Raw genomic sequence first — 72,089 nt, forward strand, 5'->3', positions numbered from 1 at the left:
TTATCAATATTCAACCAAATATTAAGAGCTTGCATAATTACTACTACTTTGGATCCATTGGAACACAGGTTATTCTTTTTTTCTTCCCGTGGGCATTTAGGGTCAATGAACAGTTACAGCTACAGTCCACCTCTTTGTATAGACGCCATGAACTTAGTTTGCTCTCATGGTCATTTGGCCACAATGTCCACTTGCTGAAAATATTTGGGGTTCATCATTTAACTTTTTGAGTGGTGCAACCACTCCTACAACCAGCAATGTCCGTGTACCTGTTTGTGTACCTGAATGAGCACGAGTATGTGACTTATTAGAAACAGAGAGAGGGGTAGTGCTGTGTCTCTAATGACAGAGAGAGAGAGAGAGAAAGAGAGAGGGGGGGGGGGGAGAATTGCACCACTCAGTTCACACGTGTGTGATTTAAAAAAAAAAAACATGACAAAAACACGACTTTTAGTGTCCTGATAGAACTTATTAATGCCACAATCACATACAAGTTTTTTCCAGTGACTATATGCACTATACTGCTGTTCAAAAACGTATACTGAAATTCTATTATACTGTTGGAAACATACATCTGTGCATAATGCACTGCATCTGGAAATACTGTATTCACTTTAATTCACTTTGAAAAGGTGAGTGGAAATCTGCAGGGAAGGGATAACTTTAAATATCAAATAGAAACCGATTAGCAGCGTATTTGAGAGCTTCAGATGTAAATGAAAACCATCATGCGAGCCTAACACTCAGTCTGAATTTTCATTTCGTTTCACTTCAGAATCGCCAGGACATATTTTTTTAATGGTAGCGATTCAGGGCTGGAGCCAGGCTATCATCATGCAGGAGAATTAGGGGAATAAATTAGGATGTCACACAGTCACTTAGTTTTTGCACCGGCCATTTAAGGTTGCCGTGTGAGATCACCCACAAAGGAATGTTGTTTTCAAAGGATGCGTCAGAATTCCGTCAGGGGGAAGCTGGCTTCGATGCAAGAGTGCAAAGCACCGATGGATCTGAACCAAAGATGTGTTCAAAGTCCACTCATTGTAGATGGTAACAACAGATGGCTTCACTTTGCAAGGGGGAAATCCTTGAAAGCTTGTTTTCCTATTGCTTTTGCTAATATTCTCATGGCCTGCCATTGTTTATTATGTACAAACCAACAGCCCAGGTTATGGGAAGTCTCTCTTTATGCCAAATGTATGCTTATTTGCCTATATCGTACGATGGCGCCGCACACCCCAAATTAGCCGATTTATAAACTCAAAACATGATGCGGACACGGCACATTGTGAACTTGAATGAATTGGTTATTTCCGCTGTGCACCACTGTCACACGGCAAAGTATAAGTCTAACTTCTAATGGATGGTTGTGTCACTGGATGTGGCGCAGTGCACTACCTCCATATGTGAGCAATTTGCTGCTTATGTTTAAAGTCAACAATGTCAGGCAGGAAAAATGCGCCGAAAAGTCAATGAAGCTGCCTTTTTGTATATTCCACATACATTATGTCAAATCACGGCCCGTGTTTAGATGTGTTTCACACCAGTGACAGAGAAACAAAGACTCTCTCACAGGGGGAAGTAATGCAAATCGATGTTAAGTTCATTATGAGGTCGCTTTTTATCAAGGTCAAGTAAAGAGAGAGAGTTGAGAGGGAGTTGAGAGAGTTGTAACATGTTGTGGGGGCTAGAAAACAGACGACAGAACATTGATTATAAATACAGAAACCAAATGATTGAGGGGAGGGGATCGTTCTGCTGTTCATTGCTCATTAAATCTCACGGGATATGCATGAGAAACGCACCGAGTGACTACATTGTTTGGAAATGTTTTTAGCAGTGTGCATGCTTACATTTTTACCTCATTGTTACCACTAACTAATCGACAAAACGTGACGTGAAGACATATCCAAAAAAAACCATCTCCTGTTGCAGCAGAAGTTTTTCACTATAGCGTTCAAGTAGGCCTAAATGAACCATGCATCAATGACTGTGCTGCACTATTGCCCCGCGGTGAAAAAATATATGGCACCGATCGCTTTCATCTGCTTGTTTTCATTCCGGCTGATTTAAATCGACGTTCATCATCGCTTTTGATTTAAGAGCACACCAAATTCTTCATCTGCTGTTGCATGAGAATAGGACATATGAGGAGAGAGGTTCTCACACACTCCTGATGTTTTCCTGTCATAACCAAACATCCACCTGCATGGTATCGTTGGTCCCGTTGCACTTGTGTGTTTCCATGACCCACAATGTTAAGAACGCAATTTAGATCAGTGGCTCTCTCAGTGTACCCCCAAATTGATACATATTTGGCCGCGGACCCCCATCTGAAAATGTTTTGTGCCAGGGTCCGCCAAAAGAGATTTGTATTTAAAAACTCTAAATTATTAAAAACAATACACGGCTCGAATTGTTAGCTTGTATATCTGCTATTTTTAAATGGCCAATCTAACACATTTTGCTGGTGAGTGGTGACCCCCTGGAACCCCTCCCTTGGGGGTCCCGGGCCCAGACTCCACTTATGGTAAGTCACTCTGGACAAGAGTGTCTGTTAAATGCCTACAGTATATTGTAATTTTAAAGCTGCTATAAGCAATAATATGTCAATTGTAATGATTATTTTTCTTCTTTTTTGGTATTTAGACAGCCAGCAATGGGTAAAACGCTCCCCCCCCCCCCCCCCCCCCCCCCCACAAAATAGTCTCTGTGACACATCTAGGGCAATCTGCATTCAAAGATTTTTCTAGAAGCTTTAATTGTCATTGGTCGATTTGCCTGTCTACTTCCTGATTGGTTAGTCATTGCGACCGTTTCTTTTTTTCGGCCAATGTCAAAGCTTCTAGGAACATCTTTGAAACAGATTGTGGTCCTTATGTGTCACAGAGACTAAATTTTTTTGGGAGCGTTTTACTCATTGCTGGCTGTCTGAAAAAAAAACCCAGGTCATTCAAATTTTCACATATTATTGCTTATAGCTACTTATATTGTCGTATGACGTAAGTCATAAGTATTACCCATTGGATGCGTTGTGAGATTATAGGTTTGCTATTATGGGTGTGCAACACTGTCATATGGTGGGCTGGGGCATAAATTGTGTGTGACAAGGAAGACCAATCAGCAATGGAGCATAAATGTATATAATTCACATATTCTCATTTTGCTAAACTGATATATAGGCCTGGTTTTATTATATTGTCTCTGTCAAGAATAGCAAAAGTAGCAGATCTACAAGCTCAAATAATCTTGAGCTTGCAGCTCTGCTACTTTTGATACTTTTGTGTGACGTTGTAGTTTGATCAACGAAAAAAACCCACAAGTTAGAATATGGAGTTAAGAGGTTTCTGGACAGCAACAATATGTGCTACAAAAATGAATTCTGAGAAAAACTGGGAGACCTGTAATGACATTTAGCATGAGGCAATGATAGCTGTACCATATTTGGTCTGTCCTATAAATCAGCTGGACTAATACTTGGAAATGTCCTACTGCCGGGAGTGAGGTTTCCTCCCTCTGTCCCCTGTCAATACCACAATCTAGAAATACGGTACTCAGTTGTGGTTAAGGTTTCAGGAGGTTTTAGGATCCAAACCCTATTGACTTCCAAATTAAATATAAAAAAACCCTCATAACATTCCATAGTTTATCTACAAGCTACTTCATTACAAAGCTATTTTATTGCTTTTGGGCAAAAACCTTGTATCTCCATATTTCAACTTTTTATGGTTTAGTTGTCTCGACGTTATTGTCGGGGACGTGTCTCTGTATCGTTTGTGACAGTCAGTCACTCATATATGATACAGTCTGTTTCTAGCGAAAATGTAACTATTTCAGTAGCAGTAACAATAGCATTTTCTCTCAGTCAGTTGATTCTTCATATCCATATGAGTGAAGCAGCCTGGGTGATTTGTTTATTTTTCAAACACAGTTCTTACGTATATGAGGCGATCTAAAATCCCCCTATGGGGATTTCAATGCAAATAAAAAGTACATGAACCCGCGGATCTGCGCCCTCTACTGATATTGACGTCAGACTTCGGTGCTCTATTAGTGATCCGCGGGCCGGCCCGTTGCCCGCAGGTCCCCTGGGTTGTCCCGCGGGGCGGGTGGACGCCTGGATGGGTCAAAGTTTTCAGTGTAATTATCGCGCAGCGGGCGGGGCGGGTCAGGGTCACCTTCCCGAAAAAAGTAGAAAAAAAGCATTCTGGTACCTGCTCTCCTACTCCTCCTGCTGAAATCATCAGCTTGTTCTGTTGTTCATCTTGTGCTTATGAAAGGGGGCTTATCTCCTGCCTTTTTGACCGTTGGGAGAAAAGTGTCCTCTCCGTCCTGAACTCCATGTTAAAACAATTCCCCTCTCGGCTCTCACCCCTCTGAGTCTGAACCTGGCCGGCGTCATCAGCGCAATGAGTGCATCTGCATTCAATCTTTCTTAATTGAATGCGTGACCGTGCAGGCATGCACAGTGCGCATACACAGAATTGTAGGATCTGCTAGCTCACAATTCGTCGCAGGCGACGTGTTGTGAGCTTGTAGAGCGGCTCTTTTGAGTGTGCGGTACCGCCGCCGCGCAACGAAGTCGAAGTATAGGGCAGGCACAATCGAAACCAAAATGAGAACATGCAGAGATTTATTCATTTCGAGTGGAGAGCTACACTGCATGCTGCAGTGCGCTAACAACCCAAATGAGTGAAGTGAACCGTTCTGAAACAGATACTGTAGGCGGCGGCCTATATGGCGGCCTATATGTCATGTCACGTATGTGTATAAGTGTTGGGCTTAAGTTTTATATGTTCATCTGAGGGAACGTCACAGCGTCACCTCTCTCTCTCTCGGTCTCAGTCAGTCACTTCTAGGCAAATGCGATTATGCATGCCATGCGAATGATGCGATACTTAATATTAATAGCGTTTGTTTTGTTTTGCGTGCCGCGGGGCGGGCGGGTTGTTGATTAATATATTAATATATAATATATATAATATATTTGCGGGGCAGGTTGGTGCGGGCTGGCTCCTATGGCTGTGCGGGACTGGCGGGTTATGCAAAAAGCCGGCCCGCATTTTGTTGAGTGGTGCCAACTGCCTCCATTAAGTGACTTTGTGTATGTATGCCTGTATCTGTAGGCTACAGTATGTACTGTATGAGCACCACCCATTGACATTAAGTGAGCCAATGTGTAGGTCTGTATGTATGTATGTATGAGCATGACCCATTCACCCCTGCTGATTGGGGTCATTGACCTCTACTATGACCTATTGACCCTGCTGTTTCTCTCTCACACAGTAACAAAAGTATAGTAGTGTAGTGTAGTCACAGTTTGCACGGGTGAAAATTTTAAGTTGCTATTGAATAGCATTAGTATTTGTGTGTTGTTTTGCTACACTGCATGGTGGACTGTTCGAAGCACACAGACTGAATTCAGTCTGTCTAATAGGGGCTATGCTCCTCCGTCTGACTTCTGCCTCTGAATCTCTTTTCTTAGCCGGTCGGACCTTTAGATAGAAAGAAGAAAATGTGAGAAATGGTGAGTGTTCTGTTATGCAAATGTAACACAAGAAAGATCCATTAATCCTCGATCGAATTCCTCGCCTCGAACATTGTTGTTGAACGTCTTCCGACCAGAGCGTGTGTGTGTGTGTGTGTGTGTGTGTGTGTGTGTTCGAGACTGCTGCTTGAAAACCAGCATCAACAAACTCACGTCAGCCAGGTTATGTTGTATGGAACAGCCAGACAGCTCGTAATCCATACACGCAATTCAACATTCCGATATCCCTTGATCATTGCAGTCCATTGTTGAATTGATGTAGTGCATGAGATGTGTCAATGTTGTAGGCCTACTCTTGTGGGAGCTTAATCATCAGAGGTTTGCAGACAATCATTGTGCACAAATGCCATCATAAGAGCAGTGCTGCAAGGCTGGTTTGTCAACACATACCTCTCTCTCTCTTCTGGAAATCCTGTTGCTGATTTGTCCGTGTATTAGACATCGGCCTCTGCCAGCTGTATTCTGATGTATCCAATGCAATCTGAACATCTGAGAGAGGCAAACGCATTCAAATGTAATCATTTGGAAGACTTTGTGCCAACATGGCCTTGAAATGAAAGAGAAGTTGATTCATTCTCTTGAGTTATGATGTTACCCAGTCCCAGCTGCGTATCATTTTCTTGTTAACAATGACATCGTGTTTGCCTGATAACTCGGTTTGACGTGCTAGTGTTCGTTTGGCCATAAACATGAATTGGTCTTAATTTTCCTGAAAGGGGGGGTGGGGGGGTGTGATCATTATGATTAGATCAGCGTTTCCCAAACATAGGCTTGCGCCCCATTTTGGTTCACAGACCGTTTTTATGGGTTGCGAGTAACATTTTATTTTCAAACATTTTTCTGAAATGCTGAAACGATTTGGGGGAAAAGCCTAGATTAGATGAAGCTGTACCATTTGTTCCACATATACTATTCTCCACGTTGTCCACCAACCACATTTCGCCTTCGCTGAACCGAAGAGATTTTTGCCTTCGGCCTTTTGCAAATTTTTCATTTGTTTTATCGAGCGTTTGTGTTTGTGTCTTGGTTGAGTTGTAGTCAAAAGCATGGTGTAGTTGGTATGGTATGTCTGCCGCAGTGAACTGAAGATTGATCGCTGCTTCATACTTTCTACATTGCACACACACCAGGTCCTGCTCTGCCAACCCACAAGACATCAATACACTCTGACACCTTGTTCTCATTCTGGATTATATGAACTTCATCTGTCAACCAAAATACTAATAAGCAGTCTCTTTACATCAGCGGTTCTCAAACATGTTCATGTCAAGGATTAACAATTAAATTATGTTTTTGGCATTGGAGATTGAAACATATGAATCAATATTATTGATTCATTTATTCTTTCATTTATTTTTCGGTTTTCTTTTCGGTTTTATTACCTCAATTACACCCAAACAACCTGAACTTTGAACATTCAGTGGATTTTCAGTTGTCTGTGGTGATCTGAACCCTTTTGAGCTGCAATGAAAACAGGCAAACACAGGTACAGTCACAACAGTGACATCTGCCAGCAAATCCCTATGTCATATATGGGATTTGTGGAGTCTCACCTCACAGTCCACAGGCAAATCAGAGCACTTGTTTGAGCCAGAAAACCCCAGACTACAGAAATCTAATGAATGTTAAAAGTTCATGTTTTTTGGATGCAATTGAGCTCAGAAAACCTAAAAGAAATGTATAGTTTCCAAAAACTGTAAAAATGGCAGAAATGGCTGAACCACAAGCATTGTAAGTGTGGCAAAATAGCTGATGATTTGTGTAATTTAAACGTACACTTTCCATTCATCACAGGAGCCCAGCTCTCCATAACGTTTCCCCCATAATATCGCAGCTGAACCAACAACCAGAGGCCACTCAAGAACATCGTTTGGTCGGATCATTTATCCATCAGCACAAATACAATGACATCTTTGCTGTATACACAGCATCATTTCTCTAAAGTCATTTTCCTGGGCACTTCTGCTTTATTAACCTCTTGAAATGCATGGCTGATTGGCTGGGGGTAACATTCGCCAAGTAATAGCCAAATTGCCATGTGCTTGTAGATTTTGGATCCTGAAAAGTAACAGTTTTGTACGTACATACAGTTTTGTACTCCACCCGGCAGAGACGAAATAAAACCCTGCTCTCAGCAGACATTTTGATGGGGAAAACACAGCTGAAGGTAATAATAACATTCATTGTGGGTGCGTTTTCAGGTGTTACCGTGTGCCAGCGTGGACAGCTGCTGTACATTTAACCACATGTTGGCACACAGGAACCACCCAAATGAAACACATCCTCCATGGACCTTTTTAAGGGCTGTACTAGGCAGTGGTTTCTCAAAGTGGGTGCTGTGATGCAAGTTCAGGGTGCTTTGTGCGTTATTGTTCTATACAGTACACCACATCTCTCCCCCCCAAAAAAACCCAATAGCAGATCTACAAGCTCATTGCGACCTGTGTGTAAGATCTTTTTGCGAATATTCCTCCACAGATTAGGGATGCTGGGGTAGATAATGCTAGTACCGTAGATAAAAATGAAGTATGAATTAGGTTATTTTCAACCCGTGGACATTCTCTCAAGTTTTCCTTGTGACAGCTGTATCTTATGGGGGGGGGGGGGGGGGGGGTGTGCATATTTATTATTTACATACCGCACTATGACATAAATGTAAGGTGCTGTAAATTAACAATATAATTCAGGGATGCCGTGGATGAAACAGTTATTTACAAGCCAAAACGGTTACTGTAGATCGCCACTGAGGAGCACTCGCTGAACCCCTAACTACTCCACAACCACCCCTAGGTGGCAGTTTACTGCTGCTAATAGTTGAACTACTATTAAACTATTATTATTATTTAACTACTATTATTATTTAACTACTATTAACTACTCCACAACCACCCCTAGGTGGCAGTTTACTGCTGCTAATAGTTAGGAACTATTAGCTATTAATAGTTGAACTACTATTAAACTTATTATTATTTAACTACTATTATTATTTAACTACTCCACAACCACCCCTAGGTGGCAGTTTACTGCTGCTAATAGTTAGGAAATATTAGCTATTAATAGTTTAACTATTAAACTTATTATTTTACTACTATTATTATTTAACTACTCCACAACCACCCCTACGTAGGTGGCAGTTTACTGCTGCTAATAGTTAGGAACTATTAGCTATCTACTATTAAACTATTATTATTATTTAACTACTATTATTATTTAACTACTATTAACTACTCCACAACCACCCCTAGGTGGCAGTTTACTGCTGCTAATAGTTAGGAACTATTAGCCCAGATCATCCCAACACAATAAAGGAGACCTCTCATTAGCCAATAATTATTAAGGAGGAATCTCCTTAATGCCAATTGCTGCAAAACTTTACAACAAACTCATCCTTAATCGTCTTATCCCCTACCAGCCCTAGTTCCAGTTTTGGTGGACTAGTGGTGGACTGCCTTTAACTTTTACAGTACAGTACAGTGTGTATTTAGACATTTGACTGGAGTGATATAATCCTCCAGAGGTACATGAAAGCGGAGGTCAGCACTGGCAGGTGGAGCTGGCTAAATAAAGCAGCAACATTCTCTTTACAAACTGACCAGCAGCAGGGAGCAGTTTCAGGCCACGGCCACACATACAGTGCACATCAGAAAATCTCTACCGCAGTGTCAAAATGGCTGAACACCCCATTTCTGAACACTTTCGACACGGTTACCATCAGACTGTTGAATAGGGCATAAACACTGCTTTCTGCTTTTGTGTATCATCCTTAAATGTCCAACTCGTCATGCTGCCATGTGGCCCTCGTCTCTTGTCCCACTTGGGAGAGGCTGGCCTCCCAAGGTGATTTGCGCAGGGGACAGGTGGTGATCATGTGTTAGGAGTTTGCTCAGGCCTGCCACACTCGCATGCTCCGCTGTCTTAAACCCCACTTCGTCATAGACGATTTGAAGCAGCCGATTGAGTACATGTATTGCTTGACATTAGGGTTTGATTGGCTTTCTTTTTGATGCTATCAAGTTGTACAATCGCATTAAATGTAGTTTAAGTGTGTTTTGTGAAAAGGTTCAGTAGTAGTCGGTATATTGTGATATAAATCATTGCTATAGTGTTTGTTCAGTAACAGAGGTCTCTCCAGCTGACACAATACAAAAAGATAAAATACATTTTCAGGTGGGTTGCCAATTACAGCCAATCAGGACAGATAACTCATTTATCAGCTTCATCTTATAGTGTTCCAGTTCCAATTTTGTCCATTTATTTGTATCATCTCTTCCAGTTTCACTTGTTTATTCTGTATGAGTTCTCCCTCCTGATTGGATAAGTTTGGTATCCTCAACGCCACGAGCAGGGCCGCTCTACCCTGCTCCAACCCTACAATGGTTCACTTCACATGGAAATAATAGGCTATATTTGCTTTGTGGCCTGAATTCTATAAATATCCAATTGATTACCGCGGAGCGAGGTTTGTTTACATGCAATATTAAGAATGCATCATTCAATTCTGAGTTGTGTTCCGAAATATTGCACTCAAAGTCTCAAATGAAGCATCGCCGGAAAATGTCAACAATGAATATACAATAAGCGCTCTGTGTAAAACGTTTATCAACACTACAGTTATTCTGACAGGAATAATGAGCTCTAAAACACCACTTTTGTTTAATGTTCAACACTCACTTCCAGCTTTTGGCCACGGCATGTGGAAATATTACGTCACACAGCTTCCTCCAATCGTGTGTGTGTGTGTGTGTGTGTGTGTGTGTGTGTGTGTGTGTGTGCGAGATCTACGTTGTCACTATGCACTGTAAAATCATCTGTGTTCATTAACCTCAGAGTGTAATTTGTGTACAAATAATTGAATTCATGAACAAATGGAACCAAATAACCCTGACGAGTCTGCAAGTTTGCAAGTGTACAAATGGCGCCAGATGGACCCTTATTAGTCTATGACACAAATAAATGGAACCTGGACACAACAGGTCTGTTTCTTCAAGACTGTACAAATGGGAGTCCATTTGGTTCTATTTGTACTCGGGGTTCTTCCAGTGAGGTGTCTCAGGTTTTGTGTTAAGTTCACAGCCCAGGCCCTGGCCTGTGAGAGGCTCCAAGCCAACATGAAACGTTCCTGTGAGGTTTCCATCGGATGATGTATGCGCACAGACAGAAAACAGGTGGCAAAGTGGTACAGCTTGTTTCCCCTTCCTTTACCATGTTCTCTGTGTTGAAAGAACGTTGACAGACTAGGGTCCCGGGCCGCATGGTTTCTGTCATCTGGATGTAGACAACCTGTTTACTAGAATCAAACACTTTCCCCCTCGGCGGTGACGCTGGTCCTGTAATGTTGTGTGGGATGTTTTTACTGGCGTGGGGTTCAGGTCCTGAAATCTCCCAAGTTCTCTGAGGTCACTGCTAATCGCTACTAGCAAATGTTTTAAGGTCCCTCTTAAATTAAAAGATGATGGAGAATGATTTGTCCCCACATCTGTACAGCGGCCCCCACCCCAAAATGAGTTCGACATCCCTGCTCTAATGCATACGTTGTTATACAACCAACTGTGAAATTAGCCAATCTAAAAGTGTCTAAACACTTTGTGAGCTTGTAGATCTACTGCATAGATCCATTTTCACTTTCTGAAAAGATCTGACAAATTTGACCTAGGATGACATGGCCAAAATCGGAATGCTAAGGTGAAAGTCATTAGGAATCAAGAACACCTTTTATTGTCGCATCACAGATCAACAGGCATAGAAAAAGAAATTGCATTTAGAAAAATCGAACGGTGAAAATTGTATTTATTTATCTTTTTGCATTTCTGCTCTTTTACTATTAGTTTCATCCTCAGAATAGTAGGCAAACTGTAGGCCTAATCATTCATTAGGCCCTAATGAATGCATAAAGGCATCCCGTGTGAGCTTCATGACCAGGTGAAAAATGGTGCGTTCAGTCAGGAAACACTTTAGCCAACCGCATGGTCTGCCTCAGCTCCACAGTTCTATTCTGGGGATTTTGCATTGGTCATTTTTTGCTTGTTTGCACATTTGCCTCATGCTCATGCACCCTTCACCACCCCAGCTACTGTGCCACCTGTTGTTTTGGAGCTGATTTATTGTAATACGGGGGGGGGGGGGGGGATTCAGTAGGGGAGATGTAGTGCACTCCTTAAGAGGATGCCTGAATCAGTACTCGTATAAAAGTTCATCCCCAGACCAAATTAATGTGTTGCTCGTTTTACCGTATATTAACCCATTAAAGGGGATTACCACTCATTGCTCTCTGCAGGCCAAAGAGTACACAGACGTGATGTCACTGATCACACGACACCACAAAGTTCTAGACCTCCAGTTTGAAGGACAACTTTAGTTTTTTTTTCAACCAAGGTTCATGTTTTAGGTTGTTATTAGAGAAAGTAAAAGATTATTTTATTTTTCATTTGCTGCTTTCTTTCAATTTTAGCAATTTTTGACAGGGGGCAGGTTCATTCAAACATGGGGCTAAATATGTATTTCTTACAAAATGTTATAGCGATTTATAAGAAAGCAGCAAATAAAAAATATATAACACATCTTTTACTTTCTCGAATAACAACCTAAAACATGAACCTTGGTTGAAAAAAACTAAAGTTGTCCTTTAAACAGTCCTTTATTATAACTCTAAGGTATATGACACTGTTCAATGTTGAAAATGAGGCAGATTCTACAAATGCCTTCCAAATTCCAGCCAGGGACAGTCAGTCGGTCAGTTCAGGTCAGCCTCTTCCTGCCTGTGTGAACAAGACAAAGATGTGTGACGATCATCTTTGTTACACCATCTTTTTTTTTAAATTAAGGCCTGTTCCTCCCTCAGGGAGAGCTAACATTCACATCAATCCTGTAGCATTCAGCAAACAATAGTGGCTTGGCTGCGTTGCATCCGGTACAGTCTTCTAAACCTGTTCCACTTTAGTTTTTTCTTCTTTTTTATGAATCCCATCAGAGCACATGAAACAATGACAGTCCATCACAATGTTAGGGTGTTTTTAGAAATGGCTTGGTCAATGACCCGGTATTTAGTAAACTCTTGTCTCGAATGAAATACGATAGATAATTGCGATCGCTGCGCGGTGCACCCTGAAATTCACATCTTGGAAACTGATCTGGGGATGCCATACTCAGAAGGGATAACGGCAGCAGACGTGAATGGAATTTCATCTACAGTATGTTAGAGCTCTTTCTGTTGGTTTTGCGCCACAAAGTCATAACGTCCTTCAGCACAGCGTTTTCTTCTCAATAGATTTTCCAGATAATGAAATGGAGTACCTTTCCCTTGACTGTTGTTTAAGATTCTCTGCATCCCCAGAGCGAGTCTTCTCTTTCACTCATGCATTTTTCTGGGAGATATCGTTTATTTACTCTGTGGGAATTTTGGTTCTTGGATAGTACATGGACAATGTTGCCAGCCTGTTGACAGACAGGACACACTCCACTGTGGTTGAATGCTGGGCAGGCAATGTTGCTGCCTTCAGCTTCCATGGGAAGCCTTAAACACTTAAACCCCTATATCGTTGCTGTTGGGCAGAAACCTCTTATCTCCATGTTCTATTTGTGTTTTTCGTAAATGAACGCACTACTTGATCATACTACAGCATCACACAAAAGCAGATTCACAAGCTCGAATCGTGGCAAAAAGCAACACGTTTTGAGTTTGTACTATGCTATGCTGAATTCGAATCCTGAAAAAGAACAGCTTTGGACATGAAGCATGAGGTTTCCGCCGGACAGAGACGATATACTTTTTTGACCAGGGTTCTATACCAGGGTTCTTCAACGTTTTTCAGGCCAAGGACCCCTTAGCTGATAGAGAGAGATGTGAAGCAGTAATCCACCACTACATATTGTAAACAATAATGTTGCACATTACACTTTTTCATATATTTCATAGAGAGCTTCATAGACTTGTTTGACAGCACTATCATGTGTGTTGTGTAAATTAATGTTTTATTTTGTTTGTTGGCAACCTCTTTTTCTATTAATATGTTCATGTGCATTTTCAGACATTTAACCACTTAAATGCTCAATACTTGACCTTTGGCTCTGCACTCCATCTGCTCTTTTTTCCCCTCTTTGATGAAAATAGCCGATCAACAAACTCACAATGCCTCAGCGAATGTTCCCCAAAGAATCGGGATATAGAGTTCAAGTGGTTAATGCAAAAATATTCGGCGGCCTCCCTGTAGTAACTCTGAGGACCCCCTAGGTGTCCCGCATCAAGATGCATGCCCTACAGGGTTCCCAGGGCTCTATACTAGGTCTGCTCCTTTTCTACATGCATTTTTCCAGAATCTCTTCGCCGAAAATGGCTTTTCTACAAGCTCACAACATGTTGCAACGTGACATGTTGTGACCTTGTAGATTGTCTATTTTCGCAGAATGTTCACCCCAGAATGGGAATGCAAGAAAGCCAATTCCAGGCCTCGCCCATAGTATAACATCATGGTACACACTTGGGCACGGTCACTCCATGTGAACATCAGATCTTGTGAGAGAGTTTTGCTGACACAGACAGGTCTCAAACAAAGGTAATGTCCTCCTGATTTGTCTATTTAAATCAGAATGTGCAGAGCATTGTGGCTTGTGAAGAATCGGTCATTATCTATGACCATCAGAATTGAGACCTGTCTATACTTGTCTCCTAAATCCATGTGACACAAATACAGGCAATCAATCAGAGTTAGAGGGTCTTGGTCTCATAGTATTTGTTAAGGGTGTCAGGAGAATTGATATAGAGATTAAAGAATTGATGGATTTTCCATGGGTACCAGAGATTAAAGTGGTAGTTATGCATTATATTCACACAGAACAACACAACACAGCTTGTGTACTGTAGTTCCAACTGTGGATGAACATTCTAATACAAATGTTGTAAATCCATGTCATTGTGCCGTTGGATAGTGGTCTCTGGCTGCCAATACTTGAGCCATTCCATAAATCGTATTGAATTGGAAAACAGTGTGAACTAAATATTTATTATCCTTTCTTTTTTTTTTAACCAGACCGTTATTAAATATGTTTTGCTAACGATACTAAACAGATAACTTGGACAATGCCACAGCTTTAAACATTTATGGAGTAGTAGTAGTAGTAGTGGTAGTGGTGGTAGGTAGTTAGTAGTAGTAGTAGTAATTTTCATTAACTGGGATAGGAAAATAATGCCGTTTTCAAAATAGTTGCAAGACAATATACCTTGACAAAGATCATCACATTTAATGCTATAAATTCAAAACCTAAATTAACATTTCAAAACATGAACTCTTGCATACCTCTCTTAATATATTTTGTATTAAGTATAGCTCAAAGCATATAGTTCCCTTTTATAGCCATATTTTGGCCAGTGGCCTATGTTTTATTTCAGTCAAATGGATAGTTTATAACACAGTTGTGAAAGCAACTCGGAGGCAGTGTTGCCAAGTCTGCTTATTCTAAGCAACTTTGGGCTTGTTTTTTATGTAAACTTTATGTATCGTGTAAATTATATTGTTGGTTGCACCTCTCAAAAAGGTTTGGTAATCTCCTTTTATTTTTCCACTGTTCTCTTTATTTCATAGATATAGTTAAGATGTGTTCCAGATGCAGAGTATATCATCCTTCAGAAATGTTAGTACGGCTTCAAGTTTAAAAACTGGACAGAACCTTGATAATGTTACTTGAACCATTACTGTCCCAGACAATGCAAGACATCCAGGAGTACACTGCATGAGTTCAGGTCTATTGGAGAACTGAAATCCAGCTACAAATCATGCTTTTCGTAGTTCCATTTCACCCGTAGTGATGAATTCTGTAATATATTTCAAGCAATACTTGAATGGAACTACAATACTTGAATCCTTCAATATCTCTTTAGTGTAGTTAACCCTGTAAGCCCTATTTTATACTTTGACATATACAACGGTGTCAGACGAAAATAGCTGATCTGCAAGCTCACAACACGTCACTATTCCACACGTGAGCTTGTAGATTGGTAATTCCTGATATTTAAATTTTTGTACAGTAATGTCATGCCTAAAACAGGTTGAAAGTAGTTTAACAACTTTTCTTTATTTTCTCTCATGTACTGTACCGTATGTCACCAGCAAATGTTAGGTTGTTGTCCTGAAAGTGAAGTTTTTGTATATTAAGACAAAGAACAGCATTCCCTGATGAACCATGGCTGGAATGTTAACTTATCCCCCCAAAAAGGAATTAGCTGGTGATTTATTTTTCTTTCATTATTTGTCTTGGTTCCTGAAGTTAGAATAATCTTGGTCTTGAGATGAAAAGAACTCTTTTTAAATGACCACATCCATTCATTGTTATCTTTGAAAGCTGGCGCACGCACACGCACACGCACACGCACACACACACACACACACACACACACACACACACACACACACACACATGTCACACACTGTTTGATTTTGCCGGGCTTGAGTTTCAATTTGAAATCAAAAGTCTAGTGGTTGCTATGAAAGCATGACATTGAAAACAATCCCTGTCTGGTCTAACAGTATGACGGCATCGTGCACTCACGTGCACTCACGTGCTGTCATGCAGCACTGCATCACACTGTTGACGTGTTCATGTTTGTCCCAGACAAACCTTGGCTAAATCTATTTTCTCTTACCATTTACTCTGTTGAATTTTATGGCCCTCTAATGGGTGTTCTGTCTGACATCGCCTTCCAGAAGAAGGCGATAAAAAGACTGTTCTGTTTTATTTATTTATTTGTATTATTTATTATAATTTTTTTTCTCATGGTGTTTCTGGATCATGAGCAAAATGGTAATGAATTAAGTGTCATGACATTATTTACACGCACGCACGCGAATTTTTTGTTTGGTGGCAACTGGTGTTAGTACCTGAAGGGAATGACAGAAAAGGACATGCAGTATTTTGTGAGACTGGCGGATATCATATGTGACCAGATTTGACTGAGAGCCTGCCATCGCGCAAATTCCAGCTTTTCACCAGAGGATAACTCAAAATTAGTTAATAGCACAGGCACTTAAGATACTAGAGCATGTCTGAAATAAGTGAAAATCGACATGTAAATGCTTAAACATGTAACTAGGTGTAATGTTAGAGACCACAGAAGTGAACCTTTCAAGCCTGTTTTCTCAACTCGCTGTTTTCTGCAAGACATTACTCTATAAGCCATATCTCCAGAACTGGTGGGTCAAACTGAACCAATATGTCAATTTGAAGCTATGATTCCCTGCTTTCATATGACATGGAAAAAAACGAAAATTCTAAAAAATCCAATGGCAGGCCCTCAATCAAATTTGTTCACATATGTTGTGAGACTTAATATCACTATTAAATAGCTCGAACCAGTGCTGGTTATTTAGTGAGAACCCGCTACAGTGGGGTTCTATACAAACTTAACCGGGATGTAGAAACCTCTACTTCAATGCTCTATGAGTTGCTTAGCCATTAGCCAGATATTAGTCTCATCTAGACGACCCGTGCCAAAGGTAATAGAAGCTATTAAGGGTATCTGGGTTGTAAAGCCAGACATCTTGGTTCGTATGTGTTGAAGTGTTCTTGATCTTGGATCTTGTGTCTTGCTTGGGTCTTGTAGATTCTGAGGATTTGAGATCGTTGGAGATACCGCGTGCGTGGCTTGGTATCTCGGTTGAAGCTGGGAGCCGCCTTTTATGCTATGCGAATCTAGTTCGCATATTTACTATGATATCAGCGATCTCCATCCCTGATGATGTCACGTGATGTCACGAGACCTGGGCACCATATATGGGGGCATTCCCATTTATGGGGATTTTGAGTGACTGGCTGACGGCAAATGTACGATTTCATAGTAAATGCTAATATAATACATTTAATTTGTAAAGTACTTCCATTTACCTTACTTTACCATCTCAAAGTGCCAAAAGAAAAAGTGTTGTTCTCGACCTCAAGGGGCTGGGGGTGGCTGCCCCCTCAGCACCCCTACAGTACTTCCCTTTTAAAAGGACATATAGTTTGAGGATGGTATAACCTGGTGAAAAAGGACCTATAGTATTGTGTGTAGTAAACTGTTGCACCAGTACAGTGTTCTCAGTTACATGTATTCACAAATCTTCCATGGGTGTCCTGATGGTGGGTGTGTTAGCAATATTCTGTTCTGACAATGTGTAAGTTTGTTAATGGTGGCCAGCTCTAACTTAATACAATATTTGGAGAACCATGTAGGCTGGGTAGTGTGCACAGACACCATAAAATGTCGATATAAAATAAAATCAATAAAAGTCTTCTCATTAGGAGGCGGAACACATTTTTAGTGCGTTACTGTCAGCTGTAACCGGCGCCACAGCTGTGAGTCTAACTAACAAAGTCATCAATTGTGCTGCCGATAAACATGAATGTTTCAACTTTGTCACATCACAATCTTGCAGGTGTTGGTGTGCACAAACTGCAGTTTACACACACACACTCGTGCACGTGCGCACGCACACAATATCAAAATATCAAACATTAAAACAGACCAGTATCAAATAAACATGTGTTTGTTCTCAGACAAAATAATGGCACAGTACCTCAGACTCTTGTGCAAGTGAAGACGCCACGTACTGTAGCAGCAGATATGGTTCAAGTATACATATACAGTATACACAAGGCTGTATACTTTCAGTGTATACAGAGCTAATGCAATGGAATCTTATACGTATGTGATTGACATGAAGATAACATTCAGCACCTGTTAAGCAGCTTTGAAGGTCTGGCTGTGGAATCTGTTTCTTAAAACCATTAAGACCTGAGCCCAATTCTACTAATGCCTTCTAAACCAGTAGTTCTCAAACCTTTCCGTGCCAAGGACCCCCAAAATGTATTTGGCTGTGCGGACACTCATCTGAAAATGGTTTGTGCCAGGGACCCACAGAAGACTTGTGGTAAAGAATTCAAAACACTTGAATGGTGCATTTGGTGCATTTATATAGCGCCTTTATCCAAGGCGCTTTACATAGATTGTGCATTACATTCACCCATTCACACACACATTCATACACTGATGGTGGCAGAAACCATGCAAGGCACCAACCAGCACATCAGGAGCATTTAGGGGTTCAGTGTCTTGCTCAAGGACACTTGGACACTAACTCTGGGGGAGCCCGGTTTCGAACTGGCAACCTTGCGGTTATCATCCGGCCGACTCTACCCCTGAGCCAAAATGTTCAAAAATAGCAGATATACAAGTTCACAGTGTGTCACTTCGTGCCACGTTGCAAGCTTGTATATCTGAGATTTTTAGAACCACTGTTCTAAGTCCTTAGTTTTCTGAAAAACCTATGTTGCTATATAAAATATCAAATGACAGATGCTTTTAATGGGTTAACCTTCGTATGTGCATTTGATATTTTATACTACGGTAATCCCCTGTATCAGATTGTCCATTGTGGGAGCCTAATTTGTATGTTGAAATTCACCATGTTGAAAGCAAGCTGACTTTGATAATAGTATAATTGTGCCAAATGTGACGTCTCTATCGTGCACCATGCTCACAGGAAATTGCATCTGTTAGGAGAATAGGTTATAAAACCAGCACTGGCTGTTTTTGCTGTATTGTTTTATTAAATGCAGCTTTATTATTACTATGTAAATTACATTTTAGTTTTGTAACTGATCTGAACTAACTGAATATAGTTTCCTCATAAACCTTTGTAGATTGATTAGTCAGTAAACGCATCGTCTCGTCGGGTGGGAACCTCATTATGTTAAAAATGGTTGGTTTCAGGAAATGGGGAATATATAATGCATATGGATTCAATGTAGTATATACATAACAGTTATTATTTAGTCACAAGCTCTTGTTGATACTTTTCATTGGTTAAATCTTTACTCACTTAACCATTTCACTTTCACTTTCAAAGCTTTTCCAACATAGCAAAAATAGCTGAGAGCAAGCTGTTGTAGTTCGGCTATTTTTTGTGAGCTTGTAGGTCAGTTAGTTTTTTATTATTTATACTTATTGTAGGTCAGTTATTTTTATTATTATTTATACTTTTGTGAGACGCTGCAGTATGATGAAGTAATAATAATACACTTTATTTACATAGCACCTTTTTATACATAAATGCAACTCAAAGTGCTTTACAGAGCAGAACAGAAAGAAGTAGGCCATTATTATTATTATTATTATTATTATTATTATTATTATTATGTACGAAAAGAAGAATATGGAGATACAAAATTTCTGGCCAACAGCAATTGGTTTAAAATATTCGCTTTAGAAAGTCTGGCTAAAATCGGTTTCACGCATTTTCTTTTGAACACTAGGCTCCTTCCTAATTAACATCTCACCTGAATATTGCCTGATTTATACCTCGTCCTACGACAGATTCGTGACCTGAAAGACAAAGTACTGATCTCCAAGCTCCCAAGGTCATACGATGTCATACGATGAAGTATAAATCAGGCTATTATATTATCTTGGAGCAAAAATCTGAACGCACTCCATCAATCTGACAGCCATAAATTTGGTATACAGACCGGCACAGCTACATTTGTTAGTATTGGGTTCCAGTAACATTTCATATTAAGAAGGTGCTTAAACACTCAGACACTTAAATTAGTATGACTCTTTACTTTGGCATAATGGGTGTCTCCGGAGTTATAATGCAAATGCTGATAATATAACATTAATCAGTGATTAATGTTATATTATCAGCATTTGCATTATAACTCCGGAGATTAATAATCACCACCATTTCCACGGTTGATGTATCTTCATGATTTTCTCTTGCCATCATCTGCAATAGAACCCACACGCAGCTGAATGTAGGTCAAAGTAATGTTATTTATTGTTTTTTATTTTAATTTAGGAAACACAAAGTGCACACGATGTGAACTTGTATATCTGCTGTTTGGATGGATGGAAATGGATAAAATGGTTAAAATGATTTTGATGCTGTATTAACTACTTTTGCTGGGGAACCCCTGGTAATTAAAATCAACTCTCCCCCAGAAGTACCCACCCATTATCCCATGGCCATGCCCTTGACAAGATGGATAGATCCATGGACAGTTATTGATCCCATAGGGGAAATTCAGTGTTGCAACACCGCTGTGCGTCTACGACTAGTATGTAGTAGGTAATGCTGTACCTTGGCTCGGCTCCCACAGTGTCCGTTCTCTGTCGGTTGCTTGCCATCGGTGCAATGGATGCCACGCAGTGCCCAGCCAGCCTCATCGTTGCCTTGTCCGTGACCTTCACACCAAGTGCCTTCATAGCATTCTTGTGTACACACGATCCAGGGCCTTTCCCTGCTGTACAGTGGGCGTCCCTGCCCATGCCTCATATAGCAGCACTGAACAGCTACCGTAGGAGAGCTAATCTCTCAAGATATATTTTTTTCACCAGATGGCTAACCAGATACCCAGCTATCCACCCCACCCCCAATTCCACTCTGGGAGGCACCTGCCATGCATCACCTGCCAGGTTGCCACCCACGTCGTGCAGGCCCACATTGAGCCAGTTCGACCAGAAAGAATATGCTTGTGACAGAGGTGCGCCGTCCAAAGCGGACTAGAAATAAAGAAAGATTACTGAGACCATACAGGCTGATCGTTGTCAACTACCAAACTAGCATCCAATTCCTCAACAGGCTAATGCATTCTGAAAAGGGTTGCCAAGTGTTGAACTTGGGTATAGGGAGCCCTAAAGTGTGTTTATGCATCCCTTCCAATACGTAAAACATTAATCTTCTTGCCAGTAGGCTTAAAAACGTAGCCGTTGTTGACGATTCACTATAATGGGTGCTGAGGCGCAAAATTCCCTGAGATCGTTCAAAAGTCGTACAGTAAAATACATCTAGCTTAATTGCAATTGACAGGAGTGAGTTTCTTGGGTGGTAAAAAAGTTATTGCGTTATTCATACAGTACTAGTATCTATGTTTTGGACAATTTATTGAACTAAGAAACCTTGTATATCCATATTTTGTTTTTATGTTTGGTCATAAATTAATGCTATTGGTCACAACTGATTAGACTGTCTGACTGTCGAGTGGGCACAACTGATTAGATACATGTTTAGAACATACTTGAACAATCAAATAGGTTAAGGCTAAGGTTAAGTTAAGTAGGTTGAACAACAATTAGGTTAAGGCCTAATATTTCTACAATTGCTAAGAATTTGGGGCATAAACAAGAAGTCCATATGACGGTGTCTCTCAGCAGAAGTACCGGAACTAGCTGATCTACAAGCTCACAACATAGTTTTGAAAATCTTTGTCATATAATGACACCAAGTTGAAAGTCTGTCTGTGGGTGTTAATAAATATTTAACCAATGTAATATTAACGATATATAATTACCATGATCCATTGGTCCTTTTTTCAAAAAGTGTTTCCGCCCGACTGAACATGAATGTGTATTTCTTTAACCCACTGGCCGATTCTACAAATGTCTTCTAAATCAAAAAAAAGTTTTCTGAAAAACTTATGTTGCTATATCAGTGGTTGGTTCTAAAACGTCTTTATCTCAAGGACCCCCAAAATGATGTATGCATTTGTCCTCAGACCCATCTCCAGAGACTACCCAGGACCCATCATAAGGCAGCTTATTATTTATTTTTTATTAATTATACGCACAATGGAAACTAAACAAAAACTAGTTTAACACTTGTAGGCTCCGCTCGCAAACAAAACGACTCGTCACTCGAGTGAAGTGAAAAGGTATGCTGTCATGTCATGTAGGACTGTGTGTGGACAAAAATAATTTGTCACACATGGACCGACGACCTCTCAGGCTCTCTCTCTCTCTCTCTCTCTCTCTCTCTCTCTCTCTCTCTCTCTCTTTCAGTCTCTCTGTCAGTCCAGACTGTCCAGTCAGTCAGTGTCATGATTTCACAATTTTCTAATTTAATTTTGAATTTTGATCGATCACAAACTGTCTGCAGGCAATCAAGCAAATGTGATACTTATAACAAATAACAGCAACACAAGCAGCTGTTCATTTTACTTTTATAACCAGTAATTTGAGCTGCACTGCAGGGCAGACTGGTTGGGTGGTGGTTTTATATAATAATAATAATAATAATAGCTCAGATTTATATAGCGCTTTTCTAAATACCCAAAGCGCTTTACAAGGGAACACTAGGAACAGACTTTATTAAGAGAAAAAAAACAAAGTAAAACATAACTGATACAGGGTTAAAAAGATAAAAGGATAAACGAGACGTCAACTGGGGAAAGCTATTTTGAAGAGGTGGGTTTTGAGTGAGGTTTTGAAAGAGGAGAGATCAGTTATGATCAGGGCAACAGGTTTGTGTTCCATTGGTATTCGTTGTAGAGTAATACATAGACAAGTTAAATTGCTCATATAGATCATCAGACAGTGTCAGCCCCAGAGACCCCTCCTGTGACAGCTTGCTTGACATGACTCATGTCATGTTTTTTTTTTTTAATATATTTTTTATCCCACGATTTTGTAACCCATTTTTCACCCCTGTGCCAATCATCTACTGTGATCCTGGGCTCTACACACCCTCCGCCAAGTTTAGAGACCAGGATTACTGCATGTTTTTGTGAGGGTACCTACCCTAGGGGACACGGGGAGAACATGCAAACTCCACACAGACGCATGTCATGTTAACTATAGCTTCCTTACAACAAATAAAATAACATAATGTGGAGGAGTCGGACCACAATCTCTGCATTCACACTGTTAAAGCTGCTAAATTGGGCAGTGCATGTCAATTTCTTACTCATTGGAGATGAGAACCTGGCATAATATTTGTAGGAAAGTGAAGGCAAAAGTAAGTATTAATTAATTAATAAATAAATAAAATCTCCCAGACGCCTCTGTGTATGTATATAGCTAAAATCTAAAATGAGACAGACGCTTTCCTGGGCTTTAAAGGGTTAAAGGGCCTGTTTGGGGTGTCTCTCTGTGAGGTTTGGGAGTGGGAGTTGTGCCCATAAAGCATTACACTTGAATACATTTTCCAACAGAGGTCAACAGTCATACAGAAAATACCTCTGTTCCAAAATAGTGTCATGGGAAAATGATGGGGAATTTTATGCGGTGATATTGAAAACCAATACCAACATACAGTATCGGATATAAATCATGATCCCATCACTGGCTGGCCAGTTAAGGTGTTGGACTAAAAATCGACCCGTCTAACGGCAATAAATCAAACCTTTTCACACTTGGATTATATTGTCTACTGGCTCAATAGTGTGTATTCTTACAAATCCCTGCGAGACATCGTTGACTTCATCACACTGATAATCTTACATAGTCTTGGTAAAAGTTCATTATTTTTGCTCACTACTTATTGATATTAATGTGACAATGTTTAACAGCGGCACTTATTTGTTTTTCAGAATGCAATTTGGCAGCGACAAACACACACACACACACACACACACACACACACCCTTATCTGCAAATCGGTCAATACATTTTCAACTTCATACAATTTTCTATTCCATATATATATATATTCCATCAAAGTATAACATTTTGCTGCTGGTTTCTCATCCTCTTACACCCTCCTGTACCAGCTTTGTCTGCATTTAGATCGATACTAATAAGTATTATCATTATTTTAACCGTTATGACCTGAGGTCGATTCTACATGCCTTCGACAGCTAGCTTATTTGAACCATCTTTTTTTTTAAAGGTAAAAAAAAACTGGCATAAGGGCTAAGCCCATAGACTTATTATTTCCACCGTGGTGGAATAAAAGTGATAGTTTTAGTGATACTTTTATTCCATCACATAAAAAAACAGACGCACAGCAGACGCACACTCAAAACACAGAGCAGATATCAGAGCTTAATGCAAGCTTTGCGTCGTGTGACCTCCTTCAGGCCATACCTTAATTAATTATAATATAAGCCATGCCGTGCTGACATTCCTCGGGCAGACAATGCCTGAGGAAGGTCACACGACCGAAAGCGTGCATTAATAAGCTCTGATATCTGCACAGTGTTTTGCGACTGTGGCTGCTGTTTGTTCCGTTTTGTGCTGTTTTTGTTCAGCTCCAGGGCCTCATAGGCTTTTTGGTTGGCCGGCCCGGCGGTGGTTTATTTCACTGTTCTATTCCACACATTTTTTAACTCTCCGTGTATGTACTATTTTCTGTACAATACCAGTTAGTTCCTCTGTACAAGTTAACATTCATCTCAGTGTGTTCTCATGACCTGCAGGGGTGACAGACACACGGGGACAAACATGACAAATGAGAAGCTAAATACCACTGGTACACACTCTTATGTCTGGCTCATACATTCCCAGTTTTCCCACCCAAAACTACATATTATTAGACCGTCGATTAATCAAATCTAAACACCCCTGGGTGTATTTTTAGAATGGCGGAATGTCAGCCACGTCAACTTGTGCATATTTGGTTGTTTGCCCTTTTTAACAAACTATACAGTTGTGAAGGACTTAATGCATTGTCTGTGTACTGTTTGCGAGTTGTACAAAAAGTACAAGCAGTTCTTTTAGATTGTTAGATTAGATTAGATTTATTGTCCCTGAGGGGGGTTTGTTTTCATAGTCCTTTCAACACAGCAGCAGCACACAGACGATATAAACACATACAGCAACATAGAGATGAAGACAATATGTGGCATCTCCATAAATACAGTACATCCATCCATATACAATACATCCTAAAGAAGTGTCTCTCAAACTTTCATGTCAGAAGATGGATTTCTTTTGTGTCAGGCCACCTGACTAAGCTCATGAAAACTAGACGACCTGTTCTAGCCCTAGTCATACTGACGGCCTAGCCGTCAATTATTTTAGCACGAAGTGACATGATGTGAGCTTGTAGCTCTGCTAGTTTTGAATAATCAGCAACATAATGGATAAAGTGGTTAACATGATTGATGTTAACTACTTTTGGACCCCTCCAATGCCGAATAAATGATGGACATTGATATGAAAACCAGTGGTGTAGAGGGAAAAGGGGAGAGGGTCAAGGTAAAGTATTACAGACCCCAAGGGGGACTCGGGTCAATGCAGTATATAGGGTTTAAGTGGTTGTTAAAGTCCTGTATCTCTTCCTGATGGCTGTAATGTGACCGGGTGATGATGGGTGTCATTTACTAGACTAGGCTCTGTCGTTCTTGTCTAAGGGTTCGGGGTGTGGGAAGGCCAATGTTTTTTAGAGGCAGCTTGTGTGATGCTGGTGTTTTCATTGGGAGAAGGTCAGGATGTTATAGAGAAGCATATGGAACAGTACAACAGGATGGGTTGAATTATGCACTCTCAATTAGTCTCTCTAAGGGGGCTAGCAGTGAGATCTTTTTCTTTTTACGCTGTTCTCTAGTCTATATGAGGCTCTGTTGTGATACAGTATGTTCAATTTAGTGCTCATACCCGGTGTGGTTTGTCTGCTTGGATGTGGGAGACAGAGAGTGGATCTGTTACCCTCCGCATAATCCCTAAGAAAACGAGTCCATTCATCTCATCATTCAATACTCTACACGGTTCTTTAAGAATCTAATGTGAGAATCTTTGTGTGTGTGCGTGTGTGTGCGTGCGTGCGTGTGTGCGCAAAAGTGAAGTATGTTCCAAAAGAAATAGTTCTCCTTTATTCCACAGAGGGTGTCTTAATGGTAGATTCAATGCAGGAATGAATTAAGCGTTGGATGGTGTCCAATGGATTATGTCCATACAGCTGACAGATTCCTGGTAATTACATCATTGTTTTTATATTCATTCATTGTGAATTGAAGTGCAAACTGTGCATGTGTTGGTGGTGTTTGGAGAAAAGAGTGTACTCTGGTTACAAACTGGACGAGTCGAATATTAACCGTTTCAGCGCTAGCATTTATTGAAAAATTAGGATCTAATTCACGCCAGCATTTCTTCCAGTCGAGCTCAGCAACATTTCTGAAAAGTGCAAATCTGGAACTGTATGTACAAAACTCTTGTGTTTTTAATAAACCTTCTACGCCTATAAGAAAGCCGATTTACGATTATTTACGATTTGGAGGGTTAATACTGTGATTTCCCGTTAACTGAAGTTCACTTGTTTTGTGTGTGACCACCAAATAAAACACCAAATATAGAATTTACCATCGCTAGACATTGCTGTGCCTGATTGAATCAAAACATTCATTACATTGGTGTCAGAAGTGGAATGACAAGACATGGAAGAGTTCCAGGAGACCCTCCAGTACAGGGTTGTTGTTGTGGATGACTGTTGACCCTCGGTGGTCAACAGGTACCAGCTTACACTGCAGATGACACTCTTGAAATCTTCCTCATCTTGCAACTCAAAGCTGCCAGTGGGAGCACTATAACACCATACTTTATTTGCTTGGACAATATTATACATAATCGTAAACACAGCATCTGGACAGGACACTGAACCCCCAGCTGGCCAGATGGCGCCAATGGGCCCCAAGGTGGCCATTTGGCGGCGATGCTGCGTTGGTCCACTCACTGCTAACCCAGGGTTGCATTTCATCCACTGACCATGTCTTATTTAATTGTCGGCCAGCGATGAAAGAAGTATTCCTCAACACTGGAGGTCAGGTCACTGGCATTCAACAGGCCCCACTGTTAAGCTTCACCTATAGCTATTACAGCATTAAAAGATTGTATTCCTCCACAGAAGGAGCGAATATCAGTGCTTCCACTGCGGCTGGCAGTCACCAGGCACCACCATTAAGCTTTACCGGTGACGTGCCTCTGGAAACGGTTGACGTATTAACCGCGCTCCGAAGCTGCCAGCAAGCGCAGCCGCTGGACATCAACGCCGCCTGCAATGGACTATCCACTGTGCCTTCCTTCGACACTTAACGACACCACAGGAGAGGCAGAATTGGCAGGGCCATGGCGACCTACGGCCAACAAGGCTCCGAGCACTCACGTCAGAGTGAGACGGGGCAGAGTGGGTGGAAGATTGAGGAAGAGAAGAAGAGAACCAGGTGGAGATGGACAGACGGGACGTCATCACACTGGGGCATCAGAGCATCTCTGGCCTCTGGGGAAGAGCGCGATGTGATGGACATTGTGTTGGGTGGGTGGGTTACATGGGGACAGTAGAATCCCTGAGGTGTGCAACGTTCCCAGGACATTTATTTATTTATTTACTTATTTCCATTGTGATTAATGTAATTGATTTATATTCATTTCATAATTTATGCCTCTATTTGGGGAGAATAGTGTGCGTGTGCGGTAGTCTGAGGAAGCAGCCCATCCCCATCTGTGTTCAACTTTTGAGTCAGTTGGAGATTTCTGTGCACTTTTCAAAATTAAAAGTAAAACAATATTCAATAAAATGTTCCTCATCAACATGTCATACCTTATTGAACCCACGCTCCATTATAATTGTAAATCCTTACATATGACCTCCCTCTAAAATCACATGGCAGATCAGCAGTCAGACATGCTGTAGGATTCTAAGCCTAAAAGACTTGGGGTTGCCAAAGCCCATCAAATCCCTCAATTGTATGCCAGCAGATTGATCTAAGATGTCTGTGCACAAAGGGTACATTAAATAGACATTGTAGCACCAAAACCATTTTTTTCCTGGCTGGGTCTATGGAACAAGTATACTTTTTTGCTCTAACAAAGATTGTCCCTCCTGTTAAAGCTCTTCACAATTGATTGAACAAATGACTCTTTACTACATATATTTTGTCATATTAATGTTTCACAAAGGAGATTGTGTGCACATCTTGTGCCTGCATAGTCCAGGTGTTGGACATCAAGGCAAACATCTGCACGCTGGTTTAAAGCTCCAACGTATTTTCTTTAATGGTGCAATGTTTCGACCTTATAGGTCTTCATCGGTCATCTTAATCTTGACATAATATAATTATAATTATAGCTGCAAGCAACGATAAGACAGGGTCAAGTCCTAACGGTAATAAAGCAATAAAGACAAAAGCTACTGTATATGCAATGCCTGTCTTCTAATTAACAGCAAAATACTACTTGATACAATGATAACTACAATGACTGCATTAGGACTAACAAGTAATATAGAGAGGAGTAATGTCATTCTCTTCCAAATTAGCAATTAGGTTGGAGACTGGAGATGACCCCTACGAATCAACCATGCATTAGCAGGGTCCAGATTTTGGACCCAATCAGGTTCTGTGTTCCGGGTTAGTGTTGTTCACTGATTGGAGACTGGCGATGTCTTCAGGTTTTTTGTTATGCTGATTGGCTGAAGGGGTTGTCTGTCAATGCTGTATTCCCGCAACCAACCATGCATTAGCAGGGTCCAGACTCCTGCACACAAATGAATGGAAATGCGATTTCAAGGGGGAGTGGTTAACACTAGGAAGTCTGAAAAAAATTCACTACTACTCAGTCGGCTGAACGGTCAGGGGGACCGTGTTTTTGGTGCGATTTGATTGGCCACTCTCTCCCCCACTCGTCCCTCTCCAGCTGGCATTGTTCAAGCCTGCATCCCATTTCCAACTAATTAAATCATATATCTTTGGCTGGTTAATTAACTTGGAATTTGTTTACTATTTTGATAAAATAATATGAATACAATGATTATTATCCATGATGAGGGCAGAGGGATGTTATTGAATGCTCGGTTTCAATGGAGCAAGAAGCTAGCTAGCCTAGTTAGCTAGCTGTCTGTGTCGTGTGTTAAGTGTTGTAAACAACTAGAATTTCGCGCCGCTACGCGGGCACTCAATCCCAGAGTTACTTCGCCACGCACTCCGGGGCAGAAGTGCCGTGTTTGCATGAATGAAACGTGTGTGTGTGGGGGGGGTGGCTTACGTGCGTGTGCGTGTGTGTGTGTGTGTGTGCGTGCAATGAGAAGCCAATGTGAAGTAGCGAACAGTCTAATTGTTTTACTTAGGCAAAAAACAACTATTGACAAACAACAATGTTGATGTAAGTAAGGGAATCGCTGTGTCAGTGATATTTTAAATACAGACATTTAGAAGGAATAAGCTAAATCCAATTGCTCCCCTCGCGAGCCTAGAATTCCTCTTCCTTGTTTTTGTCCGAGAGACGGAGAGAACAGATTGTGAATTTCTGAGAGCTGGTGACGTGTGAGCCAGGGCAGTGTTGCCAGGTTTGCGAATTGTAAGCGAGTTGTAGTGTATGTAAGTAGCGTGGTTAAAGACCTTGTTTCTGGCCCTGTTGGGGCAACAGCATAGGCAGCAGTGGTTAGTGTTCCGTGTAGGGAAGCCTCGGGGGTGTGGGTGATTGGGGCGATAATGTTTGTATTAAACAAATGCATTGCCGGCGTGAGTGTGGAAGGGAGCCAGTGTTAGTGCCAGTGCAAAGACTATTGTTTGACGGCTGGTGGTCAGCGTTGGCGAGGGCCACTACAGGAGGAGATAGGTGGCGAACACTGCGAAGGGTAAGTGTGTGACGTCACTGCCGTGTGAGTGTGTGTGGGTGTAGTGTGTAAGATGGTGTTGTGGGTGTTGCAATAGCGACGTAGCTGTTGTGGCTTTGGGTTTCGTTTGGGTACAGCTTTTGGGTACCACTTCTCCAATGTATAATAGATGGGACATTGTCTGAACTGCTGAGATGTTGTCATTTCTAAACACATGTTTTCACTCCTAAAATGTATAAAACTAATAATACATGTGAAAAATATATATATTGCCGTTGTCTGCTATATTGCAACATAGCCATGGAAGAGTGTCGCGTTGCTACTTGCTGCCTTCTGTTGTTCTTGTTGTTCTTGTTCTTCCGTTTCCTTCCACCCAGCAAAGAGCCAAGATCACTCGTCTTTTCTCGTGTGTTATCGATGTAATTAATATATGTGACCCCACGCGATGTATAGACTGCTTGACTAGGCATGTAAACATGACATAATTGTATTAATGTTTAAGTGTAATGATGTTATTGACCGGATTCTCCGTAGTCCTCCAGCCGTTAAGGGTACATTAAGGGTACATGCCGCTAACCGCATTACTAAAGCCAATGTATTGTGGTAAATGCGGCATGTCCGCGGTAAATTACTTATACAAGTGAGTCGCGTTATATTTACCTAAATTACCAGCCAAAGTACATTCCAAATAAACAATTATTAGCCACGTTATGTTGTTATATCAGTTTAATTAAAAAAAACCATTGCATTTCTTTGTCCCAACTTGCAAGTACATGAACCACGTGACCGGGCTGTTTTCTGCCCCCTCAATATCCCAACCCAAATATTTTATAAGATGGCTCTCCGCATCATAAGTGCATAATACTTGTTTATTTGGAGTGAACATGACAATGACGAGTAAATAAATATGAACACGACTCCCGTCGATAAGTTATTTAGCCTGGACATTTCCGCATTTAGCTGAAAATGGGCGTAGTAGCCTACTATTATATTTGATTGATTGTGCCAAAGAAAGAATCGCGTCTGGTCAAACCGGCCATGCAAACGAAAAGGTTTTACGTTTGGGTAGGCTAGAATTGCGTGTGTGGGGGGGGGGGGGAACTCTGCAGATGTATTTATTTTCCCCAGATGGTCTAAAAATGAGTTACTTTGACCAATGTATTACCAATCTTGTACACCATTGCTCACGAAAGCAACACCCTTGATCAAGCAGCCTAGTTCACATACATGACGAAATACGACATGAGTTATATATTGTCATTTGTATATAGAGGGGGAAACATTATAGGCTACGCGTGTTATCGATGTAATTAATATATATTTGATTGATTGTGCCAAATAATCGCCTAGTTAGCTAGCTGTCTGTGTGTTGTGTGTTCTTTTTTTTTCCTCCACCCCTCTTTTCTTTAAATCATAACTCGCTCATTTTTTGCTCATTTAAAAAAATTCAAAATACCATGTAAACTACGGAATTCTGGCTTTCATTTGGTATTATAGATCTGTTGTGTAGGCCCTCTCTACGAAACGATATCAAGTGAAAAGGAAATGTCGGGAATCGTTTTATAAAAGACACCATTATCAAGCAGCGCAAAAAAAAGGCGAGTGGGTGAGAAAGGGGGACGGCGGTCCATTGTGCCGATAATAGCCAGACAGAGTAGGAGATATATGCCTAAAATCATATTTCCAAACGTTTCAAATGGGAAAAAAAACATGATTTCAATCGAATATTTAGACAAAGTCATGCAAGGGGAACTTTCTTTGGACTCCATGGGCTAAGAAAATAAACGTCTACATCTCAAATCCGGTCAGAACGGCTGCTCCGACGTCGTAGTGTTAACCAGTCTACGAATTCCTTGACGTTGCTTTTTTATTGTCGCCAAGAGTAGATTGAGCAAATCATATAATTGACTCATTGGGAGACCTAAAGGTTAGAGGTCCTTTGACGAATGACTGTGAGCTTCAGTTCTTGAGCGATTCTCACGACCCTCTACCATATTGCCAAATTTCATAGAAAACACTAAACTGCCAAAACTGCAAAAAATGGCGGTACCCGAATGAAAACCATAAGGGGTCTTCGCCCCTTCGGTGTTGACCCATAATGATAATAATAATAATAAAACTTTATTTGTATAGCAGCTTTCATATCATGAAATGCAGCTCAAAGTGCTTTACAGAGCAATAAAGTAAAAGAAAAACAAGAGCATAAAACAACATTAAAATAATAGCAAAAAAGGCAGTGAAAGATGTAGGCTCTACCCGTACTTTAATTTCTATAGCAGCGTTGGGGCCGATTCATACTCCTATTTTACCGCTGTTTCGGCGCTGTAGTGCCGAAATGATTTCGGCTCGTCAGAAAATTTCAGTAGCACCAAAGAGCCGACTTTAGGACGGTACCCGCCCCCCCCCGAACCTCAAATGACGTCACATTGTAGGCTCTAAAGCACCGAACCGACTTTTATTCGGCTCTAAAATAGGAGTATGACACACAGCACAGATACAGGTAAGAGAAGAGCAATACAACTATGATGAATTAAACAAAGTGAGGATTAATATAATGTAAGATTTAAAGTCTGATCTAGTCATCTGCACTTGGACTGACTGGGGTTAGAGTAATGTACTGTATAAACGTAATATACACTATAGTAGTGTATTCCTTATCAGTTAATCTGATTAATAGATTTTGTACCAAAGAGCTTCCTTGTGGCTGTTCTGGAGAACAGCTTAGAATGGTTGTTCTGTCATGTGTGAGTGTGTGCATTGATCTGTGTGACTACTGTAACATAGATGGGTAGTTATAGTTATAGTTATCAGCAGCAAATGTGTGCTGATGTCACTTGAAGTTTGGGCGGCCCAGTAAATAAACAATAACATAATATTGTGCTTTTTTTACTGACCCAAATTTGTAGCCCTTACAAAAGGGCTACAAATGATCAAATTAGCATGAAATGTGTGCATCCAATGCCCACCATGTTTTATTTACTTTTTGCTGGAGGTACAGCAGTGCAGTTAATAGAGCCAGCAAGCACTGTGGTGCTCTGATGGTTTAAGCCCTGACTATGAGCCATGTGCAGTAGTGGTGGAAAAAAATATTCAAATTTGTAGTAGTATCAATACTGTATCAATACTGCAATATAGAACTACTCCGTTACAAGTAAAAGTCCGGGATTCAAAATGTACTTGAGTAAAAGGTACAAAAGTATTTGCATTAAAATGTACTTGTAAGTGCCAAAAGTAGAAATATAGTCTACTCATTATGCAGAATGTTCCATCCATTCCATGTTACATGTATACAAATATGTTATAAATAGCAGATCTATAAGATTGCAATGCGTGAAGCGTCTAGATCTGCTATTTTCAACTGGCCTAAATGTATTATGGCTGAAGTGGGTAATGTATGTTTTGTAATAACAATAAAATCTACAATATTTGGATCCGAGATGTAGTGGAGTAGAAATAAAAGTAATGGAAATTGTAATTACTCTAGTAAAGTACAAATACCGCAAAATTGTACGTAGGCCTACAGCTCTTACTAGTAAATGTACTTAGTTACTTTCCTGTTAAGACCCGTCTCTGTGTATGGAACTGGTACGATAATTAGTGCTTCGCATATGGAACCGCCACTCCCTCCCAGAGCTCTACACTGTTGGCTCACATCACACCATAGAGGCTGGGGGGGGGGTGCTCATCACACTGCCAAGCCAGAGGAGTCATGTTAATAACATGACATGCTCACCACACTGCCAAGCCAGAGGAGTCATGTTAATAACATGACATGCTCACCACACTGCCAAGCCAGAGGAGTCATGTTAATAAGCCAGACAATGTGGACCTCAGCGATGGCTGGAAGGACAGCTCGTACAAGAGGGTTCACTATCAGAGGTGACCCGTACGCAAATGTCTGTCTCAGCTATGTTAACTTAAATAAAAATCACACGTGCGTGAAGTGAGAGACGACGCAGCAAGGGCATGTATATCAGCCCGATGACGTCTTAGGTTGTCATTACCCTCAACAAACATTAAAGTCCATCGACTTGGCCGGCATAAATTAGATTTTTGAGGGGCTATATACAGGTTTAATGTTTGTTTTTAGTTAAATGTTTGTTTTAAAAACGCCATTGACGATGAAGAGAAATCAATGTTTGTTTTGTCCCTAACACAAACATTAAATCCCATTAACAATAAAGATAATTAAATTTGTTTTGACACCGTTTGTTTATATCATCATTACATAGCCATGTAATGATGTCCGTAGACTTGGCTTGGCTGTCCAAAGTCCGTAGACTTGGCTGGCCTATGAAAGCCATACATTGGAGATGATAGCGGTCCTCAAAAAATAAAAAAACAAAACGCTGTTATGTTTACCAACCCATTTTCCGAATGGGTTCCCAGATTGGCCACTCGGAGACAAATAAACACTCTTGATCTTGGTGGGTGATTAACACAATTCACAATCGATATAATCGCCAGGGCTCATGAAGTTTTTTCTTATTGTTCTTTCTCTTATTGTTGTGTTTTGTCTGTAACATTTTATCATGTTTCTTTCATGGATGAACATTTTTATTTTGGAATGTGTGTAGCGTTAACGGTCTTTTGGTATAAAGATATAATGTTATAATTTCCTCTAGGAAATATGAATGTAAACAGCTGTACCACACTTGCGTTTTGGATGGATGGAGTGTTTGAAGAAATCATTTGCTGTTTTACAAGATTCTCTCTTTCGCCAAACATAACCTCCTTAAAGGCTAAAAAGAATAATAGGGAACACCCTATTGCCAGGAATTCTTCTTTCTGGTGGAATGGCTTACGTTTGGAGACGAGCAGTTTCTGCATTTCCAATTTAATTGATTTTCTCTATTACCTACTGTGAGGGCCTCGTAAAATTTTATACAGACTTTTAAGGTGTACTTTATTTCATCTACAATGTGGCTGTCAGATATGATTGTGGTGTAGTTCCCAGCAATGATCTACTGACTCGCCATTCAATAACCTAATCCTGATAAATGGCCGAGATACAAATCAGTATTGGTTTTTAGTTACCTACCGTAATATTACACAGTGAGGGAGAGAGACAGATAATTTCCCTTCTAGCTGTGAGGCGACAGCACTACCAACTTGTGCCACCAATTTTGAGCAGTTTGAAAAATGCTTATACCTTATTTTATGCATGGATCTTTTAGAGATTTGCGTGAAACGTTCTACACACAATCTATGGACCATTAACTGAAATCCCAGTGGAAGAGACGTTTGTACGTGAAAACATGAACAGCGAACACATGGATTGTGACATGCCCAAAACAAGGACATACATAATTGTTACCAAAAACACTGAATTATGTTATTGTTTAGAATGAGACAACTGACTGTGTCTGCATAGCTCAGTTGGTAGAGCTCCTGCCTTTGGAGTACAAGTACATGGGTTCAAATCCGACATCTCATGCAGCCCATGAGTCTTATTTGTGCATATTGTTCTTATTGCGTATTGTCTTCTTTCTTGGTCCCGCCTTATCACTGCTTGCAGCTATATTATTTTTTGAAGAAGTTTGACAGGAAACGGGCAGATAGATAGCAAAGGTTGTCAGGCTCAGGAATCAAACCTGCGACTTGCTGTCAGGCTGTGTTAGAGCCTGATATGTGTTAAATGAATGCCTGATGCCTTCCACATTTCTTCTGGGAGTTGTTGACCCTTATTTGCTTCCCATTATCTTCTGGATCTGACCACCATTTGTAACAATTACAGGGCAATTTTTTAAAACAATTATTAAAACGGAATGTCTCATTAAAATATCTGGCAGCCCCGAAAGACGATTATTTGAAAACTTTCAGTTGAGGTTTCAACATCACCACAGCACTGTGTGCAATCTACACAGTGGGGTAGGACATTTGGTGTATAGTCTTTTTTATTGGCCTAATGAATCCACTTGCTGACCGGCTGTCAACATTGAGCAATTTATTATAGGGGTTTATATGTGATCCTACCATTAACATCCTAAGACAAAAATTAAAATTGTCATTATGCTTTTAAGTAGTTTTGCACGGGTTTAATTTTTCACAACAAACCCTCCTTGGGTTAAAACGGCCATAGCCGTCATCACAAATGTGATGAAATGTGATAAGGTCAGCACATTTGGGCAAGTGGCTATATATGTAACACCTGGGATTCAGACTCAGTTCTCCTGCGTGAAAGTCCAATATCTTAACCACTAGACCAGAGGGATATCCCTTTGGTCTTGTGTTAAGATATATTATAATATAAGATATATTATATTTATTTTAACTTTTGCTGATTTTATTTTATTTAATCTTCTGTAAGGCGCTTTGTTTTATTATTATTATTAGAGCAGTTTTAATGAACCACTTCTACTTTGTTGACCGGTGTTCTCCCAGGGGACTGTACTTATACTTGGTCCCCTCCCCTCTCTTTTTCCTATACTCTAAGGTCAAAATAGCCGATGTACAAGCATATAACGCGTTGTGAGCTTGTAGATCGGCTATTTTCACAGAATATTTGCGTGCCCAGAATAGGGGCTGATAAATGAATGCATCATAATCCGTTATTTTTGTTTTTAAAACAACTTTATTAAGTTCAGTTCATCTCCTGATATTTAAATCAGTAATAGGAATCCATGATGCGCCTCATGCTCATGAACCTCATGCTGCTGCTGTCCATGCCCATGTTCTGGAAGTTCCTGTACTCGCCGGGCCTCATGTACATCTGCCTGCCTCTGTATTGGGCCTGCTCGTACATCAGCCAGTGGCCGTCCATCACGTTGCAGGACATGCAGTTGTTCATCTGGTAACGGTCCATGATGTTGTCACAGTCGTCCATCATCTCGTGCATCTGTCCGCCGAAGTTCTCCCTCTCGTAGATCTTCATCCTGTAGTTGCCCCTGTGCATGGGGATCATACGGCAGGACTTGATGTGGTCCCTCATGCCCATCATGCTCATGTGGTCGGGGTACTCGCCCCTCCTCATGAAGTACTGGTTGCCCATGTAGTTGTTGCGGTCGTACACCATGAAGCAACCCCTCTCCACCCTGCAGGAGTGGCACCTGTTCATGTAGGAGGACATGTCAGAGCAGTCGTTCATGCACTCATAGGAGCGGCCCTGGAAGTTCTTCTCCTCGTAGAAGATGATCTTGCTCATCATGTTGCCGGAAGAAGTCATCTTTGTGTGAGAGTTGTTTCAGCTGCTGTTGCTGCTACTGTGGCTGTGGGTGAACTGAATTCCTAACTGGCTGAAGCCTTCTTTTTATACAGTACCTGGCCAGCAGAGGCTGCTTTGTGTCCCATGGAGCTCACCGACACAGCAACATTCCATAGAAGAGCATAGAGCTGAGGTTGTTCAGTGTTTCCACCTCTAAAAACCTTGGAAAGGCTGTTTCTCTGACGGCACAAAGCCTGTACCATTACGACTATACACAGAAGAGACTGAAAGGGTTAACAATAACTAGGGGCTCAACAATGCCTGGTAACGTCAAAGGACCTATGTACCGTGGGCCGGGGGGACGTTTCTGCTTTTTATTGGATAGTACAGTAGAAGTTTGACAGGAAACGGGCAGAAAGGTTGTCAGGCTATGAGTTGTTAGAGCCTATTGTATGTGTCTTCGTACCCGAAGTATAATATTAAAACTGTAAAACAGCTCCGCTCATGATTGAGAGCACGAGGGTCTCGTTAACACCTACCTCATGTAGCCTACATGTTCCTCACGTAATCCAACGAAGATGTGACAAATGCTATGATTGACGTGTTGAGATATTTTAAAAACTGTACTGTAAATACAAACAAGTTGTTGCTCCAAAACATTCTGTCCTTGATTGAGAACAGAAGGAGCTCATTAACACCTACCTCATCGTGTACTGTATTGTGCCTCATGTAAATCAATTTAAATGTGATGACTGCTGTCTCATTGCCTACCAAGTATGGAGTTTCCTGTCATAGGCCTTTCTTTTCAAGCCTTTTTTATGTTTATCCCCAAGTTGTAATCTGTTTACTCTGCCTAATGCATTAATTGAGTCATGGCCCTAGTAAATATTGCTCCAGCTCAGTCTTGGCTCTAATTCGGAGCAATGAGGATTTGATGAAGTTTTTTCTGGAGCACTGCTGAGAACTAAAATCTCTATTTATACAAGAAACAAATTTAGATATACGTACTGTACACACACGTGCCGAAATATCTGTAATCGTAATATGCGTACCATGTCCCCTGAGGAAATCGAAGAGGGATTTGATCTTATGTTTTGGTCGATATTTTGTTGGAACCCGTTAAGGTCGGTCTCCTATATTCACTGATTGTACCTTTTCCTCTGTATCCCATCAGGAGGATGAACCCTAGCAATGACCACATCATCACGCACCACACTGTACCATCTACACAGGAAAAGGCAGATTGCATGATGAATCCAAACGGACCCTTGCAGGTTCGTAACTCCAAGGTACAGGTTATTTTGGTTCTGTTTACTTTGTACACTCTACACATTTTACAGTGTAGATTTGGGGTTCCAGAGATCAAAATGGTATCAAATGGGTGGCCGCACTAAAGTGCAGTGTAACAAACCGAGGGTCTTTGAAATGAAAAAGGTTGAGAATCACTGCTCTACACTATATTATTATTCTTCACTAAATACATAATAAATTCCCCACCCTACTGTATTTTAAACTCATACAGTTTAGGTATTTGATTTATGATCCCTTTATGCTTATCTCTGTTAGAGACACTGAAAACATCGTCTAGCCCCAGTAATGCCTTCCAAATTTGGAGTTGTTGACCCTTATTTGCTTCCCATTTTTCTCTGTATCTGACCATCACCATTTGTAACAATTACAGGGCAATTTTTTAAAACGATCATTAAAACGGACTGTCTCGTTAAAATGTCTGGCAGCCACGAAAGACGATTATTTGAAAAGTTTCAGTTGAGATTTCAACATCACCACACCACAGATCACGATGTATACTTATCAGTAGAACAGCAGTGGGTTTGCCTTGCAGTGGCTTACACCATAGTGTGTGTGTGTGTGTGTGTGTGTGTGTGTGTGTGTGTGTGTGTGTGTGTGTGTGTGTGTGTGTGTGTGTGTGTGTGTGTGTGTGTGTGTGTGTGTGTGTGTGTGCGTGTGCGTGTGCGCGTGCACGCGCGAATAGTTTATTTAGATCTTTCTCCTTTTTCAGAGAGACATTACCAATTAAACAGTACTTTTAAGGTGATCATTACCGAATAGTTTATTTCGATCTTGCTCCTTTTTCAGAGAGACATTACCAATTAAACAGTACTTTTAAGGTGATCAAAAGAAACCAGGACTAAAAAGAAACATTTACAACATAAAAACAGAAAACAAAACATTAAAAACAGACAACGAAAAACAAGGAGAAAGAAAAAGAAACAAAAACTAAAATGTACTACTTCAATCCAACACTACAGTACATTCCAGGTTATATTATTTGTCCAATAATTCCTGTTTGAGCCTCTTTTTAAATTGCTTTAGGTTAAAGCTTTGTTTTATATGCTCTGGCAAGCTGTCCCACAGCTTAACTTAATCATGAACAGAAATGCACATGCTCTTCAAGTTAGTTCCAACACCTATTTGTTTAAAATTTTATTCCCCTCTCAACTCATACCCCCCATCCCTATCCCTGAACCTTTTTTGAATATTGCCAGGAAGCAGTTCATGTCTTGCTTTATATAATATGTGTGCTGTTTTAAAATCAACTAAATCAAAACATTTGAATGTATGTGAATTCAGAAACAGTGAATTTGTGTGTTCATAATATCTTACCTTATTGACTATTATTGCTTTTTTATGCAGTAAGTTTATTGGCTGAAGGTTGCTTTTGTAGGTGTTACCCCACACAGTAGGTGAGATATCGTATTATAAGGGTGCAATAGAGAGTGTACAGTGAGTTTGAGTCAAGGACATGTCTTGTTTTGCCCATGACACCAATATTTCTCGCTAATTTAGACCGGATGTAATTAATGTGGGATTTCCAAGAGAACTTATGCTCTATAATTACTCCTAAAAACATATTATCAAAAACTCTTTCTAGTATTATATTATCAATTTTTATCTCAATATGTGTGTTCATCAGTGTTTTTTGTTTGCCAAAGACCATATATTTAGTTTTTTTTCAGATTAAGTGATAATTTATTTAGGTCAAACCATATCTTTAATTTATCCAATTCAGTTTTGGCCACCTCTAGCAGCTGCTGTATATTCTTTCCAGAGCAAAATATATTGGTGTCATCGACAAAATTTCATGATACTGGATGTTTTACATATATCATTAATATATAATATGAATCATTTCGGTCCTAGTATTGAACCCTGCGGCACCCCACACGTGATATGTGAACAGTTTGATTTATACTCACCCATCTGTACATATTGTTGTCTATTTGTGATGTAACTTTTTAGCCAGTTTAAACCTACCCCTCTAACACCATGGGCTCCAATTTCGTCGCAGACTTTACCCACGACGCACCCCGCAATTCGCCCGCTGCCCGAAAATTACGAATATAGGAGCTTCCTCTTTCCCTTAACGGTATTTTTGTCCAGTGTCACCCGCTATCCTTTTTGCCGACACCGTTATTTGCGCCTAGAGGTGTGGTCATGGGCGTGCTTGCACGCTTTCCCCTAAATTGCTATTTTGGTCACACACATTTGGGAAAGCGATAGTGGAGTTTCAAAGCACCCGTAATGCCAAATTAGTTTGGTAAAGAGCGGCGCGCACGGGGCACCGCGCGCCTGCATGGATGTCCGCTAGTGCAGGCTGCGTCATCTCTCCTTATTCTCCGATGCATCTCTTTGTAATTTTACTATAATCAGCAGAAGCGAGTGCCTGCCACTTACTTTCCTTGTGTCCATTGTGTTTATATAATTGTATAGTCAAAGAAGTTATCGCCCGGTGTAGCCTGGCCGTCAGTTCAGCAAATTGGGTTTAAAACGAACTTAGCTTTTCGCTTCATACCATTTCGTAGAGAAGGCCTACACGCACAACCTATATACCAAATGAAAGCCCTAATTTCGTAGTTTACACAGAACTTTTAAAACGGAAATTTAAAAAAGAGTGAGATTTGAACGAGTTGTGACTCAATGAAAAGACGAGTGTTCTTGTCTCTGTGGGGTGGGAGGAAAAAAATGAGCGGCACGAGGGGGGGCGGGGGGGTGCAGCACAAAGAAGCCTGTCGGCTGCCGGACTATAGTGTCTATTTTACGTCATGATGTATGATGATAAGAGCGCCCCTCACTTCACACAGGTGTGATTGTTTGTTTCCTTTCAAATTATATATATATATGTAACGCCCGGGATTCAGACTCGGGTCTCCCGCGTGAAAGTCCAATATCTTAACCACTGTGGTTAAGATATATTATAAGATATTATAAGATAAGATATATTATATTTATTTTTACTGTTGCTGATTTTATTTGATTCATTCTTCTGTAAGGCGCTTTGTTTTATTATTATTAGTGTGGTTGCCCAATGGGCCAAAGGGCAACCAGACTACCAGACTGGCAACCACTATTGTTATTGTGACATTTCTTTTTCCTCCAGAGTAATCGAATAATCGAACTTCCGCTGTGATTGGCCGAGCTTTGCATAACGTTTGTAGCAGCTAATTGGCTGTTGTTGGTTACGTAATCAATCTATGTTTTACAATAGTTTATAACTATTTTATATTTATAACTATTCCGGAGTAATCTAACTTCCGCTGTGATTGGCCGAGCTTTGCATAACGTTTGTAGTAGCTAATTGGCTATTCCGGAGTAATCTAACTTCCGCTGTGATTGGCCGAGCTTTGCATAACGTTTGTAGTAGCTAATTGGCTATTCCGGAGTAATCTAACTTCCGCTGTGATTGACCGAGCTTTGCATAACGTTTGCAGTAGCTAATTGGCTGTTGTTGGTTACGTAACCAATTATGTTCTACAATCGTTTATAGAGACATAAAAAGCCAAAGACAAATGTATAGAATCTCGTGTTTCTCGTGTTTGGTACACTTCATGTGGTAAAGCTCTAAACACTTGATATCTCATGAATGGCACATAATTTACCCTGTGGGTAAAGGTTTACATTACGTAGTAAATGCGTCTGCTTGGAGTTATTATTGGTGTAGGACTACACCATACTATCAGTGGTTTAGGATTAATAACCTATGAAAAGGTGTTAAATACACCTGTCCAAAATGTAATTTTAATGGCCCTTTTGTCCATAACAAAACGTGACATTGTAATTGGCTGACAATATTAGTGGGAGGGGTCTATTTAAGCGACTGCGGCAACTACACTAGACTTTTCTAGTTATTATTATTAAGCAGTTTTAATGAACCACTTAAACCTTATACTTTGTTGACCGGTGTTCCCGCAGGGGACTGTACTTGGTCCCCTCCCCTCTCTTTTTCCTATACTCTAAGGTCAAAATAGCCGATGTACAGTACAAGCATATGACGCGTTGTGAGCTTTTAGATCGGCTATTTTCACAGAATATTTAAATATGTGCCCAGAATAGGGGCTGATAAATGATGTCACAGAAATAAATGCTTTGTTTTCCCCATTAAAACAACTTTATTAAGTTCAGTTCATCTCCTGATATTTAAATCAGTAATAGGAATCCATGATGCGCCTCATGCTCATGAACCTCATGCTGCTGCCCATGCCCATGTTCTGGAAGTTCCTGTACTCGCCGGGCCTCATGTACATCTGCCTGCCTCTGTATTGGGCCTGCTCGTACATCAGCCAGTGGCCGTCCATCACGTTGCAGGACATGCAGTTGTTCATCTGGTAACGGTCCATGATGTTGTCACAGTCGTCCATCATCTCGTGACTCTGTCCGCCGAAGTTCTCCCTCTCGTAGATCTTCATCCTGTAGTTGCCCCTGTGCATGGGGATCATACGGCAGGACTTGATGTGGTCCCTCATGCCCATCATGCTCATGTGGTCGGGGTACTCGCCCCTCCTCATGAAGTACTGGTTGCCCATGTAGTTGTTGCGGTCGTACACCATGAAGCAACCCCTCTCCACCCTGCAGGAGTGGCACCTGTTCATGTAGGAGGACATGTCAGAGCAGTCGTTCATGCACTCATAAGAGCGGCCCTGGAAGTTCTTCTCCTCGTAGAAGATGATCTTGCTCATCATGTTGCCGGAAGAAGTCATCTTTGTGTGAGAGTTGTTTCAGCTGCTGTTGCTGCTACTGTGGCTGTGGGTGAACTGAATTCCTAACTGGCTGAAGCCTTCTTTTTATACAGTACCTGGCCAGCAGAGGCAGCTTTGTGTCCCATGGAGCTCACCGACACAGCAACATTCCATAGAAGAGCATAGAGCTGAGGTTGTTCAGTGTTTCCACCTCTAAAAACCTTGGAAAGGCTGTTTCTCTGACGGCACAAAGCCTGTACCATTACGACTATACACAGAAGAGACTGAAAGGGTTAACAATAACTAGGGGGTCAGCTATGACTGGTAACGTCAAAGGATCTATGTACCGTGGGCCTATACAATGACTGTGTTATTGTAGAAACGCATATTGTATTCCATAGGACCACAATGGAAACGGGTCCCCTGGACGTGTTTGTGTTATCCTTTTAGCCCAAATGTCTGTTTCTCGTGCTTTTTACATTTCTGTCTAATAAAATGTTCAATCGATCAATTGCACTGTAGATTGCAATTATTAGGGTAACAAAATGTTTAATGAATGATTTCTATACACCATTGATCACAATGTACTTATCAGTAGATTCGCTTTGCAGTGGCTCATATTTGACTAATTGTAGTTGTTTTTGTGTCAATGGGTGACTCTTTATACCCCTATAACTTTGGGGGCGCCCAGTGTTAAATTTGGGGTGTTTTCTTTGTATGCTTCTCCTTGGCATCATTATACGATGTACTGTAGACATGACACTTCCTTTCATTGTTATACAATAATTAGAGGTGATACAATTATCTTCTGATGAATCCCCAACAACCTTAAAAAACTGATCTAGTGTCTTAACACTCAATAGTCTCCAAATTTTACTGAACATACTCTGTATCACCCTGCCTAGTACTTTTTAGTACTACTTATGCTCTTCGCCCCCTATGGGGCATTAGGGATCGATAATGTTTCTCTCACAATCTTTGGCAAACAGTTGTGTTTTTCCAACAAGAGACCCATCTCCACTAACTCAGCCTCTACAGTTCTGCGCCAGGTTATCTTAGGTCGGCCAGACTCGGCCTTGTTTCCTTCTCCCTGGTGGTGTCCATCTGGGGGCCACTTTGGGTGTGTTCCTATTAGGTGTCCAGGCCATTATTGATGACGGTGTAACATTTCTGTGACTACGTCTTCATGTGAGTACCTTGTTTGATATTTTATTGGGCAGATCCTCCTCATGCAGCCATTTTGGAAAGAGATGATTTTACTCATGTCACACTGAAACTCACAACCATTGGCCAAAGGGTGGCGCTATTGGAAAAAACGAATTTGAACAGGCATATCTCATGAACTGTTACACTTACAGTTAAATTATATCTCCTGGGATTTTTGAGCAATCTGGACGAAACTTTCTACACATGGACTTTATACCAATATATACAAACCATGTTGGTTAAAAGCTTGTACATCAAATAATGAATCCTTCAGGGACCAATGCATTTAGCAATTTTTTGAAAATTATTCTCCTGCCCCCAACTACATGACAAAACTTTGCAGTATGGTAGAGGGTCATGCCAAAAAGTGCTGAAACATACCTCACTCAAATGGACCTTACGTTAAGCGCCACCCCGCTCGCGCACCCCCGATACTGTTGCTATGTAGGACAAGCATGTCCTACTACCTGCTACTCCACTGAGGACCGTGTTATGTCGGCGTTTTTCTGAAGAGGAATAGAAGTATTCATATCAACAACATCCGTACTATAATAGCGCCATGGTGAAACGTTGCTGTTGGGCGTCCTGCAACAGTGCTTCATATAGGTACCCAGAATGTTTGGGGCATTTTCTTTTTTATTCCTTTTCCATTTGGGTGCGCACATGCACATGTCAATGTTTACAATATGGAGGTGGAGGAGGCAGTGGCGGTCACTCATTCACCCTCCCTGCTACTAAATCATACTATTAACGTCAACTTTTACTAAACAATGGTTAAATCAATTGTCTAATAAACAACAAACAACTTACCTTGGAGCAAATGGTGTGCTTTGTAACTTTCTCCACGTTCAGTTGCTTGTGTGGACGGCCACATAACTGCACCCACAGGCTCCAGTCACGTCTATCCCCCTCCCACTGCGGTTCAGAAAAAAGAACGCTGCTTACCCTTTTCTGCACATTGTATCCAAAAAGTGAAGGTCCGCTAATGGTCTAAACTAATTTAAATTTTGGAACGGCAAAGAAAATCCAAGTTTAAACGATTAAACAAGCGTTTATATCATGGGGTTTACATAGCTTGTTTAATCAGCCGCTTCCATTTAAGTTGAAATGCTTTAGCACCTCCCCTGGTCGAATGTGTAATTCGATTTTCCAACTGACTCCAGTTCAGTCGACATGCACACGCACAAGCACAACTTCCTTGAAAAACATGGAAGCGGCTATTTAAATGCTTTGCCGTTCCTAAATTCAAATTAGTTTAGACCATTACTTTTTGGATACAAATGTGCAGAAAAGGGTAAGCAGCGTTCTTTTTTCTAAACCGCAGTGGGAGGGGGATATATACGTGACTGGAGCCTGTGGGTGAAGTTATGTGGCCGTCCACTCAAGCAACTGAACGTGGAGAAAGTTACAAAGCACACCAATTGCTCCAAGGTAAGTTGTTTGTTGTTTATTAGACGATTTAACCATTGTTTAGTAAAAGTTTACGTTAATAGTATGATTTAGTAGCAGGGAGGTTGAATGAGTGACTGCCACCGGCGCCTCCTCCACCTCCATATTGTAAATGTGACATGTGCATGTGCGCACCCACGGAAAAAGGAATAAAAAGAAAATGTCCCAAATGTTCTGGGTACAGCAACGTTTCACCATGGCGTTATTATAGTATGGATCTTGTTGATTTGAATTAGGGATGCCACTGATTATTCGATTTTTTGATTAATCTTGATTCGTGGGAGTCTCCAAAATCCTCTCTCTCTCACACACAAATATACAAATATATGCATTTTCGATGACGTCCCACTGTTGCGCAACATCGAGTGTTGCGCAACAGGCGCTCCCAGGCTGTGGAGCGATGCGATCAGTTTTGATATCAATAACCACCGTTATTTCTGACGAGCCGAAATCATTTCGGGTAAAAAGGATTAGGCCTGTGAATCGGCCCTTAGGTAGCCTTGATCCAGCCCCTGAATCTCAAGCCATTTCCTTGCGCTTCAGGGTCTGGTGAGCCGGTTGAAAACATGATCAAAAGTAAACAATGGCTGCCCCCACTGCGGTAACTTGCGATTGTATCGATCTGGCTAATAAATCACCCTATGACAAATAGTTCCTCTACAGAAACGACAGGTTTTAGAAACAAAATAATCAGAGAAATTGTATCGTGTTTATTTACATGCTAGTAGCGCTCGTTGACCATGTTTGTTTGGTTATCAACAGGGTTAGCCACATTGACAAAAATGTCATCTGCTTTGCTACTATTTTGATTGGGCCTTAGAAGCAGAATGTTGCTTCACTGTTTTTTTATATGCTATCGTAGGCACTTCGAGCAGGTCAGCACTACAAGACTTGAGGGGGCGGTTTGGAACATATCTAGCCAGGCAGTCATATACTAGGTGCCGCATTTTGAACAGACAGAGTTGTAGTCTGTCAGATTTCTTTGGCAAGCCAGAAAAAAGTGCTTTGCAGTAATCAAGCTGAGAGAAAACAACGTTTTTGCAGCGACAGATTTCTAAGATGAAAGAAGGAGCTCATGGTAACATGATTTCCAATGTGTGTATTAATATTCAATTCAGAATCAATACTAACCCCTGTAGTGTTACTTTCTACAGTAACGTTTCGGACTCATATTATTGATTCTCTCTCACTAGAACCAATTATGAGAAATTCTGTCTTATCCTCATTTAGCTTGAGAATTAAGTTCTCACTCATGTGGTTTTTGAAGTGTGATAAAGAAGAAAGAAATAAGAAATAAATACATCATCATCCGTTCTTTGTTTTCCCCATTAAAACAACTTTATTAAGTTCAGTTCATCTCCTGATATTTAAATCAGTAATAGGAATCCATGATGCGCCTCATGCTCATGAACCTCATGCTGCTGCTGTCCATGCCCATGTTCTGGAAGTTCCTGTACTCGCCGGGCCTCATGTACATCTGCCTGCCTCTGTATTGGGCCTGCTCGTACATCAGCCAGTGGCCGTCCATCACGTTGCAGGACATGCAGTTGTTCATCTGGTAACGGTCCATGATGTTGTCACAGTCGTCCATCATCTCGTGCATCTGTCCGCCGAAGTTCTCCCTCTCGTAGATCTTCATCCTGTAGTTGCCCCTGTGCATGGGGATCATACGGCAGGACTTGATGTGGTCCCTCATGCCCATCATGCTCATGTGGTCGGGGTACTCGCCCCTCCTCATGAAGTACTGGTTGCCCATGTAGTTGTTGCGGTCGTACACCATGAAGCAACCCCTCTCCACCCTGCAGGAGTGGCACCTGTTCATGTAGGAGGACATGTCAGAGCAGTCGTTCATGCACTCATAGGAGCGGCCCTGGAAGTTCTTCTCCTCGTAGAAGATGATCTTGCTCATCATGTTCATGCCGGAAGAAGTCATCTTTGTGTGAGAGTTGTTTCAGCTGCTGTTGCTGCTGCTACTGTTGCTGTGGCTGTGGGTGAACTGAATTCCTAACTGGCTGAAGCCATCCTTTTATACAGTACCTGACCAGCAGAGGCTGCGTTGTGTCCCAGCCCAGGCAGCTGCCCTGACACAGCAATAGAAGAGCATGGAGCTTAGCTGAGGTTGTTCAGTGTTTCCACCTCAAAAAACCTCGGAAAGGCCGTTTCTCTGACAGCACAAAGCCTGTACCATTACGACATACACAAAAAACAAAAGGCTGAAAGGGTTAACAATGACTAGTAACATCAAAGGATCTATGTACAGTACTGTGGCCAACACAATGGCTGTGTCATTGTAGACATTCATACAATGCTTTCACCACTGTTAAAATGTTAAGTAAAGTCTAATCTATACTTTATCAGGCAACTGTCTTTGATTGATTGAATACTTTATTAGTCAACTATTAGATCAGGCATTAGCATGTTGCAAATCCCCTATTATCAGATTTCTTGCTTAATAACTCATTTTGCTTTTAGGCATCTTTAAAACAAATCCTTTATTCCTTTGCTTTGAAATATTCAAGTCTTTTAAAATGTTAGGTGAGCTTATGAATTGTCTATTTTCACTGCGCAAAATGCTTCCATAGAATACATGCTGACTTCTATAGAATCTATAGAATTCTATAGAATCTTCAACCGCTTATCCGTAGTCGGGTAACTGGGGCAACATCTCCACCAGAGAGTTACAGACTTTCCTCTCTAGTGCAACATAAGCAATCCCGAGTCGGTCCCGGCAGATATTGGCGATATAAACCCTCCAACTCATCCTTGGTCTGCCCCGGGGTCTTCTTCCAGCGGGACATGCATCGAAGATCTCCATAGGGAGATGCTCGAGAGGCATCCTAACCAGATGCTCGAACCACCTAAGCTGGCTCCTTTCCAAGCGAAGAAGCAGTGAAGGCTCATACATAGTCTAGATTTTCGGTGGTGAGGTGACCACCGAACTACAACATGACGTCACGAGCCGTGGTGAAGAGCCACCGCCCAAGCCCGTCTCTGTTTTTACTCACCACCGCTCAACGTTATTTCAGCTCCAGTGGTCAGCTCACCACCGGAGCGATGGTCACTAAAGTTCTCAAACTCTGCCCGATCGGTACCGACCCGACGCTATCGGGCCGAGCCGGGACCAAATATTATGCTAATTAGTCGGGCCGGGCCAAGCCTCACGCTCGGTGATTTTCCGTGATTTTGTTATTTTTTCTTTCTGTTTTTTAAAGAGTGTTATTATAATAAAAACATCGTTAACCCAGCTGGCTGTGATGAATAAAACCTAATTATTAATCAACATCACCAAACGATCCATGGTGATATATAACTTAAACGCTACACGTAACAAGCAACTTCACTTCAGAGGAAACTAAGGGAGGGAGCTGCAGCAGCTATTCGTGTTTACTCACCAGATACCACCACCACTGTATCCATTAGAATGATTGGAAATGGAACATTAATAGGCTATTCTAACGTGAGTTACATACAACATCCTTTATTTCCTTTGATAAGTCCTTTGATCTCCGTTCTCACTTTCACACTGAAACACGGGGCCGCCGTGCCGCCATTTAGTGGGGTTATTATTATATATTTTTTAGGCTTTTTTCGGGCTTAACATTACGGTCATTTTTTGGGTTGGGCCGAGCCTCGGTGCCGACCCAGTTAGGGTAGGGTCGGGCCGGGCCGTTGAGACCTTTAGTGGTCACCTCACCACCGAAAATCCAGACTATGAATGAGCCTTTACTCTACTCTCTCACACGTGACTAAACTTCTCACCCTATCTCTAAGGGAGATGCCAGCCGTCTGAGAAAACTAATTTTATTCTTTCGGTTATGTCCCAGACTTCATGACCATAGGTGAGAGTAGGAACGAAGATTGCTCAGTAGAGAGCTTTCACTTCTGGCTCAGCTCTCTTTTCGTCACAAAAGTGCAGTACAGCCTATATCAAAAGAGCATGCAAGAGAAAAGCCATCAGTACAGTCTCTGTGGCTGCAGAGAGAGCCTTGTGATGCTCTGTGGACCTGGAGGGACAAATAATGCCTCTTGGACAATGATCACTCCTGGTCGCCTGGGGGAGAGGGTCTCTGGTGTCAGGCTATGCCTTAATGGGATTTATAACTGGTTACAATGTCCTTGCTAATTATTAACACTAGACCTGTACGTGCCCGTTGCTAATGAGATACGTTTTCATAGCACCCGTTTTAACTGTCAGCCAGTGTCCCACATGGAGATCTGTGTATGTGCCTGTGTGTGTGAAGACTGCAAACTGAAAAGTGTACTTGGCAATCAATTCGGCCCACTGGCAGAGACTGATTAGTTGAGCCTCAATTGGCTGAGGCAGAGGCTGGAAATTTCACAGGTGAAAGGAGTTGGCCTCATTAGGCCCACTGGCAGAGCCTGGCCCTGGTCCCCGTGGGACCTGTCCGTGGTTCTGAGGGCCCTCTCTGAGACCCCGTTCGAACCACTGGAGACAGTGGGTCTGAAAGCCTTGTCCCTGAAGGTCATCCTATTGGTGGCCCTCACGACAGCTAAACGAGTCAGTGATTTACAGGCTCTCTCTGTAAGCCCAGACTGCACAGTGTTTAACAGGGACAAGACTAGGGCCACGGTTAAACCTAACCCAGCTTTTGTCCCTAAGAACTCTAATTCCACCATTGTGCCAGTGGACCTGAGGTCCTTTCACCCTCCTCCTTTTGCATCAGCTGAGGATGAGAACAGGAAGCCAGCTGTTCGTGGCATGGGGCACAAACGTCAAAGGGAAGCCAGTGACGGTCAGGCTGTACCAGTGGATTGTGGAAGCCATTCAATTGGCTTACTCCAGCAGAGGTGTGGTGGCATCCTGGGCCCTATACAAGGGTATTTCGGTGCAGGATGTCTGTTTGGTGGCGAATTGGTCGTCGCCTTTGACCTTTGCAAGGTTATATAACCTGGTTGTTACTGAGCCCTCGGTGGCTCATGCAGTCCTTCAAGTTGCTGAGGAGCATGGGAATCACCCTCAGGCCCCCTAGTTATTTTCCCTGAGGGCCGGGTTACTTACGGGGGTTAGGCCAGGATGGTCGAGTCAGAGCTTATAAGGCAAACTAGGTTGTCAGTAGGGGTGGGTCCCGCACCTCGGTGTGTGTGTGTGTGTGTGTGTGTGTGTGTGTGTGTTATATCACGGCGTAGGGTCCAGAGGCCCAGTCAGTTTAGAGCTTGCCCAGTCTAACTTCGAACAGAGGTGGCGAAAAAACAACAAAAGATAGCCTACTTTGGGCAGCCCGTGTGCATGCAAATTTCTGTTAGTAGCAAACCACAGCATGCAAGCCACCTTTGTTTTCAATGATTAGCATGTCGGAAAATCCGTTCTCACCTATCGGCCGGAGATGCGCTCAGTATAGTTAGTAGTAAGAGAAGTAGCCTACAACATTATTGCCCTGGGTAAATACAGAATAGATATATTATATTTAAAATATCACTATATCCACAAATGGCTCAAAAAAGGAGAGGATGTTACACTATTCATGTCTTAAATTGACATTGAGCTTTTTTCTTAAATAAACATTTGACCTCTTTAAGTTATTTTATACAATTTTGGAACCGAAATTGGGAACGGTTAAGAACCGGAATCGATAAGCAGAACCGGAATCGGTACCGGACTCACAAAAATCCTAACGATACCGATCCCTAGTTGTCAGCTCCTTTGACCTTATCACTCCACTAGGCCGGGGGCCTCAGTGGCATGTTGATAGTCCTCTGGGGGCATGGCCTAGGATTTGGTCTCTTGTGATAACGAAGGGATGGATACTCCTAATGCGTAATTATAAGCATAATGTTCCTTAAAATAACTGGAGGTTATGCAATAACCGTGGTTGTTTAAGCAACATTTGCGAGTAATTACACCAGTTGCCCTTCTCGCTTGTGATATAGCAGAAGAAAAACTGAATGGCGCGTGCAGGTGTTGCCACGCTATATACCCAGATGCATGGTGCATGCTACGTCATCACGCACAAAGCCATGAATAGGTCTTGTGAGTGTATGAAAAGTGTTTCTGTCTTGAGCAGCATCAGAGATGCCTCTCCTAATGCGTAATTACTCTCAAATGTTGCTTAAATAACCACAACTATTGCATAACCTCCAGTTTTTTTAAATAATTATGCTATTGTAAGGCACTTCGAGCAGGTCAGCACTAGCTGACCTGCGGTTTGGAACCTATCAAGCCAGGAAGTCAAATAGCTAGGAAGGTGCCAGATTTTAAAATCGATCCTATAAACAACCAGCCAGGAGCTAAAACCGGAGTAATATCTTAGTTAAAAAAGGTATAAAAGTGCATTGCAGTAATCAAGCCGAGAGAAAACAAAGGCGCGGATCAACGTTTTTGCGTCCAATGACAGATTTCTAAGATGAAAGAAGGAGCTCATGGTAACATTTCCAATGTGTGTATTAAAATACAATTCAGTATCAATACTAACCCCTGTAGTGTTACTTTCTACAGTGAGGTTTCCGACTCTACATATCATTGATTCTCTCTCACTAGAACCAATTATGAGACCTCTATCTTATCCTCATTTAGCTTGAGAATTAAGTTCTCACTCATTTGTTTTTTGAAGTGTGATAAATGTTGTCACAGAAATAAATGCATCATAATCCGTTCTTTTTTTTAAAACAATTAAAACAATTTTATTAAGGTCAGTTCATCTCCTGATATTTAAACTAGTAGCAGGAATCCATGATGCGCCTCATGCTCATGAACCTCATGCCGCTGTCCATGCCCATGTTCTGGAAGTTCCTGTACTCGCCGGGCCTCATGTACATCTGCCTGCCTCTGTAGTGGGCCTGCTCGTACATCAGCCAGTGGCCGTCCATCACGTTGCAGGACATGCAGTTGTTCATCTGGTAACGGTCCATGATGTTGTCACAGTCGTCCATCATCTCGTGCATCTGTCCGCCGTAGTTCTCCCTCTCGTAGATCTTCATCCTGTAGTTGCCCCTGTGCATGGGGATCATACGGCAGGACTTGATGTGGTCCCTCATGCCCATCATGCTCATGTAGTCGGCATACTCGCCCCTCCTCATGAAGTACTGGTTGCCCATGTAGTTGTTGCGGTCGTACACCATGAAGCAACCCCTCTCCACCCTGCAGGAGTGGCACCTGTTCAGGTAGGAGGACATGTCAGAGCAGTCGTTCATGCACTCATAGGAGCGGCCCTGGAAGTTCTTGTCCTCGTAGAAGATGATCTTGTTCATCATGTTCATGCCGGAAGTCATCTTTGTGTGAGAATTGTTTCAGCTGCTGTTGCTGCTGCTGCTACTGTTGCTGTGGCTATGGGTGAACTGAATTCCTAACTGGCTGAAGCCATCCTTTTATACAGTACCTGACCAGAAGAGGCTGCGTTGTGTCCCAGCCCAGGCAGCTGCCCTGACACAGCAATAGAAGAGCATGGAGCTCAGCTGAGGTTGTTCAGTGTTTCCACCTAAAAAAAACCTCGGAAAGGCCGTTTCTCTGACAGCACAAAGCCTGTACCATTACGACATACACAAAACAAAAGGCTGAAAGGGTTAACAATGACTAGTAACATCAAAGGATCTATGTACAGTACTGTGGCCTACACAATGGCTGTGTCGACATTCATACAAAGCTTTCTGTTCTGTCACCCCTATGCACCCTGCACAGACTGACAGGTAACTCCTCCTTGAATAATCACACTGTATGAAGTCTTCACTTGTTTAATGTAACATCCAAATTGGGTAAAAACTGTAAAGAACATTAATTACAATGAGTCAAATGCACTTCAATACAATAAACACAATGTAAATCATGTAGAACCTAAATAATATACTATTGCATACAATATAGGTTATGTATCCATACAGGTAAGCATGCACGTAAAGTATTATGCTGGTTGGAGCTGTGTTCCTAACTTCCTCATTATACAAAACATACAAACTAGAGATCAGCGGATGAGCCCGTGTGTGCATAATTAAAATCCGCCCGTTATCCAAGCGCAATTAATTAATTAATCCAATTTATTAATCCGCACGACCCGCAATCCGCTGCACAGGGAAGTGCCCAGCATATACAGTATAGCCATTAGCCAATCTACAAGCTTACAACGCGTCGCTGCGACGCGTTGTGAGCTTGTAGATTGGCTATTTATACATACTTGTACAAAGAATGTCACTCACCACTCTCTCGACAGTTCACCAATGTTACGTAGTGGTTGTATATATCCATTTCCATGGTAACACGCACGCCGTCCATGTTCTTTGCAATGTATTTTCATACAGCATATCCAGCGGTCTTAATCACTCCCAGTCCCACGCCAAACGTATATTCCAGTCTCACTAGCTGCCTGTTAGCAACTTTAGCGTACCTGCCTGTAGGCTGTAGGAGACCACTGTGTTGTTGTTGTTGTGCAACAGGACCCAACCGAGTGCAACATGGAAAATGATGTAATTAAAATACTACTAACGCATGCACGCCGAGATTTTGTGCGTTTTAAAAGCTATAATAATCATATAGATAGATTATAATAAGCTATAATAAGCATATAGATAGATTATTTCCCGCATTATTTCACCTGCGGTTTATCCAATATTCATTTATAATATATTGAATTGACCCAAATCCACCCTAAACTGCGGTTCACCCGCAGCAACCGCGGCTAAATCCACCACCCGCTGGTCTCTAATACAAACAGTAATTAAATGTTAGAAAATGCAATGTACATTCTGCACACAAAATACACTACATCTAAGAACAATCAAACAAAACATAACAGAGATACCTCCAAAAGGCCAAATAGGTCAAACTAGAAAAAGTGCCCGCATGGGCACAGGTCTCCACCAGGAGGATAGGAGTCTGTGTGATGTTTGGCAAAATGTTTAGGAGTAATATAAACGTGTGTGTGTGTGTGTGTGTGTGTGTGTGTGTGTATGCGATGCGGCCTGTTGTAGCGCCACCATGACACTGATTTGAAAACTGTCAAGTGGCATTTCTTCCTCAACCTAGTGGGAATATGCATGCACAGTTTCACCGCAATTGGACGCTGCATTGAGGAGTTGTGGCGATTTGTACAAAACGGGCTACTCCTGAAAACTTTAGAAGCCAATCGTAGCCAATCAGGATGGATTTTGAGAAATCAAACAAACCCGTCTTGATCACATGAGAGCAATCAGAGCATGTGTACCGATTTGCGTGAAATTTGGATAAATGATATTAGAAAATGTGTTTTACATACCTGGTGGTGCTATAAAGACAGCAGAAATTCCAGGCAAAGGTTTTTCCTTGGCCTCTAGGGAGTGTGCATACAAAGTTTTACACAGATGTGCAGTTATAGGTAAAAACACTAATTGGCCAGTTATAGCGCCACCATGAGGCTGAGTTGAAAATGTTCTACTTGCATTTCGGCGTAGTGGGAATGTGCATTCACAATTTCACGAAAATCATGTGTTCATGATTTGCGGCATTTTGTTTGAAACCGTGCACTCCTGCGAACTTTGGTAGCCAATCTTAGCCAATCAGAATGGAGTGTGAAAAATCTGAAAGACCCGTTTTGTTGAATGGCTCTAGAGAGACTGTACCAATTTGCCTGATGTTTTGACAAAATCTGTAGGTGTACTGTCCAAAAAAATGTTTTGCACAAAGCGGCCTCCTGGTGGTGCTGGTGGTGGAGACAACAAACACTTTAGGAGAGAGGAGAAATGCACTGTGCCTGCTGCTTTCCAATTGAGAACTGACTCATTGACTAATTGAACTGATTAACACTAGCATGCTGCAACCTGCTCAACACACCTGTATGCCCTCAACTAATTAACTGGACTAGTCTACACAGTTAGAGAATGTAGAATAATTGCTATTTTGATCATTGTTTGCCTGTTATCTCTCCAATGTTACCACATCAATACAGCATGGAATTGTGGACAAAATTATGGTTTTGGGTCTGATCTCATCAAATGGTGATCCGTGGCTCAAATGCTGAATAAAAAATGGACCTTGATATTAGGGATGGATTCCAGCATGGACGCATTTACACATTGTTTACAACCAGTTTAGTGAATCAGCCTAATGAAATCATCCTACTTTTCACGCCTTGACTATTGTTGCAATGATGTTGTCTTAATACTTAATACTGAAATTATTCTGCATCATCCTACCTAAGGAGTAGGCTTTATACATTGTTTTTAATCACTTCAAACTTTATTTTATTGATAGACTTATTTGATTGCCTTAATGTTTTTATTCTCACTGTGCTTTGTCATTGTGTTTTTTCTGTTGCAAATTTTATTAGATTTTTTCTTCTCTAAGGCCCTTTGTTTTTATATTATTATTATTATTATTATTATTATTATTATTAGAGCAGTTTAATGAACCACTTAAACCCTATATAGTATGTTGACCAGTGTTCCCCCAGGGGCTTGTACTTGGTCCCCTCCCATTTCCCTCTACATAAATTGTTTTAGGTCAAAATAGCCGATTTACAGCTTGCGATATGTTGTGAGCTTGTAGATTGGCTATTTTCACAGAATTTGCCTATGACATGCCCAGAATAGGGGTGCTAGGGGTCATGTGTTTCTTGAAGTGTGATAAATGTTGTCAGAAACATTAATGCATCATAATCCGTTCTTTGTTTTCCCCATTAAAACAAATTTATTAAGGTCGGTTCATCTCCTGATATTTAAACTAGTAGCAGGAATCCATGATGCGCCTCATGCTCATGAACCTCATGCTGCTGTCCATGCCCATGTTCTGGAAGTTCCTGTACTCGCCGGGCCTCATGTACATCTGCCTGCCTCTGTATTGGGCCTGCTCGTACATCAGCCAGTGGCCGTCCATCACGTTGCAGGACATGCAGTTGTTCATCTGGTAACGGTCCATGATGTTGTCACAGTCGTCCATCATCTCGTGCATCTGTCCGCCGAAGTTCTCCCTCTCGTAGATCTTCATCCTGTAGTTGCCCCTGTGCATGGGGATCATACGGCAGGACTTGATGTGGTCCCTCATGCCCATCATGCTCATGTGGTCGGGGTACTCGCCCCTCCTCATGAAGTACTGGTTGCCCATGTAGTTGTTGCGGTCGTACACCATGAAGCAACCCCTCTCCACCCTGCAGGAGTGGCACCTGTTCATGTAGGAGGACATGTCAGAGCAGTCGTTCATGCACTCATAGGAGCGGCCCTGGAAGTTCTTCTCCTCGTAGAAGGTGATCTTACCCATCATGTTCATACCAGAAGTCATTTTTGTGTGATTTGTCTGTTTCAGCTGCTGTTGCTGTGGCTTTGGGTGAAGTGACTGAATTCCTACCTGCCTGAAGTCATCCTTTTATACAGTAACACCAGCAGGTCAGTACAGTACTGTGTCCCAGCCCATGCAGCTGCCCTGACACAGCAACATTCAATAAAAGAGCATAGAGCTCAGCTGAGGTTGTTCAGTGTTTCCACCTCAATTAACCTTGAGGTAGCAGTTTAGTGTGACTGCACCTTTAGGTAGAAATGGTCTTTGAATGTAACAAACATTCTGATTGGCCAGTGATTTTCAATTATCTTCATTTTATACGCTCTCAGGAATTAGATTATTAAACATCTGCATTACTTAATTTACAAGAAGTCTACACAGAGAATGTAGAAGAATTGCTATTTTGATCATCATTTGCCTGTTATCTCAACTATGTTACCACATCAATACAGCATGGAATTGTGGACAAAGAAGGCCATAAATGGCCATAAATGGCCTACTAGTGCGCAAGCAGAGCGCGCAAGTACTTTTGACCACTACAAACTGTTAAATCTCAGTAATGACTACTTGTGCCTGATACGGCAGTGGTGCCAGATTACATACATATACATAGGAGCATTACCTTTAATCCTCCCAACACTAAAACATATCGTCATTACGTCACCATCGAAAACCAATTGCACTCTGGCATTGGGTCCTTTAATCCACATCTTTTTTTACGTCATCATTGAGAGCTAGTTATACATATACTATGTAATTTGTAAGTTGATTAGCGGTATACTGTGGTTACTTTGCGCCGTACACACCGTCCCAGCCGTCCCGCCAATTTTGATGCGTATGCACCGTCCCAGCAAATTGTGCCTGATACGGCAGTGGTGCCAGATTACATACATGTATACATAGGAGCATTACCTTTAATCCTCCCAACACTAAAACATATCGTCATTACGTCACCATCGAAAACCAATTACACTGGCATTGGGTCCTTTAATCCACATATTTTTTACGTCATCATTGAGAGCCAGTTATACATATACTATGTATATGTAATTTGTAAGTTGATTAGCGGTATACTGTGGTTAGTTTGCACCGTCCCAGCCGTCCCGCCACTTTTGATGCATATGCACCGTCCCAGCAAATTGTGCCTGATACGGCAGTGGTGCCAGATTACATACATGTATACATAGGAGCATTACCTTTAATCCTCCCAACACTAAAACATATCGTCATTACGTCACCATCGAAAACCAATTACACTCTGGCATTGGGTCCTTTAATCCACATATTTTTTTACGTCATCATTGAGAGCTAGTTATACATATACTATGTATATGTAAATTGTAAGTTGATTAGCGGTATACTGTGGTTACTTTGCGCCGTACACACCGTCCCAGCCGTCCCGCCAATTTTGATGCGTATGCACCGTCCCAGCAAATTGTGCCTGATACGGCAGTGGTGCCAGATTACATACATGTATACATAGGAGCATTACCTTTAATCCTCCCAACACTAAAACATATCGTCATTACGTCACCATCGAAAACGAATTACTCCCTGGCATTGGGTCCTTTAATCCACATCTTTTTTACGTCATCATTGAGAGCTAGTTATACATATACTATGTAATTTGTAAGTTGATTAGCGGTATACTGTGGTTACTTTGCACCGTCCCAGCCGTCCCGCCACTTTTGATGCGTATGCACCGTCCCAGCAAATTGTGCCTGATACGGCAGTGGTGCCAGATTACATACATGTATACATAGGAGCATTACCTTTAATCCTCCCAACACTAAAACATATCGTCATTACGTCACCATCGAAAACCAATTACACTGGCATTGGGTCCTTTAATCCACATCTTTTTTACGTCATCATTGAGAGCTAGTTATACATATACTATGTATATGTAATTTGTAAATTGATTAGCGGTATACTGTGGTTACTTTGCACCGTCCCAGCCGTCCCGCCACTTTTGATTTGTATGCACCGTCCCAGCAAATTGTGCCTGATACGGCAGTGGTGCCAGATTACATACATGTATACATAGGAGCATTACCTTTAATCCTCCCAACACTAAAACATATCGTATGTAAATAATTTGAAGGATATTAAATAAGTTCGTGAAATAAGCAGTAGGTGGCTATTTTGCCAGTGAAGTGTACGCATATCATTTGATATTTATTTGACTGTTTGTCGGGTTTGACGTTCTGTAGGGTGGTAATGAAGCACTACCCAATAGCCTATAATAGTGTGTTGTACATCGTATTATGTTATCTGCACGACACCATCGTGCGACGAAAAGTAATCCTTATACACAGACTTGATCAGTTGAACTTGCATTCATATTTGGGGCGCATGTACAGTAGGCTATACCGGGGGATAAATTGGTCGTTTATATATTGATTGCACTATCATTGCAGCTGGTACAGTGTACAGTACGTCTCATCATTGCAAACGGCAAAGCCATTCGTTGTTTCATCACGGTTGCTTGCAATGCAGTTTAAAAGCATCTTTATAATTGGCGGTGATACATTCTCTATGGACATTATAGCAACAATAGCGTATTTTAGTAGTCTCCCCTCGTCCGTTCCGAGGTGTTTTGGAGAATTATATTCATCTAACTTCCATGATCAACACACTCACCGGGTGCAAGAGCCTGCAGACAGCAGAGGTTTCGAGACGAGTGTGTGTCGTGTTTTTCTTTTCTTATTCAACTCTTCAAAAGTGATATAATGCGAGTTCAATGCTTTCTAATTAGAAAAATCGTAATGACTTGAAGACTTAATGGAAGGAAGATAAATACACAATAAGTGTATAGTTTATAGTGTATAGTTTTTGTAAATGAATAATCAAATATTAACTTACATGCCACAGGAGATTTATAGAATGACAAATTAATAAACATTAAAGCAAGTACATGTTGATACAGCTATCTATTACGATTTTATTTTTATATATCACATGGAATTTGCTAAATGGAATTGTCATCACTCGGGAAATTCTCTACATGGAAATATTTTATTTTATAGATACAGGTATCAAACATATCACATGAAACACATTGAAGAGACAGGAACTATTTGATTTACGTAGGCTCACTAGATTCGATTTTTTTCAGATCTCACCCAGAAGGTAAATAGTGCTGTCCTTTCTCTCAGTTTTCAGTTGACCCACAAGTCTATTTGGTTAATGTGTCTTCCAGCAATCTCCATTGGGCTGGTGGTTCCAGTGTTCAATGGCTCCCACATGAGTTGTGCATGTGTATCTGTGGCTTGGTCTCCTGCTGTGGCAAAGTCTCTTGGTGTCATTCATGGTGTCGATTTTGTCACCTCCGTTGGTGCATGGTGACAGCATTGACCATGTTGGTGCTGCTGCTCTCATGGCTCCTCTGTAGGCACTTGAAGCTTGTACGTTCTTGTGTCATGGTGTATAAGTAGCAGACATTGCTGGTGAAAAGCACATCTCTGCTAATCGTCACTGGCTGTTGAAATTTGTCCTTGCAGTCATCACAGAATTATTGTCAATCTGGGAGGTTTCAATCTTGTAGAGTTGTAGACTTGCGGAGTTGATGATCAGTTCTTGTTGATTCTGCATAGCTTGCTTCTGTGGTCATCTTGTCTTTGTCCATCTCGAGAAATCCCTTCATCTTTGAGTTATTTAAAATGAAGTGTTTGCTGTTGATTACAGCAAAGCATTCATCGCATCCTCGTCGCCATATGTTGTAGATTAAATAATCTTCCAAAGATGAAGGAATGACAAAGTTCTTCAGGGTGAAGTATTGAGAATTTATTAAGAAGATTTAGCAGAGAAACAATATACAGAGAGTGAGGAACAGGCTTGCCTGTTCCAGCAGCCCCTCCGGGCGCAAGCTTCCTCAACCCCATTCTCAGACAGTCCTTATAGTCATGTAATGTCCATATACGGATCTGTGCTGAACATAAGGGCGACACACAAATAAGTATACCTTTGCTGACAGCGTGGAGGAGTCAAGTCAGCTGTTAGATTGACAGCTGCATGGATTAGACTGAGCACATTGTTGAGCAAAGAGACTTAATGGAAGGAAGATAAATACACAATAATGCATATATCTGGCACTGTAGTTGGCATTCTAAAATGCCCATTACAGGGTCAAGCTGGAATGACCCCGAGTGACCGAGTGGGAGTGAGCGAGTGGCCCTTTGGGTATTGGAATTTGGCTAAAGTCAAATAGATGACTTAGGTAGATAGTGATTTTTAATTTATTCTTTCCAGAAAACCATAAGGATATGAGTTAGGAAATCATGCTATGAGGCTAATGATTTGTCAACACGTATTAAAAAAACATATATATAAAAAAGTCAAACGATCTATTGCTGTAGGCATATTATAGACAGGATGCAAATTCAACAGCTATTTCTCCGGCTATATTGCATTTGGAGCTGAATTTTTAGGTCCCTCAGTGTGTTTGCCAGTGTCAGTGAAATGGTGAAAATAGACGCCCCAATTTGGTATTAATTTATAATACTGTACTGTATATTGATCAAATGAACGCTACACACAATAGCCTAATAAGTCTTACCATCTGATGAGGACACACAGTATGAATTAAATCTAGCTGTGTCCAGAACAGATCCATTCCCCATTCCGACAGGATAGTGATGTATGAATCCAAAAGAAGAATTTCCCCTCAGTAATCAACATCCATCGGATAGCAGTGTTCCACTTCAAGTAGGCCTATGCCTTGGATTCCAGCATTGACGCATTTACACATTGTTTACAACCAGTTTAGTGAATCAGCCTAATGAAATCATCCTACTTTTCACACCTTGACTATTGTGGCAATGATGTTGACTTAATACTCAATGAAATTATTCTGCATCACCCTACGTATAAGGAGTAGGATCTATACATTGTTTTTAATCACTGCAACCTTAATTTTATTGATAGACTTATTTGATTGACTAAATGTTTTTATTGTCACTGTGCTTTATGTCATTGTGTTTTTATCTGTTGCAAATTTTATTAGATTTTTTCTTCTGTAAGGCCCTTTGTTTTTATATTATTATTATTATTATTATTAGAGCAGTTTTAATGAACCACTTAAACCCTATATAGTTTGTTGACCGGTGTTCCCCCAGAGGCTTGTATACTTGGTCCCCTCCCATTTCCCTCTACACCCCTCTACAATTGTTTTCGGTCAAAATAGCCTTTTACATGTGTTGTGAGCTTGTAGATCGGTTATTTTCACAGAATGTTTGCCTATTGAATAGGGGTGCTAGGGGTCATGTGGTTTTTGAAGTGTGATAAAGGTTGTCACAGAAATAAATGCATCGTAATCCGTTCTTTGTTTTCCCCATTAAAACAACTTTATTAAGTTCAGTTCATCTCCTGATATTTAAATCAGTAATAGGAATCCATGATGCGCCTCATGCTCATGAACCTCATGCTGCTGCTGTCCATGCCCATGTTCTGGAAGTTCCTGTACTCGCCGGGCCTCATGTACATCTGCCTGCCTCTGTATTGGGCCTGCTCGTACATCAGCCAGTGGCCGTCCATCACGTTGCAGGACATGCAGTTGTTCATCTGGTAACGGTCCATGATGTTGTCACAGTCGTCCATCATCTCGTGCATCTGTCCGCCGAAGTTCTCCCTCTCGTAGATCTTCATCCTGTAGTTGCCCCTGTGCATGGGGATCATACGGCAGGACTTGATGTGGTCCCTCATGCCCATCATGCCCATGCAGTCGGAGTACTCGCCCCTCCTCATGAAGTACTGGTTGCCCATGTAGTTGTTGCGGTCGTACACCATGAAGCAACCCCTCTCCACCCTGCAGGAGTGGCACTTGTTCATGTAGGAGGACATGTCAGAGCAGTCGTTCATGCACTCATAGGAGCGGCCCTGGAAGTTCTTCTCCTCGTAGAAGATGATCTTACCCATGTTCATACCGGAAGTCATCTTTGTGTGAGAGTTGTTTCAGCTGCTGTTGCTGCTGCTGCTGTTGCTGTGGCTGTGGGTGAACTGACTGACTTCCTACCTGCCTGAAGTCATCCTTTTATACAGTACCACCAGCAGGTCAGTACAGTACTGTGTCCCAGCCCATGCAGCTGCCCTGACACAGCAACATTACATAAAAGAGCATAGAGCTCAGCTGAGGTTGTTCAGTGTTTCCACCTCAATTAACCTTGAGGTAGCAGTTTAGTGTGACTGCACCTTTAGGTAGAAATGGTCTTTGAATGTAACAAGCATTCTGATTGGCCAGCGGTTTTCAATTATTTTCATTTTATACGCTCTAAGGAATTTGATTATTAAACATCTGCATTACTTAATTTACAAGAAGTCTACACAGTTAGAGAATGTAGAAGAATTGCTATTTTGATCATCGTTTGCCTGTTATCTCTCCTATGTTACCACATCAATACAGCATGGAATTGTGGACATAATCGTATCCAACATATTTAAAACAATATTCTTTTGTCTGTGAGGCTAAATCTCATCAAATGGTGGTCCGTGGCTCAAATGCAGAATAAATAATGGTCCTTGATATGAAAAGGATTGAAAACTACTGTGATAGGCTGAGGACATAGGTAACAAGAAAAAGTGCCCTTATTGGCACAGATTTTCACCATGGAGGATAGGAGTGTGTCGGATGTTTGGCCAAATGTTAAGGAGTAATATAAACGTGTGTGTGTGTGTGTGTGACTGTGTGTGTGTGTGTGTGTGTGTGTGACGCAGTTTGGCCTGTTGTAACGCCACCATGAGGCTGATTTGAAAACTGTCAAGTGGCATTTCTTCCTCAGCCTAGTGGGAATATGCATGCACAGTTTCGCTGCAATCGGACACTGCGTTGAGTAGTTGTGGTGATTTGTACAAAACTGGTACAAAGCGGGCTACTCCTGAAATTTTTTGAAGCCAATTGTAGCTAATCAGGGTGGATTATGAGAAATCAAACAAACTGTAACATTTCTGTAACAAACTATTCATTTCAGTGGAAGTTAACTTAACTTTCACACTCGCTCACTCTCCTCGCGTCCTCCACTCGCTCCTTAGCCCCGTCCGAAGCGAGGAGGAGAGGATTCGATGCAAGGACAGAGTGGTGTAGTGGATTTGCCTCTAGAATCGGAATGTACTATGTTGTTATTTCAAAGCGACGGTACATTCCGCGATCACTTATGACGTGTATCAATTCAATTCAAATCCAAGGGCTTTATTGGCATGGGAAAACATACGTTTACATTGCCAAAGTAGAACAATACAATGTGTCACACAGCTGGATCACTGGAACCAGAGCCGTGGATGAGATACTGTAGTTATAGTAGTAGTACAGAATAGGCAATTCATCAATGTGTATAACGACTATGCCCACATGGTTACACTGTATATATTTAGGTAACATGTGCAACGCTATTTATTCATGAAATAGTGAATAAGCGCCACGATGCGCAAAACTATATTATATGATTATGAAGGTAATTCCTGACCTGCCCCCTGTCCCTCCTCCGACAGTCTTTGCAAATAACACTATAACAGGAATTAGGTAGGCTCTATGACTTACATATTCAGTTCAGTCCACATATAAATAAATACATTTTTGTCACCGTAATTCATAGCAGTCTGTGCATTTAGGCATGCACAGAGAGCAATCAACTAGCTTTTGAGGCAGATGAAGTGCGCACAATATAGCCTACTTTATTGTGCTTAAATATCACACAACGCACTAAAGCCAGTGGCTTGTTGTGGTCCTTTCACTTTCACATTATGTAGGCTACTTTATCATTCTGAAGCTCTATTAAGTTTTTAGTTGTGTGTGTGTGTGTGTGTGTGTGTGTGTTGGATCAGCTAGTGGATTGGTGTTTTCTGTGCCACATGTGGAGGAGGAGGACTTACTCACTGGAGAAGGAACATTAAATGTCTATACTTGATGCGATAATCAGCCACGAGGAGACAAAAAACCCCAAGCCTGCACCTGATGTACACTCGCTCTATGAGCTCTCGGAGAGCCCACTCGGCTCCTCGGTAAAGCACATTAACAATTGGAACGTTAACCATTTCCGGGTCAAGCTGGAATGACCCCGAGTGACCGAGTGGGAGTGAGAGAGTGGCCGAGATTTTGGGTATTGGAATTTGGCTAAAGTCAATCTTAGGTAGATAGTGATTTTTCATTTATTCTTTCCAGAAAACCATAAGGATATGAGTTAGGAAATCATGCTATGAGGCTAATGATTTGTCAACACGTATTAAAAAAACATATATATAAAAAAATCTATCTAGCTTGTAGGCATATTATAGACGGGATGCAAATTCAACAGCTATTTCTCCAGCTATCAGTTGCATTTGGAGCTGAATTTTTAGGTCCCTCAGTGTGTTTGCCAGTGTCAGTGAAATGGTGAAAATAGACACCCCAACTTGGTATTAATTTATAATACTGTACTGTATATTGATCACATGAACGCTACACACAATAGCCTAATAAGTCTTACCATCTGATGAGGACACACAGTATGAATTAAATCTAGCTGTGTCCAGAACAGATCCATTCCCCATTCCGACAGGATAGTGATGTATGAATCCAAAAGAAGAATTTCCCCTCAGTAATCAACATCCATCGGATAGCAGTGTTCCACTTCAAGTAGGCCTATGCCTTGGATTCCAGCATTGACACATTTACACATTGTTTACAACCAGTTTAGTGAATCAGCCTAATGAAATCATCCTACTTTTCACACCTTGACTATTGTGGCAATGATGTTGACTTAATACTCAATAGTCTCCAAATTGTACTGAAATTATTCTGCATCACCCTACCTATAAGGAGTAGGATCTATACATTGTTTTTAATCACTGCAACCTTAATTTTATTGATAGACTTATTTGATTGCCTTAATGTTTTTATTGTCACTGCTTTATGTCATTGTGTTTTTATCTGTTGCAGCTTTTATTAGATTTTTTCTTCTGTAAGGCCCTTTGTTTTTATAATATTATTATTAGAGCAGTTTTAATGAACCACTTAAACCATAGTTTGTTGACCGGTGTTCCCCCAGAGGCTTGTACTTGGTCCCCTCCCATTTCCCTCTACAACCCTCTACAATTGTTTTCGTTCAAAATAGCCAATTTACATTTTGTGTGCTTGTAGATCGGTTATTTTCACAGAATGTTTGCCTATTGAATAGGGGTGCTAGGGGTCATGTGGTTTTTGAAGTGTGATAAATGTTGTCACAGAAATGAATGCATCGTAATCCGTTCTTTGTTTTCCCCATTAAAACAACTTTATTAAGTTCAGTTCATCTCCTGATATTTAAATCAGTAATAGGAATCCATGATGCGCCTCATGCTCATGAACCTCATGCTGCTGCTGTCCATGCCCATGTTCTGGAAGTTCCTGTACTCGCCGGGCCTCATGTACATCTGCCTGCCTCTGTATTGGGCCTGCTCGTACATCAGCCAGTGGCCGTCCATCACGTTGCAGGACATGCAGTTGTTCATCTGGTAACGGTCCATGATGTTGTCACAGTCGTCCATCATCTCGTGACTCTGTCCGCCGAAGTTCTCCCTCTCGTAGATCTTCATCCTGTAGTTGCCCCTGTGCATGGGGATCATACGGCAGGACTTGATGTGGTCCCTCATGCCCATCATGCTCATGTGGTCGGGGTACTCGCCCCTCCTCATGAAGTACTGGTTGCCCATGTAGTTGTTGCGGTCGTACACCATGAAGCAACCCTTCTCCACCCTGCAGGAGTGGCACCTGTTCATGTAGGAGGACATGTCAGAGCAGTCGTTCATGCACTCATAGGAGCGGCCCTGGAAGTTCTTCTCCTCGTAGAAGATGATCTTACTCATCATGTTCATGCCGGAAGTCATCTTTGTGTGAGAGTTGTTTCAGCTGCTGCTGCTACTGTTGCTGTGGCTGTGGGTGAACTGACTGACTTCCTACCTGCCTGAAGCCATCCTTTTATACAGTACCACCAGCAGGTCAGTACAGTACTGTGTCCACTCCCAGCCCAGGCAGCTGCCCTGACACAGCAACATTCCATAAAAGAGCATAGAGCTCAGCTGAGGTTGTTCAGTGTTTCCACCTCAAATAACCTTGAAAAGGCTGTTTATCTGACAGCACAAAGCCTGCACCATTACGACAATGCAGACAACAAGGAGTGCCAGGCCGCGCAGTTCCGCCGGATGTACGTCCGGGGCGAGTTGGTAAAGGGGCGACTCGTTTGGTATTCCTTCATTGTGGCTTATTGCCTATGTTCTCAGCCTATCAGAATGCTTGTTACATTCCAAAATTACTTTCTGACAATTCTGCGAATGGCAACAAACCGTTCCATTCCCATTGAAAACAATTGACAGAGTCTACCGCATATGTAACAAGCATTCTGATTGCCAGCGGTTTAATTATTTTCATTTTATTTGCTCTCAGGAATTAGATTATTAAACATCTGCATTACTTAATTTACAAGAAGTCTACACACTTAGAGAATGTAGAAGAATTGCTACTTTGATCATCGTTTGCCTGTTATCTCTCCTACAGTATGTTACCACATCAATACAACATGGAATTGTGGACAAATCGTATCCAATTATATAAAACAAAAAATTATTGTTTTGGGTCTGTGAGGCTAAATCTCATCAAATGGTGGTCCGTGGCTCAAATGCTGAATAAATAATGGACCTTGATATGAAAATGGTTGAAAACCACTGTTATAGGCTGAGGACATAGGTAACTAGAAAAAGTGCCCTTCTTGGAGGATATGAGTGTGGGATGTTTGGCCAAATGTTAAGGAGTAATATTGGGGGTGGGAAGTGAGGACAATGTATGAATGAATGAACTATTGTAAGCCCTTTGAGTAGGCACGTAAACGAAAAGCGCCATAAAAATGCAATTCATTATTTTTATTATTATTATTATTATTATAAACATGTTTATGAGGGATTTCTTCCTCAGCCTAGTGGGAATATGCATGCACAGTTTCACTGCAATCGGACGCTGCGTTGAGTAGTTGTGGTGATTTGTACAAAACTGGTACAAAGCGGGCTACTCCTGAAAAATTTCAAAGCCAATCATAGCATTATGAGAAATCAAACAAACTGTAGGTTATAGGATAACCGTGGTTATTTAATCATTTCAGGTCTTTCAATCATTTTATATTGTTATTATTACATTTTCACAATCTGATACACAGATACGCAGGCTACATTCTTCTTGCTTATGTTATGGATATAGGCCTACATACTACTGACATTTACAACTTTGTCAACAAAAATATTTATACATCTAATGATGCACAAATAAATTGCATTAACCCCCTAATGGCTAGCGACATAATTTACGTAATAAATCAATAAATCCCCCGTGGCTAGAGACGTAATAGACGTACTACCCTGTCAGTACGTCTTATTATAACAAAATGTAGCAACTTTTAGCTTTTTTGGCTAACGCCTGATGTAATCTACCAAAAACCGGCCGAAATCCGCGTCAATATGCCGACGGTCCATTGGTCCGATCGACAACCTACCTCAAACCCTCACCCTAACCTCCCCCGGGGCAGACACCTAAACCTAACCACCCACCCTCTCCCGATCCCCAGCGCACCTCGGACCAATGCTCCTTCGGAGCAATGGTCCGTCGGATCATAGGGTGCTTCCCGCATGCGAGATCGTGCACGTGCAAAAGACGATCCCGGACAGCTAACCTATAGTGACTCAGGGTCAAACTACTACCGGATGTTTCTGATCGTTGAACCGGAAGTGACTTCGCCAGATTCGTCTATTTGGTCAAAATCGGCATAATGGTGCGTTCCCGCCATCTGGTGGCAATAATATATATTACACTAGCATTGCTATGTGAGAATGATCCATAGTGTGCATAAAATGACTAATTAATTAATGGGCCTTTGGCCAGCTTTGGTGACTTTTTGAATGGCAATAGAAAAATGTGCGATATGACCACAATGTCACGAAATGTCTCATTTTAAAGCTTCAAGTCTCTATTTTACACCAAAAAAGAATTATGTTTCTAGCATGTTCCATCGTTTACTTATAAGCATTTTAGTACACCTTGGTTTCAGTGAAAACTGAAACCAAGGTGTACTAAAATGCTTATTGCTTATTATGCTTATGCTTATTGCTTATTATGTTATTTATGTTTACAATATATACTGTCCGTTTTGAGATGCTGCAGCCATGTGTGTGCATTTCAGATTGTTGATGTTGAATCTCAAATGTGGAATACCGGTATGCAGCATAAAAAGGCTGATGAGAGACTGTTGACTTTTTTTGTTTTATATCCTGCAATTATTCAGTTTGGCTGATTGGAGACTTCTTATTCCAATGAATTGTTCAGTTGTAAAAGGAGCTGGCTAAACAGATTGTGTTCTTTTTGTGGGTGGAAGGGGCCCGGTTGAAAAGTTATAACAGTATTACTCTTGATTCCAAGTAATAAGTAATGTAATATTATTACTTTTTCTAAGGAGTAATGAGTAAAGTAAAGATATTACTCTCCTAAGTAATATTGCCCAACACTGGTTTTCTGTGCCACATGTGGAGGAGGAGGACACTGGAGGAGGAACATTAAATGTGTACACGTGATGCGGAAATCAGCCACAAGGAGACAAAAACCCCCAAGCCTGCACCTGATGTACACTCGCTCTATGAGCTCTCGGAGAGCCCACTCGGCTCCTCCACTTGGATCCACTCTTGTTGTTTTTTCTTCTGTAAGGCCCTTTGTTTTTATATTATTATTATTATTGGAGCAGTTTTAATTAATGAACCACTTAAACCCTATATAGTTTGTTGACAGGTGTTCCCCCAGAGGCTTGTACTTGGTCCCCTCCCATTTCCCTCTACACCCCTCTACAATTGTTTTCGGTCAAAATAGCCGATTTACATGTATTGTGAGCTTGTAGGTCGGTTATTTTCACAGAATGTTTGCCTATTGAATAGGGGTGCTAGGGGTCATGTGGTTTTTGAAGTGTGATAAATGTTGTCACAGAAATAAATGCATCATAATCCGTTCTTTGTTTTCCCCATTAAAACAACTTTATTAAGTTCAGTTCATCTCCTGATATTTAAATCAGTAATAGGAATCCATGATGCGCCTCATGCTCATGAACCTCATGCTGCTGCTGTCCATGCCCATGTTCTGGAAGTTCCTGTACTCGCCGGGCCTCATGTACATCTGCCTGCCTCTGTATTGGGCCTGCTCGTACATCAGCCAGTGGCCGTCCATCACGTTGCAGGACATGCAGTTGTTCATCTGGTAACGGTCCATGATGTTGTCACAGTCGTCCATCATCTCGTGACTCTGTCCGCCGAAGTTCTCCCTCTCGTAGATCTTCATCCTGTAGTTGCCCCTGTGCATGGGGATCATACGGCAGGACTTGATGTGGTCCCTCATGCCCATCATGCTCATGTGGTCGGGGTACTCGCCCCTCCTCATGAAGTACTGGTTGCCCATGTAGTTGTTGCGGTCGTACACCATGAAGCAACCCCTCTCCACCCTGCAGGAGTGGCACCTGTTCATGTAGGAGGACATGTCAGAGCAGTCGTTCATGCACTCATAGGAGCGGCCCTGGAAGTTCTTCTCCTCGTAGAAGATGATCTTACTCATCATGTTCATGCCGGAAGTCATCTTTGTGTTTTGTTTCAGCTGCTGTTGCTGCTGCTACTGTTGCTGTGGCTGTGGGTGAACTGACTGACTTCCTACCTGCCTGAAGTCATCCTTTTATACAGTACCACCAGCAGGTCAGTACAGTACTGTGTCCACTCCCAGCCCAGGCAGCTGCCCTGACACAGCAACATTACATAAAAGAGCATAGAGCTCAGCTGAGGTTGTTCAGTGTTTCCACCTCAAACAACCTTGAAAAGGCTGTTTATCTGACAGCACAAAGCCTGCACCATTACGACAATGCAGACAACAAGGAGTGCCAGGCCGCGCAGTTCCGGCGGCTGTACGTCCGGGGCGAGTTGGTAAAGGGGCGACTCGTTTGGTATTCCTTCATTGTGGCTTATTGCCTATGTTCTCAGCCTATCAGAATGCTTGTTACATTGCAAAATCGCTTTCTGACAATGCTTCTCAATGGGAAGTCATAATTTTTCTTCCCCGGAATTCCGCGAGTGGCAACAAACCGTTCCATTCCCATTGAAAATAATTGACAGAGTCTACCGCATAAGTTAGCAGTTTGGTGTGACTTTAGGTAGAAATGGTCTTTGAATGTAACAAGCATTCTGACCACCATTGGTCCCTCACGGGTCCATGTGGTTTAATCTTATACGCTCTCAGGAGTTAGATTATTAAACATTTGTAAACATTTCTTGTAAACATTTAATTTACAAGAAGTCTACACAGTTAGAGAATGTAGAAGAATTGCTATTTTGATCATTGTTTGCTTGTTATCTCTCCTATGTTATCACATCAATTCAGCATGGAATTGTGGACAAAATCGTATCCAACGACAACAAATTATTTTTAGATTTTGGGGCTAAATCTCATCAAATGGTGGTCCGTGGCTCAAATGCCGAATAAACAATGGACCTTGATATGAAAAGGGTTGAAACCCACTGTAATAGGACATGGGTAATAAGGCAGTGTTATGAGAGTACGGCTAGGCTTTAAGGCAGGTGAAGAGCTTTACAGAGTCGAACGTAATCGACGCAAGAAGCACTAAGTAACGGAGGATGAGAGAAATGTCTCCCCTTGCGTCAGCTGAGATCCCTTGCGTTGTCCCGACTCGTCCGCCGGTCTGGGTACTAACTCCAGTCCAACGCAATCCTTCCTCGTTCGAAGCTTTGCAAACTCGTTTGTGATTATCAGGCTGAACGTTATGTCCAGTGCTTTAATATGTTTTTGGGCCAAATGTCAGGGATGATTTTTTTTTTTACCCAGTCCAGCCCTGGAGTTCAGACAAGAACTCAGCGGAATTACAGCGGAGAACAGAGTGTGTACAAGCTCTAATAGTGTATTGTCTCCTAATCCTATATGCTTCCATTTGGTGACAATTTGGACAGTGACAGACGCGCAACAAACCGTGTTTTCTGTTGCAGATGATCATCCACTAGTAATGAACGTCATGTCTGGCTTCCTTTGACACTAGGGGCAGGGGTCAAGGTGCAGCACAAGTGACACTTCAAGGCAGCAGCACATCACTCTTCCATGGGCTATAGACCGTAAGGCTATGAAGCAATATAGAACTGGGCATAACGGGCAACGGATATGGGATCTCTTAAAGGGTAAGACCACTTTTTGAGAGGTTTGGGTTGTTTTCTTATCTTATTATGGGCAAACTAGTCCATTCCATGAGTTATATCGCTCCAT

The 72,089-nt window shown here is 41.5% G+C and overlaps 8 protein-coding genes across 8 annotated transcripts; all 8 read right to left on the reverse strand.

Annotated features, from left to right (window-relative positions):
* Nucleotides 1–36,445: 36,445 nt before the first annotated feature.
* LOC308321928 (gamma-crystallin M2-like) lies at nt 36,446–37,003 on the reverse strand (the record flags this gene model as incomplete). Its single annotated transcript, XM_080773035.1, has 1 exon — nt 36,446–37,003. The coding sequence occupies one exon, from the start codon at nt 37,001–37,003 to the stop codon at nt 36,446–36,448; it is 558 nt and encodes a 185-aa protein (XP_080629161.1).
* Nucleotides 37,004–42,423: 5,420 nt separating this feature from the next.
* LOC308321925 (gamma-crystallin M2-like) lies at nt 42,424–42,978 on the reverse strand (the record flags this gene model as incomplete). Its single annotated transcript, XM_080773032.1, has 1 exon — nt 42,424–42,978. One exon carries the CDS (start codon nt 42,976–42,978, stop codon nt 42,424–42,426), a length of 555 nt encoding a protein of 184 aa, XP_080629158.1.
* A 4,006-nt stretch (nt 42,979–46,984) lies between these two features.
* Nucleotides 46,985–47,545, reverse strand: LOC308321720 (gamma-crystallin M2-like; the record flags this gene model as incomplete). Its single annotated transcript, XM_080772798.1, has 1 exon — nt 46,985–47,545. One exon carries the CDS (start codon nt 47,543–47,545, stop codon nt 46,985–46,987), a length of 561 nt encoding a protein of 186 aa, XP_080628924.1.
* Nucleotides 47,546–52,284: 4,739 nt separating this feature from the next.
* On the reverse strand, nt 52,285–52,839 carry LOC308321711 (gamma-crystallin M2-like; the record flags this gene model as incomplete). Its single annotated transcript, XM_080772772.1, has 1 exon — nt 52,285–52,839. The coding sequence occupies one exon, from the start codon at nt 52,837–52,839 to the stop codon at nt 52,285–52,287; it is 555 nt and encodes a 184-aa protein (XP_080628898.1).
* A 3,415-nt stretch (nt 52,840–56,254) lies between these two features.
* On the reverse strand, nt 56,255–56,809 carry LOC308321712 (gamma-crystallin M2-like; the record flags this gene model as incomplete). Its single annotated transcript, XM_080772773.1, has 1 exon — nt 56,255–56,809. One exon carries the CDS (start codon nt 56,807–56,809, stop codon nt 56,255–56,257), a length of 555 nt encoding a protein of 184 aa, XP_080628899.1.
* A 5,376-nt stretch (nt 56,810–62,185) lies between these two features.
* On the reverse strand, nt 62,186–62,740 carry LOC308321713 (gamma-crystallin M2-like; the record flags this gene model as incomplete). The annotated part of the gene is made up of 1 exon (XM_080772774.1): nt 62,186–62,740. The coding sequence occupies one exon, from the start codon at nt 62,738–62,740 to the stop codon at nt 62,186–62,188; it is 555 nt and encodes a 184-aa protein (XP_080628900.1).
* Nucleotides 62,741–66,082: 3,342 nt separating this feature from the next.
* On the reverse strand, nt 66,083–66,640 carry LOC308321020 (gamma-crystallin M2-like; the record flags this gene model as incomplete). Its single annotated transcript, XM_080771788.1, has 1 exon — nt 66,083–66,640. One exon carries the CDS (start codon nt 66,638–66,640, stop codon nt 66,083–66,085), a length of 558 nt encoding a protein of 185 aa, XP_080627914.1.
* A 3,208-nt stretch (nt 66,641–69,848) lies between these two features.
* LOC308321415 (gamma-crystallin M2-like) lies at nt 69,849–70,406 on the reverse strand (the record flags this gene model as incomplete). Its single annotated transcript, XM_080772288.1, has 1 exon — nt 69,849–70,406. One exon carries the CDS (start codon nt 70,404–70,406, stop codon nt 69,849–69,851), a length of 558 nt encoding a protein of 185 aa, XP_080628414.1.
* Between the last annotated feature and the right edge of the window lie 1,683 nt (nt 70,407–72,089).

The sequence above is a fragment of the Protomyctophum bolini genome (genome assembly GCF_963924005.1).
Source record: "Protomyctophum bolini genome assembly, chromosome: 9".
Classification (NCBI taxonomy): domain Eukaryota; kingdom Metazoa; phylum Chordata; class Actinopteri; order Myctophiformes; family Myctophidae; genus Protomyctophum; species Protomyctophum bolini.